The sequence below is a fragment of the Stegodyphus dumicola genome, chromosome 3 (genome assembly GCF_044657685.1).
Source record: "Stegodyphus dumicola isolate Sdum_Otavi_A_Nest chromosome 3, ASM4465768v1".
Lineage (NCBI taxonomy): Eukaryota > Metazoa > Arthropoda > Arachnida > Araneae > Eresidae > Stegodyphus > Stegodyphus dumicola.
In genome coordinates, this window is record NC_140770.1 from 167295384 (window position 1) to 167358203 (window position 62820).

General features: G+C 32.6%; 2 protein-coding genes across 2 annotated transcripts; both read left to right on the forward strand.

Moving 5' to 3' along the window:
- The first annotated feature begins 14911 nt into the window (after positions 1-14911).
- On the forward strand, positions 14912-49743 carry LOC118182862 (stress-associated endoplasmic reticulum protein 2). Its single transcript, XM_035352253.2, has 3 exons — positions 14912-15109; positions 34190-34262; positions 49138-49743. Exons 1-3 carry the CDS (start codon positions 15026-15028, stop codon positions 49173-49175), a joined length of 195 nt encoding a protein of 64 aa, XP_035208144.1. The 5' UTR covers positions 14912-15025; the 3' UTR covers positions 49176-49743.
- A 9682-nt stretch (positions 49744-59425) lies between these two features.
- Positions 59426-60733, forward strand: LOC118182912 (uncharacterized protein F54H12.2-like). Its single transcript, XM_035352298.2, has 2 exons — positions 59426-59978; positions 60066-60733. The coding sequence occupies exons 1-2, from the start codon at positions 59426-59428 to the stop codon at positions 60731-60733; spliced, it is 1221 nt and encodes a 406-aa protein (XP_035208189.2).
- Positions 60734-62820: the final 2087 nt, after the last annotated feature.

The window sequence follows — 62820 nt, forward strand, 5'->3', positions numbered from 1 at the left end:
ACAAGAAAATTTGCAAGTGATCCTATTGAATCGCTTTTCATATCAAATGACCAAACAGTTAGTGTACAACTGCAGTTATTGCTGTACATTAGGTATTTTTTTGAAAGAAGGAGAGATTTATTTGTAATTTATTATTATTTCACCTGCTTCACCTCTCAGTGGGCACCATAAGTAAGTCATGTTATCCTGATCATTGCACCAGCAACCTTTTTTGGTCGCTTATCTTTTCAACCTTATTACTGATAAACAGATTTAACATTAGTGTATTACTTTTGTTGGATGCTCCAACTTATAATGTTTTGGGCATGTTAGTATAAAATTAACAAAAACAGTTAGTTAGTTTAGAGATATTTACATGTATACATGAATGGAGGCTTGCTGCCTTTACATATCGTTAGGTGCCTAGACCTGGTTATCGGCTATGATTATGTTTCTCTTTGGTTCTAATCGCCAAGACACGAGCCACGGATCTCTCAAATACGCGCAGAGCGTGCACTACGGAGGAATGCAAAGAAGGCAGGAGAAATACCTTATACACTCCTCCTTTTAAGGGGCGACTGGGGATTAGGTGTCCCAGTCGAAAAATCCTGGTGGTGGACAATCATCACCAACCATCCTTTTATTTCGGGCGCCACTGTAGAGACATTAGGTTATTTCGAAAGCAGGAGAGATGAAAAATGAGCAATGCCCTCACCGGAACTCGAACCACGGACCTCTCGAATAGGCGTTGAGAGTGCTGACCACTACACTATAAAGGCATTCTAAGAAGGTGGGGAAAATACCTTATTATTTAATTCAATATTTTTTTTTTAAATCTCGTAACTGATATATGTTCTGCATCTGAATATACGAATGTAGATTCTGGTAAACTTTTGTCTGCTAAATCATATCCTTAACCAGCAACGTTTTTGAAAATCCAATATTTGGAAAAAAAAATTGGAAAGCTTTTTGTTATTGAAATTAATATAAGAAAACTAGAAGAGGATTTAGGTATGTAGACTATTTAATATGTACACAATATAAATGAAATTGAGAATGAAGAATGCATTACATGTAAAATCTTATATATTAATATTCATTATTAAAATATGAGCTATATTTTCAAAATTTCGTCATTTTTTAAATCTAACCTCTCTGAGAAATTCAAATATAATTGAAGATTAAAAGTACAAGACGGTTTAAATATGACCGGGATTGATTTTTTCCCTTTCAAAACCTTTATTGTTAATCAAAGAGCTGAAAATGTATCTTTCCACATACTCCCCTCCAGAGTCACTAAATTTTTGCCAACATTCTAAAAGCATTTCCATACCCTTTTCGCAAATGTTTTGCAATCGCCTGTGAATCAGTCCCTGAACACTGATGATGACAGTATTTTTATCCACAAACTTCAGGCCTCTCAACTCGGATTTAAACATGGACTCGGGATTGAAGTAGCATTACTCCGTTCCATTGATGGTTAATATAAACATCCAAAACGTATCCCCTTTATCTGCAAATTGCCTCAGGAAAAAATTGGTGGTTGGTTTGCATGTGTATCACTTTGTTCTCGTCTGTCAACATGTGTAGGATCCACCAGGCATGCATCTTATGATACTGCAAATATTTCTTTTTCACAATAATTTCTACACTACCAACACTGGTTCAAAGCATCGGTGCTAAATTCTTTGATTCTTTGATGGTGATGTGCTGTTTCTAATGGATAACCGCATTCACACACCCAGTGTTTATCGGGCTGACGGATATTCTCTACGCACGCTTGTCAACAGTAACAGTAACAGTCTCAGACCTATTTGAATACTCTTGTACTTTAAAATATCCCATTGATCTTCCTATTATATATCTTACGGACACGCAATATATTACATTTTACTTTGCTTCACAAGAGAATTATTATTTATTTGAAGACTGACAAATGTTTACACATTAGTTTTACATTTTTTTAGGTTGCAAATAGCTAGCACGAGAGCCATTAGCATGAGTTATACAGCAGGATACTTAATGTGTGTATTTGAAGGAAATACTGATTGTGATGACTGAAATACTCTGTTTAACAGAGAAATAAATCAATATCATCTTCATCTTTAGCGCTTATGATGTTTTACTTGATCTGGAACTATTAACCCTATCAGAAGTAAAGTGAATTGTCGCTATGCCTAAAGTAACTACAAGCCATTAAAAGGTTTTAGTAAATGACTTTTTTAAATATAAATTGCAGCCCAACCGGTATAATGGCTAGTGTTGCTGACTACTGTGCCGAAGAGCCCGGGTTCGAATCCCGGAGGAGACATGGATGTTTGTAAATGTATATAGTGTTTGTGCTGCATGGCGGCACTCTAAATATGCGGCAAGCCGAAAGTTCTCTTGTGTGGTTTGGTGGAAGGGGAGAAGGGTGGGAGACCCTCGGACCTGTCTCTCCGGGTGCTATCCATCAAAATCGGAGGCGGAACTGAGGTAAATCGCACTGTTACCTGTGTAGACCAAGGACCAAGGAAGGTTTCAAATGCGAGGCTCATAGGCTTTTAATGCCTTTACCCCCTACATCATCAAAGATTAATTATTATCACCAAAACGAGGGTTCCGCAAAGAGGTAAATTTAATGTCGAATTTTTAAAGATAAACAAATGATAAACTGCCTTCCACGTTGAAAAATGATAAAAACATTGAAGGACTTAATTTAATAATTTTGATATCGAAAAAGAATCAGAATTAGTTTTGAAGGTTTACAGAATGAATTTTGTAAAGATTCTATGTTTCCTTGATCAATGGTTATATGGTGTAACAACACGGAAAAGGAACCAGTCGCAAAAGGTCATTCAGCACCTGTATGGTGCTCAAGGCTGTTGCCCACGATAGACTCAAGGCTGTTGCGTTCCTTGCCACAAGGAATCTCGTGGGCTTGGGCTGATGTTACTGTCAGAAAAATGAGCATAATAAACAACAACATTAAACAGAAATTACAACATAAATGCATGTTCTTGTGCTAACAAAATCAACCACAGCTCAGGGTTATGCTCAGAATGATGAAATGAAATTCAAGTGAAAAAGTAGACTAGTAATCAAAAACTAAACAACTGAAATCTTACTCTAAGCTGGTTCAGTAATTCTAACCGAAACGTCAAACCGAAGTACCAGCCGGTGTTTATACATGAAGAGTACAGGATAACTTAAAATTTCATGCTTTCTTTCTAAATAAAAAGATTTCTATTAAACAGAGATGTACAATTGCTATCTATTACCGATTTATCTTTTTTAATTTTGCATATAATAAGACAGTATTCGTGTCTGGAACACTTCTATCTATTGTATTGTACGTAAAGTATAGCAAAAGAATAGCCCTATCCTGCGGTCAGTGGGAAGTCCACAGAGGCCACCGGAAACGCGAAAGAATATTTTCACATTGGCTGGCCTTGAGAATAGTTGGCCTTGACATTTCTATCGAATTTTATGAAAAAAAAAAACTAAACAAGCTACTTTCAAGGGTTCTGTAGGTGATTCTGTTAAATATATAAAAAGGTTTATTATTAATCTTAGCATTCAAAAACAATACTTAGCAGTTCAGTAAAAAGAATTATTCTTCCAATCACATTAAGTTAGGATACTTCTGTTATTCTGATGTATTAGCTATTTTTTAGCACTGAAATATTACAAAAACTAAACTATGTATCTTACAATAATTTAAAGTTAAATCATCATTCACCTAAGTACTATAAATATACAAAAATAAGTTGAAAAGCAAGCAGAAAAATAAGTAAAGAAAAGAAATTAGGGATCATCCAATTCTCATTACATAAATCGCAGACACTAAGTTTCCTACATATGGCTTATTAGTAACAATGAGGAATAAACGTTTTATTTTTCTCGCGATCATCAGATAGTTTAAACATTTTATTTAGCATATGATGTCCTGTAATGTTTCTTCTACTGAGTGTGATATATATGGAGTAATAACTTTTTGTAATTGATGGATTAATTCTTTATTTTTATGATGTAAGAGCTCCCATCGTCCTTAATGATATTCCATCTGCTATACACTGTTCGTCACATTGTTTTCATACGCAGCAATGTGGAGGCAAGGGATTCTTCGTCATCGCTTCTCTGATTAATACCACACAAGAAGGTTAGAATAGGTCTTCTTGATAAGGTCTATTCCGTGGAGGTTAGAATATCCATCATGGTAACCTCCATGGTCTATTTCAGGGGTGGCCAAGCTTCTTGATAGTCCGAGCCATTTTTCAAAATTTGAAATTTTTTGTGAGCCGCAATAAAAAACATGTTTAAAAGGTATGCAAAAAAGATTTTTTAAAAAATTTATAGAAATTATATTTATTGAAAACATAAAATGAAAGTACAAAATATGTGTATTGAATTTAAATTTTAAAAATTAAACACTTTTATTTTACTTCTCTTGATAATTCTTTAAAATTTGGTGAATAATTGGTGACATCACTTCTCTGTAATTCTTTGAGATGCTGGTTAGTTAATACTGATCGGTGTTTGGAGTTCGCGAATTTTAAAGTGAAATAAAATGATTCACATAAGTACGTTGTTCCGAATATTGAAATAATTCGACAAACAGCCTTTTTTAATTCATGACACTTCGATTCTGGTATAAATTTCCAAAATTCAGTAATCAACGTCGATTAAAATTTAATTGTAGAGCTTGATATTCTTGCATCTCTATTAATTCTAATTCTCCAGATGTTTTCTGGGTCATAATTATATTGGAAATGGAAAACTCACCTTGAATTATGTTAATTTCAAATAGATTCAGGAAAAAATCAAGACACGATTTAAAATATTTCAAGTCTTGAAATCTATTTTGGAATTTCGTCAATATTCCATCTAGTTTTTTTATATACTCGTTCAGTTTTTGTTGTTTAATATTGGAACACATTTTTTTTAATTCGAGGAAAGTGACAAAATGTTTTGTTTTTAAAGCCCTTTTGAAAAGTTGTAATGTAGTTTGAAAACTAAATATACACTGTGAGAGGTCAGATATTATTTTCAGTTGTAATTGTAAATTTAGTGTTTGCAAATTTTCTATGACATCAGTCAAAAACATTAAGTCTTGCAACAACTCGTCATCTTCTAATTCTGAATAGGTTCTGAATTGCTTTTCTTTCAGAAATGCAGTCATCAGATCAAACAAATCTACAAATCGATTTAATACGTTCTAATAATGGAAAAGAAATTAATGTTATTTGGAAGTTCCTCGTCCTTTAATTCTTCAGAGAAATTTTTGAATTGTCGATGATTTTTTGTATTGGTGCGAATGTAATTTACAATGTGTAACAAAGTTTTCATAACATCAGGATATTTTAAATACTTTGTAACTTGATGTTCTCGGTGAATTACGCAGTGAATTCGTATGAATTGTGTAATTTCAGAATCATTTCTTGAAAGCCCAATAAGACCTATTTTTTTACACCCTGCATTGCCGGAACTCCATCAGTTGCAATGCTTACAAGTTTATTAAGAGGCACATAAAAATTTATGGAATCTAGTGCATTTTTAATATCGACACCGCGGGTTGACTAAATTTAATAATTATTCTTTAACAACGAAGTGAAGAAGAAACAAGAAGTTGAAGTGCTACTAAATTTAATAATTATTCTTTAACAACGAAACGGGTGTTTTGAACGAGCAATATTCCAGGCAATAACAAAACTGGCTTCAGCCACATTAGCTTGATTGTTAAAGGTCATCAAAATTGACTGTTGTGTATTTAAATCTGATTTTAAAGAAGCAGGTATATCTGATTTTAATTTGGAATTTGGTGGGTACTGACTAGACTGAGGGTGATTGGTTTCATACTGTCGACATAAGTTGCTAACTTTATAACTTTTGACGGTAGAATTACTAATAACACATAATGATTTTCCATTATTGTCGATAAAAAGAAATTCTTCTCCCACTCATTATTAAAACTTCTATTTTCTTTTTATATTTTCGTACTCTCTCGGCATATTTTTAAAAGAACTGGAAATAAATAAAGAAATTTAGAAAATACAAGTTTTGTGTTATTAGAACAATAACAGCACGTGTTACATACTGCGAAACAAATTATATTTAATATACCACAAATTCCAGATTAGAAATTATATCCGTAGCACGAGTGATACAAATTGTTACCTCCACAGCACAATGTCAACTGTCCGCTGCAATGAAAGTTTACAAATTCAAAATCCGTCTGGAGTCGGTCGATTACGTATATCGTCATTCGTCGAGAAGCAATCGGCCAGACATAAGGCTCCTACAGGAGCCTTAGCCAGACAAGGCCTTGACTCCCATATGTTTCTCCTAATTCGGAAGAAAATCCGAGGAACTGAACTGTTGCGCCACTGTTTATGTTCGTTCGCGCAGTTTCCGATGAGTCATATCATTCTTAACTTAAACGGAAGTGGAATTTGTTACAACGTTGCACTTAGTCTTTCATATTTGTTGTCAGTAATAATTTAAAAGACATTTTGAAATACACAGAGAATGATAATAATTTTTTTAATATATAATAACACAAAAATGAAAAGGGAACTCGGGTATACTTATCGAGAGCCACAAATAATCCTTCAAAGAGCCGCATGTGGCCAAGGCCAACTAGATATCTACAGGCCTGCTCCACCGATTTGTGACGTCACAATCGAAGGCGATCGTTCCCCGGTAGACGCAGCCGACTGATTCATTTATGTAGTACGCAGCGTTTTATTTCAAACTCAAGTCAAGTTAAATTAAATTTTACAACTAATATTTCGAATTTTAGGAATAATAACGTACTATGTTACATCGTAATGATGGATATTTAAATACTAAATACCGTTCTACCGAGCCCACCAGCGGCCGAGCGGTAAAGACGCTGAACACTGGTAGTTCGGTCTGAGGTTCGAATCCCGCGAACGGGCTGGCTGCATGGGCGTTTTCGTGGTTTTCCCCATGTGTAACGTGTATACGAGTCAGTTTCCCTTAGAAAGTCCTCCACGAAAGGCATCCCTCCCTTTAGGCAGATAGCCCTCGTGTGCTTTGCCATAATTAAATACACCACAATACCACACCGTTCTACCGATTTATCAAACAGAAAATAAAAATAAGATTCGAATGATATTGTAAATATAACAGAGCTGATTTAAATAAACTGAAACATATCTGAACTTTTATACGGAAATAAAATGGACACAAAATTATTTATAAAAATTATACGGTATGTTAATATCAATGAAAATATAACATATGTAATGAACTAAATAAACATGAGATGTTTTCATTTTGTAATAAAAAGAAAAAATATGTTAAGGCTCTCAGATGATTTTATATTGCTTAAATTATGAAGACTGATTTATACTGCTTGAATACTAAACAAACATATATAGTATTTCATAATAAAATTAATATCAATTCATTAATTCTAATATAATAAAATATTGCTTTATAATTATTTTTCGGTGCAATGATATTGAAGCAAAATGAACTCTTTCTTTTCTTCATTCCCATAAAGATTTTTCAAGATTCAATCAGAGATCCTAAGATGCTTTTTAATAATAAATACACATGTGGACATTAAGTGAAATACATAAATCTTATTAATACATTAATATATTAAAAGTATATCTGAAGTTTAGTCTACATATTGAAAAAAGGTTCATTCTAAAGATGTTTTATAGCAAAAACATTACACAGAATATTCAAAAATATATTTCAAATTCTCTTAAAAAAAGCAAGATCATAACTATGCAATCAATCCCAATGAGCATCATATCATGCTCCAAAAAATTCGTATGAAAGAAAATCTGATTAAAAATACACTCTTAATACATCTCATTAAAAATCACAATATTAAGCAATGAAAAATCTTGAGAGTCATTACGATAGTATAAGATACTGATTAGCCAGTTGAAATTATAATTTCACATCTGCAATAAGTTGTCATTTGAATTTTTTAAATATTAATAATGGAACATTATTATTGTAGACTCTGATGTGAGGTCCACAAAAATAAACTTCAAATTTGAATAAGTTTCTACGACTCACTGATATTACAATATATCATCTATATCATTCTATATGCCAACATGGATATAGTTTACAGATGCTTAGTATTCAATTAATTTAGACATTCTTCTTTTTTTTTTTTTTTTCTTTTCTTTTAAAAATATTTAAACTCTTTGTACACCACATACTACTACATTAATTTGTATTGCTTAAATTAATTAGATTGATTTATACTGCTTAAATATTAAAAAGATATGTGATATTTCATGACAAAATTCATAAACATATTAATTTTAATAAAATTTTGATTTACATTTATGATTTTACATACAATCCTATTGAAGCAAAAGCCATTTTTTTTTTTTTTTTCCTTTCTCATAAGGACGTTTCAACATTCAGTCTAATATCTTAAGGTACTTTGGTACTTACGTATTATCGCAACCAGGTTGACGCTATTCGTAAGTTTTGACGCTATTTGTAAGTTTGAGTAAAAAAGTATGAATAGAAAGAAAATGTACATTTATTAATTACAGATAATTTTTGATACAGTTTTTTATATTATTTTCTTTTAAAATATAAAATAGCAATTAAATCCTTCCGGTTTCGAATTTGAATAAGTTGCAGAATTATTTTTTCGGCGGAAATCTTTTGGCTATTGCTTTTAGCACTGATTAAAAACCGTATTCGCCATAACCATGTACACGTCGACTTATTTTTACTTAAAAAAACATCCCAGAATTGCACAAAAATGGCATTGCGCACACTCTTCACTTAATCCATGTACACTGCTATTTTCTCATAAATTACAAAAATTTGCACGAAAATGCAGGAAAATTTTGTGAATCTCCACATGCTCTTTTTACAAAACTACGTATAACACGTAGGGTTGCCGTAAGTAGGGTTGCCAAATTTCGCAATTTGTGCGAATTTTGACCTAGTTGCGATAATACGTAAGTACCGGTACTTTTTAATTATAAACGTACAAGTGAAAATTTTGGGAAATACAGTCAAAAGTCGTTAATTCTGACACCCATAATCCAGAATGATCTATAATCCGGACCTCAAAGCTAAAAACTTTCTGCGCATGCGCCGCGTTGACACATGCGCATAGGCGTTTACGCGTGCACGTAAGACCTTTTACCACTGTGCATATGCGTGTGCGCAAGCGCACAATACGTTTTTGTCTGCACGTTTTATGTATAACGGACGGCATAATCTAAAATTATCTAATTATCTATTTCACTTAATGTTGATGATTGCGTTGTTCCTTAATCTTCGAATTGGATCCGAATTATTATTTTTTGCAGACTGTAAGAGCAATTTTATAAAAGTAAACTTGAACTTTCGATTATGTCAAATAGAATTTCCGATTCTGGAGCTCCCAAAGGATCGTACAAAACGAAAGTATGTTTCGATGTCCATCAAACAAAAAGTGAAATTGCTGCAAAAAATGGATAAAGACATGAAGAATGTGACAGAGAGGTTAGTGAAAACGAAAAAATTTCGATTGACAAGTTAGTCGGTGTTCTCGACACAACAATTAACGGGACTTGAACAGCGGAACTTTGTAACTGAACAAGAAATTGTGTCTGTTTATAGAATTAAAGAGAAAGTATTATCACATAAAACGAAGCAACTTAAAACAACTTACATTGAAAGAAATGTTTAATTAAGTAAACAAATAAATATTAAGCTTTTTTTTTTTGTAAATTTTGATACCCTTTAGATTATAATTATTCTTTATTTCATAAATTAAGGTTTCATATTTTTAATTTTAGAATTCCTGCATGCCATCTTTTGAGATTTAAACTGATGATCTATAATCCGGAAAAATCGATAATCCGGAATCGCCGAAGTCCCGACGAGTCCGGATTAACGACTTTTGACTGTATATGAGAAAAAAGTTTTATTTTAAAGATGTTTTAAAGCATAAACATTATACGAGAAATCGGTTAATCTTTGGATTATGGTAACTTGGCGATTTTTTGGCGAAACTTTGGCGACCAACCCTGCTACAGCAACCTACTAGTTTTGTTTTGGATGCCATTTTGTTTTCTCGAAGTAAAGGCATGTTTTTTTTTACTCAACATTTAATTACGCTTATATTAGAACTTTTATGGAACAAAAGTGCTTAATCATGACGAAGATTAGGTGCGAAATTGGGAGAAAGTGCAGAATCGCCCACTGCTTGCCGCGTTTTTAAGAATTGCACATGCACGGTATCCATGTACACGTCGGCCTATTTTCACTTAAAAAAATCCCAGAATTGTACAAAAATGGCATTGCGCACACTCTTGACTTTATCCACGTACACTGCTAAAGTCCTAGCTAGTAACCTTTATCGCCTTACCAAAATGTCGCGAAACTACCTGTTACCATATTCCAAAGATTAGCCGAGAAATCTTGTAGCATATCCAAAAATATATTATAAAATTCCCTGAAAATAAAGTGAGATCATAACTATGCAATCTACCCCAATGAGCACAATATCATGCTATAAAAAATTCTTATGAAAGAACATCTGTTTAAATATACACTGTAAATTTATTTAATAATAGACAAATAGTAAAAGATGCATGCAGTATTAAGCAATGAAAAATCCAGCAAATCATTACAATGTTATAAGATATTAATTATTAAGCTAAACATCATTAATTCACATCAACAAGAAGTTTGCCATTCAAATTTTTGAAATATGAATGCCAAAACAGTGTTATCATTGTAGCCCCTGATTTGAGGTATACAAAAATAAACATGATTTAGCCAGTTGTTTTGGCTTACGGCAAAGGATTTCGATTAATGTGCCTTGAACTACTACTTTGTTTTGGTTTTTTATCCAATCTATTAATGCTTGGCAGTCTGAATCTGATTTAAATCCAGGTGGTTGTTCCATGTAAATTGGTTTATTCAAGTATCCATTTAAATATGCAGTTTTTACATCAAAAATCTTATTTTGTAGTTTTTGTAAACATCGTAATTTTCTTATTGATAAAACTTTCAACTAATTTCCAGACTTCATGAGCCTCCATTGAACTTAGTTCTTCTATCATTTCATACATCATACTACATAATCTTTTTTCATTGTTCTCGCTCGTCTTTTCTTCTGCTTTAGTTTTGGTAAAAATTACTTTTAAACCATGATCTACAATTTGTTTATCTTAAAGCTTATCTAATTGAAGCCATATCTTTCTCTTTATTGAATATTTTATTTATTTTATACGTGGAAATGTTCATCTTTGGAAAGGGTATATACTTTTTCGCGATCAGGTAATTTCATATATATATCCATGGCTCAATTATGCACAGTTTGCAAATACTAATTATTTAACTTTAAAATTACGTAAAAAATTCACCTAAATTCCAGAATTATTTAATTTACTCATTTTTCTTTTTTGGTCATTAGTTTCCTTTAAATTGTTATTTTTAACCTTTCAGTAATTATTCAGCAATATATTGGAAATGCATGTGGCACAACTTTTCAACAAATCATGCAATGATTGGCCACACTCACAAATACTATCATCCCAAATAATCCTGTTTTCAACTTTCTCTGTGATGAGACTTATTAATATAGAACGTTGATTTTTTGATGAAATATATAATTTCTCATACATTTCAGATATTAGGATTGAAAATATTTTAAATGCAGAGATATTAATGAAAAGCACAAATTCTGTTGGCCAAAATAAACCTCCTCGATCAATAGCAGCTAAGTATGCAAAATCTTCACAATATTCAACTATTAATTCTTTGTCAAGAATTAACTTTTTCCTGCAAAGATTACAATTTATATGCTTCAATACAGATCTACAAACATATCCAGAAATGTAAATTAGACACATTGTATCTTTTTCTGTAACATTAACATCATTGGATTGATGCAAAACATCAAAAAATTCCTTATCAATAAGTTGATAATCATTAAAATCTTCAATATCATTACAAGAAAAATGTAAAATAAATAAACCTTTCTCAGAAGACTGCATTTTAAGCAAACTAATTAATTTTAGTTTTCTTTCCGACTCTATAATCTGCTGTAAGGATACATTATAATTACAGCCACTCATTTGACGAAATTGACCGAAACGTCCCTCAAGGTTACTGTCTGAAATTTTCCTAAAAGAATAAAAGGTAATTTAAATTCTTTTAACAAATACTTTGAAAGTTCATTCAATGTTGCTGTTATATGGAGAAGAGCAACTTGGGTTTCTTTTGACAGTTTCCCAATTTTGTTGTTGGGCAAAAATCGTTCCATGATATAAGCCACGAACAGAACTGTGATAAATATTCTAAGCTTTTATCTTCTGGTGTCCTTATAGGCTGCATAAATACATCTCGAAACTGTAAGCCTTTTTAGAGTGTTTAACATTCAGAATTTTCCACCACTTTAAAATTATATCAATAAAATGTTTAGTTTCTAAGACATCTTTTCCATACCCAGTTTTATTATTCTGCGATTCAATTTGCAGAGGAGCTAAAGTCTTTTCATCAAAAAGTTTAATAGCAGTACTTACATTCTGCTTCTCTATAGAAGACGGAAATAAAACTTTTCTTAATAAAGTTGGAGCCATTTTAAGATTATCATTTTTTTTTCATTTCATACAATTTTTTTAAATGTAGAACACTGGAATTGTAAACAATATTTAAGTTTTCAAATGACGGTATAAAAAATGTTTGGTTTGAATCTTTCTGATTGAACCAGTTGTTTCGTATAGATTTCAATAAATGAACTGTATCAAATAATATAAATATAGGAAGATTATGCATGGTAGGGTTTATAAATGAGGATTTTAATGCACCACAAAGCATTTCGAACATATTTCTGTTAATTCTATTATTGTCTGATATTAGAGTTATAATTCGATAGCCACAAGACTGCACATGGTCAATTACTTGTTTTGTAAATATTAATAATTGATGTGATGATAAGTTTTTTACGGGAAACATTGCTACAATATCTCTGTTTTTTGATAATATAGAGCTTATCATAAACGTTTGCAGAGTTGTGGCCTCCATCTGCGAATTATCCGAAAAACCTAAAACACGACCACTTTTATACGAAACTTGTGGTTTTATATATATCTCATCTAATAATAAATTGACAATTTTTTCAGAATCATTTAAAATTTCACATTTTTTTTTTTTTTTTTTTTTTTTTTTTTCCAAATACATCCAGTGATTTGTTTACAATCCAGAATCTGCTCGGCCAATTTTCAGAGATAACTTCCTTAAGTATGACGGATGAGGCAATATAAAATACTTACTGTTACGTATAATATTGTAGCTGTTTGGATTACAATAAAATATATAACAAGACCAGGCAAGGAATTCTGCACTATACGAAGGCTGTTTCATTTGCATTAATTGAAGCTGTTCATACAAAAACTTAAATTTCTCAGAATGTGGGTTATTTTCTGTTTCTGCACGTTTCAACAGTAGTTTTGATATTTTATCTAAATTTAAATTGCAGTCATCATGAATATCAGAAGCAGAAAAACCATCCAAATGGCTAATCATTGTCTCAAGTTTAGACCATTTATCACATAGCTTTTCTTCTCCAAATATCCATTTGAACTTTTCAATGGGAATTTCATTTTCATTGAAAAAAACTCTTACATTTAAATCTTCCAGTATTTTTAAAGATACAAGCACTTTTGGACAGTTTAAAAATTCTAATTTCGATAGCCAAAAGATCTTACCTTTGGTAATGAATATCCATAAAAAGGAAAGATCTCTCTCTTCTCTTTTTTTTTTTTTTTTTTTTTTTTTTTTTAAACCATTTATTAGGTTTTCAAAATCGCTAATAATATCATTCTATTTTCACTGTTCAAATTGTTTATCACAACGAATATCAATTTCTGCTTCTCTTTCTTCCGGTGTTTTCTTTTTGTGGGAAGTTTCTTCGATAAATAAGATGGCTGGTTTTGAAAAATCGTTTTATAAGCATCTTTTTTTAAAGCTGGAATAGTTCTAGGAACTACTAATACCGTCCCATCATCACGAACAGCTTTATCTTCTCGAACGATAAATTCTTCTTCGAAATGCTTAATGCATACACTACTGTGTTTGCCAGCTACAAAATCTTTGCGATTAATATTTTTTATCCATTACTGAGAGAGTACATGATCCGAAGGAAATTTGAAAGTGGACACATGTTCAGTAGTGCTATCGGCATTTAGGTACACTACACTTTCTTGGCATTCTAAAACACACTTTTTCTTATAAATTCGAATTCACAATATAATATTTTACTTTCCGGTAAAATACAAAATTTTTCAGAAGAAAAAACACATGTAAACAATTATCTCACTAGCACTAGTCCTACGGCGAAGCAAGCTCAACCTACAAAATTGAAAGCCTAAGATTATGACGTCAGATCATGTGATCATCAGATTGGAGCAGGCCTGTAGATACTAGTTGGCCTTGATGTGGCTCGCGAGCCGCAGGTTGGCTACCCCTGGTCTATTCTAACTAAGGCTCCTATATAGCCTTTAGAGGAGCCTTATTCTAATCTCCTTGGTACCACATCTTCCAGAATTGTAGAAATTTTGCTGCCCGATGCAGTCGAGCCGGTCTTGCAAGAACTTATCCTTAAAATATTAAGTTCGGGAAACCTCTTGTAAAAATTAAATTCAAATATTTATTTAAGCAATTTTTCTATTGCTCAATTGCTAATTTTATTGCTTACTTATGCAGCGAAAGTAATTTTTTTTCAATTCTGTCACTACTCCTGGAATAAAGATTAAAAGTGAAACTCCTTGAGCTTAGCTGTAATAGAAAATTTAATGCCTTATATAAATTTGGGAAATTTTTAATATTTTAATTGTAAAGTTCTTTTCAGGATGAGCCTTATATTTTTCAGGAAAAAGATAGAAGAAGAAAATACAATATGACAGGTGGAAAAATCACTATAACCAATACGTGATTTCGGTCAGTTACAAAAACACGTCACGCGATTGAAGAGCTCTTGACTACGTGGTGCTGTGGAGTGTTGTGAGTTGGACGATATTGTGAAGTTTGTTATTAATATTTAAAATCAAAAATGGTTAACACTCAACGAATGCGTATTGCTAACGAAAAAGCAAGCAAAAATGTCACCCAGAGAGGAAATGTACCGAAAACAACGGTTTGTATCTGTACTATTAATCACTGATGTTTGTAAGAAATGTTGACGGGGTTTGCTTTCGAAATTAGTATTTTTGATGTTGTTTGTAACCTTTAATTTAGCACTATTGATTGCATAAAATTTGAAATTTCATTTTTTTTCTCATATTCACGATCTGTTTTATGCCATATGTTGTATTAATTTTATTGCGTCATGTTATCAATAGCTGAATATTCTAGATCAGTATCTGCTGAATATAACAGGTATAAAAAACGATATATTCATAAGGTCGTTATGGACGCTCTATAAATAATTTATAAGGTATTCATAAGAATAATAATTATATAATCATTTTCAAAAGGAGATTTAATCTGAAACAACTGTTTTCATGTTATCAGTGAACTACTACTAGCAACAATATATGTTCCTATTTAATGTTTTGTGAGAGCTTATAAAAAATCGCTTTCAATAAAGAGTATAAACTTGCTTATGATACTAACAGGTATCTGTTTACAAGCCTTTTATCTGTAGACGATGCTCAAAAGTGATGGATTATTATATTGAATACTTGCAGTACTGCATTAAAGAATTCATTTCAATGAACTTTGATTTCATTTCCTTTTATATGCATTTTTTGAACTTAAGGCATGGATAGAATTTGTGTTTGCAGTTGCTAACAAAGTTTCTGAAATTTCATTCAACAGTTGGGTTGATTTATACAGTGTCTTTAGATTATCTATGTTAAATTTAAAAGGAAAAAAAAAAAAAAAGTTGGTATTTTTTAAAAATGTGTGTGTGTATACATTCAACATGTTGTATACTTTATTGTATGTATAATTTATTTATTGTTTATTGCCATATGCAAGTTCAACAAAAAGGGCAGGTAAAATCCTAGGAGAGCCCACACCCTTGACAACAAACTGGAAAAGTGCAGAATCACCCAATTTTTCGCACGTTTCTCCGATTGCCAACTTGAAAATAACAAGTCAAAGAATTGCAGAAACTTTGTATCCATGTACACATCAACCTATTTTCACTTAAAAAAATATCCCAGAATTGCCCAAACTTGGCAGTGCAAACTCCCTTGACTTTATCCATGTACACATCAATATGTGCCATATACGTGAGCGTGCCAAGGGTGTGGGCTCTGCTAGGATCCAACCAAAAGGACATTACCCGATTGTCTACATCCAGTCAAAAAGTCATGAAACCGTTGTTCAGCATGGATAACATTCGCAGATTAGTTGCTGACTTAAAGGAGAAAACCACTTGTTTGGAAACCTTCATGTCTATTTCAATGATGTTATTTAGTGCCGTAAGTTTTTTTATGTTCTTTTATCGTATAAGACATGAACATTTTGGGGGCTTTTTTCCCTTGGGTGGGGGTAGTAGTATACTGTGCTCTCAATGTATGAATTGATCTATTTTCACTAAAAAAGAAAAATCAGAATTCCATAAACTCAACAATGGATATAACTTTGGCACTAGATTTTCCTAAAATGAAAAGAAAGAGTTATATCTTTAACAAAGCAACATTATCATCTATTCGAACTGAAAAAAAGGCCTGAGATTTCACAGATGAGAACAAATACTGTAGTATGTTATCCATCGAGCCACGTTATTGTCTATTTGAACTGAAAACAAGGCCTGAGATTTCACCGAAGAGAACAAATACTGTAGTATGTTATCTATCGCTATAACTAAAATGATAATGTTTTCATGAGAAGGATCATAATTTGCAGTCACACTTTTAAAAATGTTTGAAGAAGTGGAATGCCATCTGGGAGTTGCTGCAGGCATACTGGGTTGTCACATAAATACTTTTTGGCAACATCAGAAGTTACCTCCCCTTACCAATACTTTGTTATGACTTTTTGGTAGAGATGCGAATAATCGAAGCATTGTTAAAAGTTTCATACACTAATAGTTTTATTTAAAATTAGATGACTGTGTACAGACCGATTATAATTTTCTGTCGCATTAAAGTGCATTTTTTACTGCTTTTAAGTAAGGAGTTTAGCAATGTACCTTTTAATATTACGACCATGACGGGTTGATCTTTACATTATGGTAACTTGGCGAAAATTTGGCGACCAACTCTCCTACAGCAACCCTCTATTTTTTTTTCCCACCGCCATTTTATCTTCACGAAGTAAAGACATGTTTCTTTTCTTTTTATCTACTGAACAATTCTTCCAATAATCTACTAGCCGAATTACACTTATGCTAGAAATTTTGTCTAACAAAACTGCTTAATCATGACAAATATTCACTGCAAAATTGGGAAAAAGTGCACAATACCATACTCCTTACGCATTTTTCAAAATAACACATACACATAAACCATGTACACGCCAATTTATTTTTACTTAAAAAAACATCCCAGAATTGCACAAAAATGGCATTGCGCACACTCTTCACTATATCCATGTACACTGCTTTTTTCTCATAAATTCGAAAAATTTCACGAAAATACATGACAATTTTCTCAATCTTTAAAAAGAACATATATGAAATTACCTGATCGCGAAAAAGTATTTACCCTTTACAAATATGAACATTTCCACATATAAAATAAATAAAATATCCAAAAACTTTTACCTCTAAATCATCTATTACATTATACACGTCACCAACGAATTCATACCGCAAGCATTACAAATACTTAGTATCAAATATTTAAATTATTTCCATGCACGTTTACTTCAACTTAAACGTGTACCAAATTCCTACAAACATAAAATTCACAAAATAACTATAATTTAATTAAAATATCACTAAACCATGTAGACGTCGACTTATTTTTACTTAAAAAAACATCCCAGAATTGCACAAAAATGGCATTGCGCACACTCTTCACTATATCCATGTACACTGCTTTTTTCTCATAAATTAGAAAAAATTCACGAAAATACATGACAATTTTCTCAATCTTTAAACCCGGTAAAAAGAACATATATAAATTACCTGATCGCGAAAAAGTAATGAACATTTCCACATATAAAATAAATAAAATATCCAAAAACTTTTACCTCTAAATCATCTATTACATCATACACGTCACCAATGAATTCATACCGCAACCATTACAAATATTTAGTGTCAGATATTTAAATTATTTCCATGCACGTTTACTTCAACTAAAACGTATACCAAATTCCTACAAACATAAAATTCACAAAATAACTATCATTTAATTAAAATATAATTAAATTCAAAAACACTACTTAAAATATAAATGAGCACATACATTAAATTAATACATACATAAATACCCATTTCGAATTCACTTTAGTTACGGCCATGGGATCCAAAAATTCACGAACACTGTTTCACACAACACAGAATAAAGCCAAATACAAAATTTCCAGATTTTTTCCCGATTTCTCCCCTTTTCCGATTAAAGAACCGTAATTCGTCCATTAATATCACATGACATATCCCATGATCTCTCATTTCCCTCACACAAAATAATGCGTAATCGGAACTTAGTACTGCTCACATTATTACCAAAGTGCCATGTAGTAACCTATATTGCCAAACCACCAGTTACCATATTGTAAAGATCAACCCCATGACGTTCTTCATTTCCTCATCTGATGAGAATCCTTTTTCTAGTCGTTTGTTTTCTCGGTGATAATAATGTTCCAAATTCATTCTATCAGCCTTCTTGATCTGTATAGGGATCTTATAGCGGACAGCAGCACTAGCTTCCGTACTGCTGCGCCTTGCTTGAAGTTCCAGAGAATGTTCTCTTAAGTGGTTTAATAAAGGGAAAAGAGAGCTGGGAGGCCCTTGAACCTGTCCCTGGAATTTCTTCATCAAAATTAGGGCAAAACTGTATAGCTAGTGTAATGCAGTGGCGGATTGGCCAAAGAAATCAGCCCCTGGCAGTAAAAAATGTATCGGCCCTAAGGCCCCATACAAAATATCATAACACGTATAAGTTATCGTCATCATCATAATAAAAAATAATTTTATAAAATAAAAATATACCTTTGCAGAAAAGTAACACTTTATTCATATACATATATATATATATATATATTAATTGCAGGTTTAACACTGTAAAATTTTTTGTACATTTCGCTAACCAGACTACTTTGTATAGGATTTTTCTACATCTCTTCAATCATTTTTCTTTTTTAGATTACAAGTTTTTTCTATTTTAAAAAATTGTCTAACTTTCTATGTTCACTTTTGTGTTTGCTCGTGTGCAGGCACATCGAGAAAAGGGACAGATTAATTGAGACATCATTAATAATAATTTTAATTAAATTTTTATACTAGGAAAACGATTTGTCTCAAATCTGTTCGACGAAATGGGCTTATTTTCTGGTAAATTGGCTTGGTTGGAAGTTTCAAGCAGTTTTCCCTTGACAAGTTCTGTGCGAGGCCTTGAACAAGGTGGATTGGCCATGTTTTTTCTATATTAATTTTTCTCGGTTGATCTTTACATTACGGTAACTTGGCGATTTTTTGGCGAAAATTTGGCAACCAACTCCCCTACAGCAACCCTCTATTTTTTTTTCCCCGCCGCCATTTTGTCTTCACGAAGTAAAGACATGTTTCTTTTCTTCTTATCTACTGAACACTTCTTCCAACAATCTACTAGCCGAATTACACTTATGCTAGAAATTTTATCAAACAAAACTGCTTAATCATGACAAATATTCACTGCAAAATTGGGAAAAAGTGCACAATACCATACACCTTACGCGTTTTACAAAATAACACATACACATAAACCATGTACACGCCGACTTATTTTTACTTAAAAAAACATCCCAGAATTGCACAAAAATGGCATTGCGCACACTCTTCACTATATCCATGTACACTGCTTTTTTCTCATAAATTCGAAAAATTTCACGAAAATACACGACAATTTTCTCAATCTTTAAACCCGGTAAAAAGAACATATATGAAATTACCTGATCGCGAAAAAGTATTTACCCTTTACAAATATGAACATTTCCGCATATAAAATAAATAAAATATCCAAAAACTTTTACCTCTAAATCATCTATTACATTATACACGTCACCAACGAATTCATACATGAAGCATTACAAATATTTAGTATCAAATATTTAAATTATTTCCATGCACGTTTATTTCAACTTAAACGTAAACCAAATTCCTACAAGCATAAAATTCACAAAATAACTATCATTTCATTAAAATATCACTGAACCATGTACACGTCGACTTATTTTTACTTAAAAAAACATCCCAGAATTGCACAAAAATGGCATTGCGCACACTCTTCACTATATCCATGTACACTGCTTTTATCTCATAAATTAAAAAAATTTCACGAAAATACATGACAATTTTCTCAATCTTTAAGCCCGGTAAAAAGAACATATATGAAATTACATGATCGCGAAAAAGTATTTACCCTTTACAAATATGAACATTTCCACATATAAAATAAATAAATTATCCAAAAACTTTTACCTCTAAATCATCTATTACATTATACACGTCCCCAACGAATTCATACATGAAGCATTACAAATATTTATTATCAAAGATTTAAATTATTTCCATGCACATTTATTTCAACTTAAACATACACCAAATTCCTACAAGTATAAAATTCACAAAATAACTATCATTTCATTAAAATATAATTAAATTCAAAAACACCACTTAAAATATACATGAGCACATACATTCAATTAATAAAAATTACCTTACAATCCTAATTACTTTAAACTAAATCATTGCTAATAACAATTTTCCCAATAATACCAAATTGCTTTCCACCTTACATTTCCAACAATGCATAAAAATAATTAAAAATACTAACTTACCTAATCTCCTTCAGAATCTTCATTACGTGGCGGATACACTTTTCTTCATTCTCTTTCAGAATCTTTAAAATCATACTTATCTTTCAAAGCAAGATACCAGGTAAAATAAATAACATAATAAAACATGTTTATTTCTCTCTCACACAACCTTAAAAAACATTTCTTACTATCCTTTTCAATACCACTAAATACCCATTTCGAATTCACTTTACTTACGGCCATGGGATCCAAAAATTCACAAACACTATTTCACACAACACAGAATAAAGCCAAATACAAAATTTCCAGATTTTTTCCCGATTTCCCCCCTTTTCCGGTTAAAGAACCGTAATTCGTCCATTAATATCACATGACATATCCCATGATCTCTCATTTCCCCCACACAAAATAATGCGTAATCGGAACTCAGTACTGCTCACATTATTACCAAAGTCCCAGGTAGTAACCTTTATCGCCTCCAAAATGTCGCCAAACTACCAGTTACCGTAATGTAAAGATCAACCTTTTTCTCTGTACTTTATAAGTTTTTTAGATTTTTCTGCGTGCCCATTTTGTTCGATAGTTTCTCTTGTTTAATATGTAAGTTTTTTCACGAGCAATTTATTGCTTTAATGTAGTTTTAGGTGTTTTAGCTTTGTTTAACATGTAATCTCTGGAATAAGATTATTCAAATGATTTTTACAGCTTTAGCTATATTTCCCTCTTCTTTTATTATCATTCTTTTTTAGAATTTTCAGCTCAATGTGCAATTCTTGACCAACTAGGCCTCAAAAAATCTTTTCTAATTTACTACTTATATAAACATATTCAAATAAACTACAAACAATAAAGGGTAGAGTGGACTTTAAGGTAGCCCTTGTAATATGGCGAAGTTGTTTGATTTATCACCAAGTTGTTTCATTTATGGTAGCCTGAGTAGTTGAATGTTATGGAAACCCTATTGTGACGTAATCGGGTGCATGATTCTAGGAAATTTTGAACCATAGGATGTTTTGTAAGCGTTTTTGTGGTGTGTGTTGGTTTGATTCTTTAGAAGGTAGAATGGCCGAATGTAGTAAGATTAATTTGTAATTTGAAGTTTCTGTACGATTTGGAGCGAAAGGGGAAAAGAGCTTTAATTGACTGGTGTGTAAATGAAGGTTTAGGCTGATCTTTGGAATATGGTAACTGGTAGTTTGGCGACATTTTGGAGGCGATAAAGGTTATTACCTAGGACTTTGGTAATAATGTGAGAAGTACTCAGTTCCGATTACGCATTATTTTGTGTGAGGGAAATGAGAGATCATGATATATGTCATGTGACATTAATGGACGAATTACAGTTCTTTAATCGGAAAAGGGGGGGGGAATTTGGAAAACTGTAGTAATATATTATTTTGTATTAAGCTTCGTTGTGTGAAATAGTGGAAGTGTGCGTGCCATGTAATGAAGATTCTGAAGATTAGGTAAGTTAATTATTTTTAATCATTTGAGGATATTATTTTTATTCATTGTTCTAAATGTAAGGAGTAAATAAATTAATATGGTATTATTGGAAAATTGTTATTAGCAATGATTTAGTTTAAAGTAATTAGGATTGTAATCTAATTTTTATTAATTTAATGTATGTGCTTATTTATATTTTAAGTAGTGTTTTTTAATGTAATTATATTTTAATTTAATTATCGTGATTTTGTGAGTTATATGTTTGTAGTATTTTGGAATACGTTTGAGTAGAATACGTTGAGTATTTTCATGCATTTTCATGAAATTTTTCTAATTTATGAGAAAAAAGCAGTGTACGTGGATATAGTGAAGAGTGTGCGCAATGCCATTTTTTTTGCAATTTGGGATGTTTTTTTAAGTAAAAATAAGTCGACGTGTACATGGTTTAGTGATATTTTAATTATATGATAGTTATTTTGTGAATTTTATGTTTGTAGGAATTTGGTATACGTTTCAGTTGAAGTAAACGTGTATGCAAATAATTTAAATATTTGACACTAAGTATTTGTAACCATTTGTAATGTTTGCGGTATGAATTCGTTGGTGACGTTTATAATATAATAGATAATTTAGAGGTAAAAGTTTTTGGATATTTTATTTATTTTATACGTGGAAATGTTCATCCTTGGAAAGGGTATATACTTTTTCGCGATCAGGTAATTTCATATATGTGCTTTTTACCAAGTTTAAAGATTTACAGAATTTTTTTGCATTTTCGTGCAAATTTTTGTAATTTATGAGAAAATAGCAGTGTAGATGGATAAAGTTAAGAGTGTGTGCAATGCCATTTTTGTGCAATTCTGGGATTTTTTTAAGTAAAAATAAGTCGACATGTAAATGGTTTATGTGTATGTGCTATTCTGAAAAACGCGCAAGGAGTTTGCGATTGTGCACTTTTCCCAATTTTGCAGTTAATATTTGTCATGATTAAGCAGTTTTGTTACATAAAATTTCTAGCATAAGTGTAATTCGGCTAGTAGATTGTTGGAAAAAGTGTTGAGTAAATAAAAAGAGAAGAAACATGTCTTTACTTCGTGAAGACAAAATGGCGGCGAAAAAAAAATAAGAGGGTTGCTGTAGAAGAGTTGGTCGCCAAAAAATCGCCAAGTTACCATAATCCAAAGATCAACCAAGGTTTACTTAGTAGCCATAAGTGTCTTGTATGTAGGAAGGATATGCGTCTAGTCGAGCGTAAAAACCGTTTAGGTGGATTTGAATGGGTTTGTCAGAAGAAAGGTTCAGATGGTCACTATGTGAAGCGTTCGATCAGAAAGAGTACCTGGTTTGAAAAAAGTCATTTGAGTATGATTGATATTTTGATTTTTACGTGTCTGTGGGTGTACGAAGCTAATTCGAAAATCATGGTAAGTGAATATTTGCTTTTGGTAGTGCTTAAATGTATAACATGCTTTTCCTTTTTTATGTTATTTTATTCTTTGATTTAAAATGTATTTTATTGAGATTATGTATTTTTTGTTTGCCTATATCGTAGAATTTGGTGCTCCTTTGACTTGTTAAGTGAAAATATATCGATGTGTACATGGACAAACTAAAGGGAGTGCGTAATGCAAGTTTGTGCAATTCTGGGATTTTAAGTGAAAATAGGTCGACGTGTACATAGATAAAGTCGAAGGAGTGCGCAATGCCATTTTTGTGCAATTCAGGGATTTTTTTTTTCAAGTGAAAATAAGTCAATGTGCACGTTGATACCAAGTTTGTGGAATTGTTTGTCTTGTTATTTTGGCTTTGTGTAGCGGCGATTTTTAGCACAAAAATCGCCACTTCGCAAACCAAAATAACGAGTCAAAGAATTTCACAAAATCGGTATCCATGTACCGACAAATTTCGCCAAGGGGTACCCTAAACTATACTTTTTACCACAATAAATAACAGTGACTAAAAAATTATATAAACAAAACTGCAGCTGATTCATAATTAGCCATTTAAATATTTTTTTCATTTCAGATGCCTGGGCAAATATTTCTTCCATTATATCTTTAATTTTTGCTTTAGCCAAAATATCTATTTATGTCCACCAGTACTAATGACTCCAAATTAGCTTCCTTCATAGTACTCCTTAATATACTTTTTACAATTTTTTATTTTTAAGAAGTTCTTTCGCATTCACCGTTATAGATAGGGTAAGTACAAATGTGTAAGGAAAAAAAACATTGGCTTATGCAATATTATATAAATTATATTTCAAAAGTAATTTATATGCACACAAGATAGCTTTGGATTATATGCATTTAGCTTTAAATGAATGTTTATTAATAGATAGAGTACTCTCTCCTTCTGACTTAATATTAGATTCAGAATAATGATTTTTCAGTTGAATTTTTTAGTATTTCACATTTAATTACTATGTCCTGATATTCAATATCTATGTCCTGATATTCAATATCTATGTCCTGATATTCAATAGCTATGTCCTGATATTCAATATCTATGTCCTATCTATGTCCTGATCAATTGTTACACCTGCATAGTGCCCTCATGATATAGAAAAATAGTCGAAAATGTTCGGCGACAATGCCTTCAAAACGTTTTAGGGATCAAGAAGTAATGTTTTGTCTTCATACGACTTCCTATGCCCTTTAAACCTACTTTCCTTCGATGAAATAGTGTTATCCATTATAAAATTAAAGATGGTAACTTCGACTTGTTTGATAGGGCAATTTAAATTATAATTGGCCGATTTGTTTCACTTTTTGGCATCTTCTAGTAGGTAGCTTTTCTTCTATAATTATATCACAACCCACCCTTTCTAGTTTATTATTGCAGTCACTTGCAAACAATTTTGATGTGTTAATTATTAAATCGAAGTTTCTAGAAATGGCTTTTAGCCAGGGCTTGTAGCCTCTTTAACCATATTATATGCTAGGATGTAATCTAATCCTTTAATCTGCAAATATTTCGTTACTGGCTCAGTATATTCAAATATTTTCAAATACATGAGAATCGACAAAATTATTCTAAAAGTTGATATTTTATCCAGAATCGATTTTGCCATTTGTCGTATCTGTGCATTTTGTATACCATTGGAAGATATACTTTTGAGTAAAAGTATTACAGTCAAAAGTCGTTAATTCGGACACCCATAATCCGGAATGATCTATAATGCGGACCTCAAAGCTAAAAACTTTCTGCGCATACGCCGCATTGACACATGCACATAGGTGTTTACGCGTGCGCGTAAGACCTTTACGACTGCGCATATGCATGTGCGCAACCGCAGAATATGTTTTCGCGTTCGTGTTTAATGTATAACGGACGGTATAAGCTAAAATTATCTAACTATCTATTTCAGTTAATGTTGATGATTGCGTTGTTCCTTAATCTTCGAATTGGATGCGGCTTATTATTTTTTGCTGACTGTAAGAGCAATTTTATAAAAATAAACTTGAACTTTCGATTATGTCAAATAGAATTTCTGATGCTGGAACTCCCAAAGGATCTACAAAACGAAAGTATGTTTCGATGTCCATCAAACAAAAAGTGGAATTGCTGCAAAAAAATGGATAAAGACATGAAGAAGGTGACAGAGAGGTTAGTGAAAACGAAAAAATTTCGATTGACAAATTAGTCGGTATTCTTGACACAGCAATTACAGGACTTGAACAGCGGAACTATGTAACTGAACAAGAAATTATGTCTGTTTATATAATTAAAGAGAAAGTATTATCACATAAAACGAAGCAACTTAAACAACTTACATTGAAAGGAATGTTTAATAAAGTAAACAAATAAATATTAAGCTTTTTCTTTTGTAAATTTTGATACCCTTTAGATCATAATTGTTCTTTATTTCATAAATTACGTTTCATATTTTTAATTTTAGAATTTCTGCATGCCATCTTACGAGATTTAAACTGATAATCTATAATCCAGAAAATTGATAATCCGGAATCTTCGAAGTCCCGGCAAGTCCAGATTAACGACTTTTCACTAATTCTATGCAGGTACCCTCACTCGCAAGGCTGTCTTGCTGAGTCATCTATGTACATTCAATTGTTTGAGTTTCATGATCAACCTGAAATCACTTCGGCCCACCGGGCATCTGTCCGCTGTCCCTATCTGCCACTGGTGAATAATCGATGATGAAATTTCTGGTTTGCCCACTTGTAGTCACCAAGTCATGGCTACATAAGTGAGTGCTATTGCTATCCTATCAATTTCAAACAGTGCTGCAAATTCCACATCAGTAACAGTTGGGCTTTTTCCTGAATAAATAAATAAATAAAAACCCCTCTTTTTAAGCAAATGCTGTCTTTTTTGTCTTTAAGCAAAGGGTTTATTTTAAAAGTCACTGTTCACGTTGTCTGTCTGTGAATTAAAAATGTTGACCACAGTGGCTGATCTGATATGACATCCGTTTAGATCGGATACTTATCTGCTGTAACAGTGTTAGTGCAATTGGGTGTTAAAAAAATGCAGTTTGTTGCCAAATGTTGTAAACATCCATAAAAGTGATATTTACAATTAGTAAAAAAGAAATTGACTATTTGTTCAATATCTATGCAACACTATTTAACATATGGGTAAATCTCGGATAAGCGGCACTTGGCACAATTTTTTCCACCATTTGAATCGCAAAAAAATTGCCATATTCTCGGGAGGAGATTTTTGAGGCCAAAGAGGGAAATGGCATTAAAAGCCACTTTCCAAAAAATATCCTCTTCTTTAAGCTTTAAAAAAGGAAGTATGCATGTATCAATATTACATCCTCGAAATGTATTCCTGGCTATTTATCATCATCCAGTCCGGTTTATATTGGACATTCTGGACATAATTTTGCTTAATAAGGTTTTTTTGTTGTTGTTTTTGTTTAAGTGCAAAAATAGTAAAACAAACAAAGAAATATAATAATAGTAAAATAAACAAAGAAATGTAATCCTGAATTGCATAACTACGGAAAACGAGATTGTAACAAGCACTTCCATAGCTTTTCATGACGTTTTGCAATTGTTTAAACTTTGGAAAAAGACTATTCAAATAGAATATGATAAGGTTAATTGAATTTGTCTGTATTTATTCCATGAAAAATTAAATCATAAAATATTATTTTTGTGTAATTTGAACGTTGTTTGTAACAGTGGCTTGAAAAAAGATGGCTCCCCAAAGCAATTTTATACGGTGTGCAAATGTATTTTAGTTATGTATTTGTTGCAAATACATAACTAAAATACATTTGCACAGTGATGCAAAGATTTCTATGTTTTACTTATTTGAAGTTCGAGTTTACATTCATTGCTAAAACATGAGTAACACGTCAAAAAAATCTATAAATATAAATCTTAAAAATAAAGAAACTTTTGCTCATGTATAAGCTAATGGTTTAGATTTTGTGATTTTGGGCTGATAGACCTTTTTTTTTTTTTTATTCCACAAAATCCTCTATACAATCAAAAGTCTTTAATCTCGACTCATCAGGACTTCGGCAATTCCGGATTATCAATTTTTCCGGATTATAGATCATCAGTTTAAATCTGGTAAGATGGCATGCAGAAATTATAAAATTAAAAATATGAAACCGTAATTTATAAAATAATGAGCAATTATGATCTAAAGGGTATCAAAATTTACAAAAATAGAAGCTTAATATTTATTTGTTCACTTTATTAAACATTTCTTTTAATGCGCGCATGCGTAAAGCATACCTTATGCATAGCCGAAATTAGAAAATTGCAACCAGAAAACTATTTGATTTGTATTCGTGATATTTATAATGACGAGGAATTTGATTTAAATCATATCAAAGACGGAGTACATCGAGATTAAATACTACATTTAGTAAGAAATTGTAAGCCGAATAAAATAAAAATATCTGCCCTGAAGATAACGATAGTGCTGACAGATCAACTTCCAGTTCATTGCGCGCCGCAATGTCCTCCTCCCGCGCTGAGCAGCGTGAAATTGATAAACAGATTTCGGAACGGTTGGATAAACAAAGGATATGCCTTTATCCATTTTTTGTAGCAATTAGTTTTTTGTTTGATGGACATCGAAACATACTTTCGTTTTCTAGGTCCTTTGGGAGCTCCAGCATCGGAAATTCTATTTGACATAAGCGAAAGTTCAAGCTTACTTTTATAAAATTGCTCTTACACTCTGCAAAAAATAATAAGCCGGATCCAATTCAAAGATTAAGGAACAACGCAATCATCAACGTTAACTGAAATAGATAATTTTAGCTTATACCGTCCGTTATACATTAAAAGCGCATGCGAAAACGTATTCTGCGCTTGTGCAGACGCATATGCGCAGTCGTAAATGTCTTGCGCGCATGCGTCAACGCGGCGCATGCGCAGAAAGATTTTAGCTTTGAGGTCCGGATTATGGGTGTCCGAATTAACGACTTTTGACTGTATAAAGAAATCAGTGAAATATGCTTGACGTAGAAAAATAGCAAAATAATGTCTAACATTTTACACAGTCTTTAATTAGACAGTCATTTTACAAAGTCTTTAATCTAGACTTGTCGGTAATTCAGCGATTCCGGATTAGAGGTCTTTCCAGATTATAGATTATCAATTTTAATCTGGTAAGATGGCATGCAGAAATTATAAAATTTAAAAATATGAAATCTTAATTTATGAAATAAAGAGCAATTATGATCTAAAGGGTATCAAAATTTAAAAAAAAAGGCTTAATATATATTTGTTTACTTTATTAAACATTTATTTCAATGTAAGTTAAGTTGCTTCGTTTTATGTACTACAGTCAAAAGTCGTTAATTCGGACACCCATAATCCGGAATGATCTATAATCCGGACCTCAAAGCTACAAACTTTCTGCTCATGCGTCGCCTTGATGCATGCGCATAGGCGTTTACGCGTGCGCATAAGACCTTTAAGGCTGCTAATATGCTTGTGCGCAAGCACATAATACATTTACGCATGCGCGTTTAATGTATAACGGACGGTATAAGTTAAGCTAAAATTATCTAATTCAGTTAATGTTGCAGATTGCGTTGTTCCTTAATCTTCGAATTGGATCCGGCTTATTATTTTTTGCAGAATGTTAGAGCAATTTTATAAAAATAAGCTTAAACTTTCGATTATGTCAAATAGAATTTCCGATATATATTAACTAATATATAAAGGATCTACAAAGCGAAAGTATGTTTTGAAATCCAAAATCTGTTTATCAATTTCACGCTGCTCTGCGGCAGGGTGGGGGGGACGCGCAATGAATTGGAAGTTGATCTGTCAGCACTATCCTTATCTTCAGGGCAGATGTTTTTATTTTATTTGGCTTATAATTCCTTACTAAATGTAGCATTTCATCTCGATGTACTCCGTCTTTGATATGGTTTAAATCAAGTTCCTCGTCATTATAATTCCCTTCCGATAGTGAAGAAAGTGACAGAGAGGTTATTGAAAACGAAAACATTTCGATTGACAAATTAGTCGGTATTCTTGACACAGCAATTATAGGACTTCAACAGCGGAACTTTGTAACTAAACAAGAAATTATGTCTGTTTAATAGAATTAAAGAGAAAGTATTGTCACATGTGAAATGAAGCAACTTGAACAACTTACATTGAAAGAAATGTTTAATAAAGTAAACAAATAAATATTAAGCTTTTTCTTTTTGTAAATTTTGATACCCTTTAGATCATAACTGTTCTTTATTTCATAAATTACGGTTTCATATTTTTAATTTTGTAATTTCTGCATGCCATCTTACCAGATTTAAACTGATCTATAATCCGGAAAAATCGATAATCTGGATTTGCCAAAGTCCCTACGAGTCCGGATTAATGACTTTTGACTGTAATACTTTCTCTTTAATTCTATAAACAGACATAATTTCATGTTCAGTTACAAAGTTTCGTTGTTCAAGTCCTGTAATTGCTATGCCGAGAATACCGACTAGCTTGTCAATAGAAATTTTTTCGTTTTCTACAACTTTCTTCATGCCTTTATCCATTTTTTGCAGCAATTCCACTTTTTATTTGATGGACATCGAATCATGCTTTTACTTTGTATATCCTTTGGCAGCTCCAGAATCAGAAACTCTTTTTGACATAATCGAAAGTTCAAGCTTACTTTTTATAAAATTGCTCTAACAGTCTGCAAAAAATAATAAGTCGGATCTAATTAGATGATTAAGGAACAAGGTGATCTGCAACATTAACTGAAATAGATTAGATAATTTTAGCATATCTTATACTGTCCGTTATACATTAGATGTGCGTGCATAAACGTATTAAGTGCATGCATAAACACTATGCATGCGCAGAAAGTTTGTAGCTTTGAGATCCGGATTATAGATCAGTATGGTTTAAAGACTTTGTACTGTACTAACTTGTTAGCATTTCAGTCTGAGTATCATTTTATTGGATTTTAATAATTATATTTGAATATAAATTTGATTATGAGGGGGGGGGTTAAAAACTGCTTTTATGATACAGGGTATCTTTCAGCGGCCTAGGGTTAAAACTGTTGCACACTAGTAGTTTGTCTTGGAGTCAAGTCCTGGCTAATGGATTTCCTTCTTCTTAAGCAAAGACCCTGGGAGTGCTTTTCATATTCTAAACAATACTAATCCTATTTATACGTGGACATAATAAGAAAAAAGGCATTTGGTTAGATTAAACAAATGACTTCCATAAATTAAAAATATATATATATATTCATATTAGAAGTACAATTAATTTATTTAGAAATTCCTGTTTGTTATGGCCAGAGTCCCATATAATTAAATTTTAAGTAGATAAGTTAGAAAAAGAGCATATTTTCTTCTATAAAAATAAAATCATTTTATTCTGATTAGAAGTGTAATTTATTTAAATTACACTTCTAATCAGAATAAAATGACTTATCAGAATAAAATGAGACTTAAATTAGTCTATAATTAAAAATTCTAAATAAATTTTTAAAATTAATTTATTTAGAAATTAATTATATGTAAATACACATGGGATAATGTGTACAGAAAAGGAGCACATTTTGTAATTTTCTTATATAAAAATAAAATTATCTTATTCTAATTACAGGTGTAATTAATTTATTTAGAAATAATTAAACAGCAAATTCAAAATGTCTAGTAACAATGTTATCTGATCATCTCACAAAGATTTATCTGCAAAGTTATGACACCCAACGTTAAGAAAAAAATGTAGAAAGAAAATATCCTTTTCCCTGTCTTGGTTAACATCTGAGCTAGCAACCTAACACTTTTCGAACCTCGCCAAGTGCCGGTTATCTGAGTATCCCCAACATATGCATGTAGAAGAGAGTTAATATAAATTATTATTTATTATAGTATTTAATACAATTTTATCCTCAATTTACTTTAAATAATTGAATGGAACTTATAGGCAGTTATGTAAGCAGTTTGTTTAAAGTATGATATGTAAACATTCCAGGTTCTATTTATTATTAAATATGCTGAGAAATTCTATTCGTTATTTTATTTAATATGGTGTAGTTAACCCACGAGCACACGTGCCGGGTATGTCATGCCCAGAGGCATATTCTTTGTCCCTTATCTCAAAACCCCTATCCTGGAAATGGACGAAACCTTTTGTAGCTGAATTCAAGATCACATTCATGAAGCTGGGAAATCCGTGGAGTGATTCTTCGAGTACTTTTCTAGGAATTGTACCATTTGTGTATGTGACACCCGCGTGTCTTCTCGTGTCTCTCAGATTTTCATCATCACTTTCTTAGTCAGTATCACATGGCATTTAAGTGATGATAAAGAAATGGAAAAGGTTGAGAAATGTGCTAGAAACCGTTTCAACAGATGATGGAACGTTTAGAGAAGAGGAGGGAGGAAGAATTAATAGATGAACACAACAGCAATTATAATTCATCAACAGACAGTGATACAGATACTAACTGAGAATTTGTATAGAACACATGTGTTCAGTCTGCCAGAGATGTGCAAAATAATAGTGAATTAGAAAATCAATGAAATGATGAAAATTATGTTGGTAAAAATGTCTTAGTATGGAAGAAAAACAAATTCCGAACGACTGTTAGGACTAGTTCTGAAAGCATTATCTTTAAAATTCTAGGAAATACTGGTTATTCGAAAGTGGAAGATTACTCAAGTCAACGGCGGCAGCAAATCTTGCTTCCTTTATAACTAAAAGAAAAAATAATTTCAGAAGATTGCAACATGGAACCACCTTCTAAAAAGATGAAAAACGTTTACGGAAGATGCACTGAGTGCCCTAAAAGCAAGGACAGAAAGACACGGTTTCTATGCAAGAAATGTAATATCGGTATTTGTATAGAGCATATGTGGCAGTCAGCCAGAGATGTGCAAAATAATTGTATGTTATTTCATTTATTATATTCTTTAAAATATTGTAAAGTTCATTGTTTTTTATGTTAATCCACATTTATACTCATATTTATATTATTAATGTAATTTAAAACATGTTAATTGCTTTCAGATATGTTATACCAACCGTGCCTTCTCGTGTTCGTAATTTTGGCGCGCGTAGTAGCGGGTTAACAAAAAATTGTAAAAGTATATTTACGTGTTCAACAACTTCACAATAATATAAGGGGCACCCTTAAATCTGCTCTAACCCAAAAAACAACATATACAGTCAAAATCGTTAATCCGGACTCGTCGGGACTTCGATTCCGGATTATAGATCAACAGTTTAAATCTCGTAAGATGGCACACAGAAATTCTAAAATTAAAAATATGAAACCGTAATTTATGAAATAAAGAGCAATTATGATCTAAAGAGTATCAAAATTTACAAAAAAAAAAAAAAAAGCTTAATATTTATTTGTTTACTTTATTAAACATTTCTCTCAATGTAAGTTGTTTAAGTTGCTTCATTTTATGTGATAATACTTTCTATTTAATTCTATAAAAAGACATAATTTCTTGTTCAGTTACAAAGTTCCGCTGTTCAAGTCCCGTTAATTGCTGTGCCGAGAATACCGACTAACCTGTCAATCGAAATTTTTTTGTTTTCACTAACCTCTGTCACATTCTCCATGTCTTTATCAATTTTTTGCAGCAATTCCACTTTTTGTTTGTTGGACATCGAAACATACTTTCGTTTTGTAGATCCTTTGGGAGCTCCATCATTGAAAATTCTATTTGACATAATCGAAGGTTTAAGTTTACTTTTATAAAATTGCTCTTATAGTCTTCAAAAAATAATAAACCGGATCCAATTCGAAGATTAAGGAACAACGCAATCATCAACATTAACTGAAATAGATAATTAGATAATTTTAACTTATACCGTCCGTTATACATTAAACGCGCACGCGAAAACGTATTCTGCACTTGCGCACATGCATATGTGCAGTCGTAAAGGTCTTACGCGCACGCGTAAACGCCTATGCGCATTTGTCAATGCACCGCATGTGCAGAAAGTTTTTAGCTTTGAGGTCCGGATTATAGATCATTCCGCATTATGGGTGTCCGAATTAACGACTTTTGACTGTATTATTTCTTATGACATATTGTGAAAGGTCATAAGTTGCTCACTTGGGGGGTGGGGAGTTATAATTTATGTAATTTATTTCAAAAAGTATTTTTTAATCTTTCAGTAATAAGCAAAACAGTTATCAAAACTTTATAATTATTTTATTCTTACTCATAGTTATTTAATCCACTATCAGCAGGACCATGGATTAATGACTGTTTTGCAATTTGTATGGGAAATATATGAGATCCCATACAATATCTGTCATAAAGAATGTAACACTTAATGATATTTCTTTAGATATATGCTTAAAATACATTTCTGTTTTGTTTTATGTTATAATTTTAATTTTTTTTTTTTTTTTTTTGTTTCTGTAGAAAGCACAAGATGAAAAGTATGCCGTTGGACCCTGGCTTTTAGGCTTATTTATCTTTGTTGTTTGTGGCTCTGGTAAGTGGTAAAAAATATTTTCTCACTAAATAGGAATGTGATTGTAGTAAGTAATATTTTACGTATGTGTCTAGAATAGTACAGGAAGGTAATTATTTCAGAAATGGAATTTTCAAGCCAAAATACCTTGTGGGTAATAATTTACAGGCAACCTTTGACTTTCACACAATACACTATTTCACACCTTTTAAAAAATTGAATTTTTAAAAGATTTTTGTCGATAATGAAAAAATTTGCTCATTGGTCAACTGTTTTCATCTCACTTGTTCCATCTCCCATTCTTACTAGTGGGAGGCATTCGTGGCCACGAATAGGTGAGTTGTGTAGTAACATACATCGTAGACACGCACTATTTCCTACAGAAGCCAACTTTTCAGAATCATAATCGCTACTGGGTTGTTTCGAGCAAAAGATCAAAACTGTCTCAGTTTTGCATTAAGGCATGCATCGATGTGTTATGTGTTTTTCTAATTTATTATATTTGTATATGTCATCCTTATAAATTGATAAACATGAGTGAGAAACATAGAAACTTCAGTGTTAATACGAAAAAAAGAAAGTAAAACTTATTCTTTGCATCTAGTGAGACTTAATACAAAGTTACTTATCACCTCTGGTTCTTTAATGGCTTATTGTAACCTTAAAGTATATTAACTGGGTTACAACCCCTGAAACTCTACACGAAGCTACGACACGAACTGCATCAAACAGAGCCCGACTAACTTTCAACACTTGTGAACCTACATCAGGCCTTTCAGATTTGTTCTAATGAGCAGGTCTCTTTCTAGACAAGCAGCAGCAGTAACAATATTCAGTCTTTTGCTCTGAATCATGCTGAATATGATCTTACTTCTCATTTTAACCTATGGCGTTTGACATAAAATCTACCTGATATGTACTCAACCTCTAGACTGATCAAGTACGTGACAAAATGAGACATTTAAAAAAATCAACATAAAGCTAACTGTGGGTAACACGTAAATGTCACTTATCTTCTTTCAAATATGTCCATCTGTTGTAAGTGTAAAATATTTAATGCTATTTGATAAATTGCATAAAGTTTATTTTATTCTCAAACTTATTAATAATTCATGTTTAGTAATAATGCAGACTACTTAGAGATCTGTTTTATTTTTAGGATGGTATCACAAAAGTGAAATTCAGGCATAGATAATATTTTTAATTGAATTTTTTCAGTTCCTATTTTCTCATAGGTCCTTGATTTTTTTCATTAATGGTCCTTAAAAGTACTTAATTTTCGTGTGCAGAAATGTGTACGAACCCTGACAGTATTTGGAGCGCCTTGTAGCGCGATCTAATAGCCGAAATGGCACCAAACTTAATATTTAAACTAATCAAGACATGGGAAAAAGGATTCCGTGAAAAGAAAAAATTTAGTTCCAAAAATTGCCACTATGGCATTTTGTGGCGCTGCTGTAGCTTACAATAATGAGAATTAGCATAAAATATGGGTATCAAAGGAAAATGCAAATATTGTGCGATGACAGCACCAGTAATAGGGCCTATAAAAGCAAGTAGTAGACAGCTCTGACAAATAATCTCAGCTGAAGTAAACAAGTTCCAGTGGACATGCCTCTCACTTTACCGGTGAAGCTGTATTACATGAATCAACGTAACGAATTCGCAGCTCTTCGGGAATTCCGAACCAGAAAAAAATTACGAAAGGGGCATTTATCGCTGAATGGTCTTAAGAAAATGATTAAGAAGTTCGAGGACACGGGGTTACTGACCTTTCGCGCTGAAAGAAAACGTAAACCAGTATCAGAAGATGTAATAACTGATGTGGTAACTGCAATTGTTGAAGGGTCGCAGGGAACCATTGCTGGTACTAGCAGCGCCCGGGGTGAAGCTCGACAATAGGACATGAATTATTCCATGACATGGAGAGTTTTTGCGGCGCGTTATTGGATTTTACCGCTACAAAATCGGCCGCTTGCACAAACTGAAACCAAGTGATTATGTTAAGGGCTTGACATTCGCTCTATCGTTTCTTGCCAGGTTAGAAATTGATGATGCTTTCCCATGGCACTTTCTGTGGGGAGATGAGTGCCATTCTTATCTCAATGGGTCCGTAAACACACAAAATACCCGAATTTGAGCTTCTGAGCAGCCCCACACCGTGCACCAAATGCCATTAAATTCCCCAAAAGTCACTGTTTGGTGTGGTTTCAGAGCCGAATTCATAATTGGGCCATTCATTTTTGAGACCATCGCTTCGACAGGACCACAAATGTGCACTTTAAATGCAGAAAGGTACCACAAAATGCTGCAAACATTTGTTATTCCACAACTTCAGCTAAGAAACCATTTCCAACAGACAATCTTTATGCAGGATAGTGCTCCGCCACACATTCATAGTAAGGTAAAGCAGCTGTTGCGCCAAAACTTCGCTGATGGTAGAGTCATAAGTCACAGTTTTCCAGTTGCATGGCCGTCTCGTTCCTCTGACCTCACGCCGTGCGATTTTTGGCTCTGTGGTTATATGAAATCTCAAGTTTATGTTGGTGGAGTATCAAATTTGTCTATTCTAAAGGACAACATAACAAAGACAGTGTGGAATATTCCTCGTGATATGTTACATACAGCTGTGGAGAACGTAGTGCACAGAATGCACGGTGTTATTTCTGAGAGCGGTGCTCACATTGAATGTGGTCTAATTCCTCACCGGGGAAGTTAATATAGTAAATAAACATTAATAATTTAACTGTACGATTGTATGTCTTGATGTCCCATGTTCTGATTAGTCTAAATACCAAGTTTGGTGCCATTTCGGCTATTAGATCGCGCTACAGAGCGCTCCAAACACTGTCACTTTAAAAAAGATCACCCTGTACATGAAAAATTAGCAATGCCTTCACCGGGACTCAAACATTAGCCAGGTGTGCTACCATTACACCATGAATGCATGCTGGAAAGAGGAAGAAAGTAACTTATAAACTTAATCGAGACAAAGATGGAAATAAGTAAACAATCTAAAAATGGTGAATCTTTTGCTTTACTCGAACATTTGTACAATATTAACAGATCTGTGATATTTCAGTTTTGAAAAATATGAGCAAAATTAAGGAATACGTTCAAAATTGTGGAAGTATATCTTAAAAGATTTTTTTCTAAAACACACAATGGTGGAGGAAAGGGAAATTTGTTCATCTTCATGGATTGATGATCAGCATCAAAATAATGTACCTACCCCCCTATTTTAATTGTTTAAACTAAGGCTCTTATTTTGCATGAAAATTGGAAGACTAGATGATGGCAAAAATTTGATCAGAATGCGTCATTCATATTTGGGGGGGGCAGTTCTTTGTGTACTTACAAGGTAAACTAGTTATGAGAAAAAAATTATTGTTGAAAGAAAGAAACGAAAATGATAGTTGCCAATAGCTAAATTCATTCCATTCACTAAACTTAATTACTTAATTATGCTTTCTTCGGTATTCGATTTTCTTTCTTCCTGAATAACTAGTTCTTGTTAAATATGATTAGTAGTATCTGCACCACATTTATTATCTCTGCATTTATCAGTACTCGAATCAAAATCTGAAGATGTAATTTTGTTTATAATTTTTCTTTCTGAAAATTCGTGACTGTTTTTCATTGCTACTTTTTGAATACTTGCAAGCCTCACAGCAGGTTTCTTCTTCATTGCCATATGATTCACCTAAAAATTACTCTTTCATTTTTCTTTTAGACATTGTAAAAAGTTGAGGTAATAATTTCAACCCAAAAAAAATTCTGTCATTTGTCATTACAGAAAAAATATTTAGAAAAGAAGAAATAATTGTTGAGTCTCCCATCCTTTCTTAGATATTTCGTTCTTCAGGAAAAATTTTAAACTGAATGCATGTCCCAAAATCTTTTATTCTACACTCTTCCAGTGGGGTGGTAGAGTAGTGGTCATGTCCTAAATTAAATTTTCTTACAAACTCATGTGGTAGTCAGCATGTTAAATGCAGATTTAAACACGTTGTTTCAAGCAAGCAACGGTTAATTCGACAAATTTAAAATTGATGCATTCTTTACATAATATTAAATACAGTGGAGAATCGTCTGATGCAGATAAAGATGCTGTGAAAGAATTTATTTTCTACTGTCCCAAATTACTCTAGATGGAGAATATTCTCCCAGTCAAATATTCAATATAGATGAGACAGGTTTATTTGGGATGCTTAATCCTACATTTGTATCAAAATAAGAATCGTTTGTCCTTGACATAAAACTTCCCAAGAAAGATTGACATTTCAGTAAAAATATATTTACGCATGCCCTTTGGCAATTTTTGGCAGTACATGGATACCGAGTTTGTGCAATTCTTTGACTTGTTATTTTGGCTTTGTGTAGTGGCAATTTTTATGCCAAAAAAAAAGTCTGTGCTACACAAAAACGAAATAACCAAGTCAAAGAATTGCACAAACTCGATATCCATGTTCACATGAATCTATATTCCCTTAAAAAGTCAAAGGAGCAGCCAACAAAAAATATGTAATCTCAATAAACTACATTTCAAATCAAACAATGGAATAACATAAAAAAGGAAATACATCTTAGCATTACACAAAGGAAATATCCACTCACCTTATTTATGAATTTCTCTGTCTTCAGTCAAATAAAGTTCCTTAACAGCATCCAAAAACTTCCTAAAATTATCTGAACTAGAATCCATATATCGGCGTCGCCACATGAATTCACAAAAAATAAGAGTAAAAAATATCCTCCGACGTTCGACCATACGCATTATCTTCCTGTAAACAAGACACTTATAATGGCTATTAAGTAAACCTTCATTTACACAACAGTCAATTAATGCTGTTTTTCCCTTTCGTTCCAAATCGTACAGAAACTTCAAATTATTCTTACCACGTTCAGCCATTTTACTGTCTAAACCATAGAGCAAGCAACGTATTCCCTAACCAACACACACCACAAACCCTTACAAATCTTTTCTTATCATTCAAAATTTACTGCAATCACGCAACTGATTACATCATATTAGGGTTTTCATAACATCCAACTACTCAGGTTACCACAAATGAAATAACAACTTGGCAATAAATGAAACGACTTCGCAATAATAATACAATGGGCACCCTTCAATCTACTCTAGCCGACATTTCTTTTTGGTTGAAACTTAGTTGGTGATTTAAATTTGAAGCCGTTGTTAGTTTTATCAAGTTGAAAATTGCTCCCGGTCATTTGGAAATCAAATAAAAATGGTTGGATAACTGAATTAATATTTAAAGATTGGTTTACTTTTCATTTCGTGCCAACAGTATTGTAAAAATAGTAATTTACAATTTAAAGCATTATTAATCTTAGACAACGTTACAGGACACTGAAAATTTCTGCAGAATTTATATTTGGAAAGTAGTGTTATGTTTTCCTCCCAATATTTTTCCTCCCAATATTAGCTATCTCATATAGCCCAAGGATCAAACAGCGACAACTATATTTAAACGATATTATATGAGGACACTAATGAATCAGGCTATTAAGGCGACTGCCAGGGAAGATGTGCTTATATTAAAAGATTTTTAGAAAAACTATAATATATGTAACATCATAAATAATAATAGAGATTTATGGGCTGAAATAGGAGTCAAGAATTAAGTTGAAAATACAAAAGGTTCGTAAAAAAATCGTGGTTCATGGTAAAAATTATGCTCACAAATGATAAGTGATTTTATAATTTTTGTAGAAACACTGGAAGATGAAATAATTAGCTTAATGAATGAATCGAACTTTAATGTCAAACAATGAAAATGTTAATCTCAGTACCTCTGTCAAATTAATACTTAATTAGCAAAAATGAATTATGTTATGCAGTGAAAGTGAGGAAGAAGAAGCTGATTAAAATGTCCAGACTTTGTATAATTAAAAATTTGAATGAAGCCTTCATACGTCTTGATAAATTTTTGATTGTCGAAGAATGTGATACCAATGAAGCACATTCACCTCAATTATGTAGGGTGATGGTGAAAGACATAGCATGTTATAAAAATCTTCATCAAAAAAAGAAAGAAAAAAAAGGTTTCATTGTTATTTCTGTTTTTAAATTTACTTTTATTTGGAGGTAGTCTTAATAAAAACATATTTTTAAATCTCTTATAATAATACTGTCCCATATGATATGGTAATTGCAGCTCAAGCAAAAGGGTGGTTGTGCATGTATGTATTGTGCTCAAATTTATGAGCAGATATAGACATTTGCGATTGTAGTATATTTCAGAATAGAGAAACTTTAAGAATTTCATCCAAAAGCTCTCTTGAGAGATTCCTATTCTTTTGTAAAGATTACTAAAGCATTGGATTACCTTTCCTAAAATTTCCTTCATTAAAACTTCGATGAAAATAATACAAATTAAATAATCTCCGAGTTTTTGTATAAAAGGTGTTTTGACCTGTAATTTTTTAAGATGCGCAACATAAGATTTTTCCATTTATGAAGTCTAAAATTGATGATTTTATTTGTATCACATGTATTTTAACTGTGTATTTAAATCTTGCTTTCTGTTTTTACATGCTCTTGTAGCTTTTTAATTTAGGTTGTATATATGAAAATTTATATATCTAATAAAGGTAATGTCAGATTGCTAATTAATAGTACGCAATTCATTCATGATTGAGATTTTACTTCTTTTATGGTCAATAAATTATTTTCAAGTTGCAAAAATATAAAAAGGTAACAGCACTATATATATATATATATACATCCTTTTGGTGATATTCAAAATTGACACATTGCAAATTGGACGGTATAAGCTAAGCTAAAATTATCTATTTCAGTTGATGCTGATGATTGCGTTGTTCCTTAATCTTCGAATTGGATCCAGCTTATTATTTTTTGCAGACTGTAAGAGCAATTTTATAAAAGTAAACTTGAACTTTCGATTATGTCAAATAGAATTTCCGATGCTGGAGCTCCCAAAGGATCTACAAAACGAAAGTATGTTTCGATGTCCATCAAACAAAAAGTGGAATTGCTGAAAAAAATGGATAAAGACATGAAGAAGGTGAAAGAGAGGTTAATAAAAACGAAAAAATTTCGATTGACGAGTTAGTCGGTATTCTCGTTACAGCAATTACGGGACTTGAACAGCGGAACTTTGTAACTGAACAAGAAATTATGTCTGTTTATAGAATTAAAGAGAAAGTATTATCACGTAAAATGAAGCAACTTAAACAACTTACATAGAAAGAAATGTTTAATAAAGTAAACAAATAAATATTAAGCTTTTTTTTCTGTAAATATTGATACCCTTTAGATCATAACTGTTCTTTATTTCGTAAATTACGGTTTCATATTTTTAATTTAAAATTTCTGCATGCCATCTTACGAGATTTAAACTATAATCCGGAGACGCCGAAGTCCCGACGAGTCCGGATTAACGACTTTTGACTGTACATCTTTCCAAAGAAAAATATTTTATGAGGATTAAATCTCAGAATGCTTGAAATGCTCTGCTATAGTTATTTTAGTGTCTGGGTATTAGCTAGCACATGTTGATATGCAGTCAATAATATTTCTGCTTAAATTCTGGGTAAGCATTGCAGCAGTAAATTCCCTTTTCATTTGGAAAGATGGGTGGAGAAGGGGGCTAAAAGAGTTGGGGTTTTATCTCAATGTCAGCTTCAGACCAACTTAAGAAAGCACATTTTTAGTAACCCTTTTTCGCATAGTGAATTGTCATGTTCATTTTAATTTTCATTGCATTTTGCAATGTGTTTATCATTAGGAAGTAAAGTATACATGATTGTCAAAAAAGTTCCCATTGAAACTATACATAATACAAAATGTATGACGAAAATGTAACTGCCAGCAAAATGTTAGAGTAAGAACTTAAAATTGGTTTGAGAAGTTACCTTTTTATTTAGCAAAACTAATTAGTTTCAACAGGGTATTATATCCTGTGATCCAAAAAGTTGAGCAGGTCAAAATTTGAAAAATTTAGCAATTCCAGACTGCATATTAATAACAAATTATTTCAATGACTGACATTCGGTACTATTATAGGTAATATGTTAATTGAAATTTTATTTGCAGTTTATGCTGTTCTTAAAAAACCATTTGTATAAGGCAAGATAGAGATGAGTTTTTCACAAGCAGCTTGAATTTTTATGACTGAGCATTATTTTGCATTGACATCTTATGGAAAAGGTGAAGCATTTAATGTCTAAATGCCTCCGTTATATCTTTCAATAGCGTACAATTTAAAAAATATTTTGAATTCAAATGAAATTTGTCAAAAACTAAAGTAAAATTAAACTTAAATTAATATTAACCTTCATACATTTTACCTGAGTTAATATTGTAGTTGCTCAGTGATCAAATTTGTCACTGCAGTGTCTCGCTGAAGTCGCACTGCTACACAGTGTGAAAACCTTTCATATTTAAAGGTTTGTGTGTATGATACTGGGTATGATTAGAGCTTCTGATCTATTTTATTGGTCTGTTCCTCTCAGTATGGGAGGTAGATTTCTCATTTGTCTCTAAATTTTGTAACTTAACTTTCTTTTTAATTATTATTGCATTTCGTATGTTGTATCTCTGGTCATTAGCTCAAAATTATTTTAAGAAAAATGTGAAAAAGTTCAAACATCTTTTAGCTAACATTGTTGTTAAAGACTGAGGATTGTCCTAAAGCCCCAGTTACAAGAAATTAAATATTCCAAAAAGAAATTGAATTATCATAAAACAATTCAAATTCTTTTTGGACTTGTGTACTTTAAAGGAGGATTCACGCTATGGCTTATATCGGTTTACAGGTCGCATAAATTGAACTTTATTGCTAGGTAACAAGACCTTGGCTGTATCGCAGAAATTACTGTAAGGATTCAGAAGTCAAACAACAAAAATCAGCGTTAATTCACAAAATTTTCACAGGACTAGTTTCGATGGTTTTACCGAACCATCATCTTCAGCTGCAAAACCGCAAATGAACAAGATAGGAAATAATGTTTAGATAGATAAGAAAGCCTGGACAAGAATAAGCAAGTGGCACCATCTGTTAGCGAAACCAGAACTAAAACATAATTTCTCTAAAAGCCGAAGGCAAATTTGGATTGGAATTAGGATCGTTAACTAGAACAGAAAGATTTCTATGAATGTGAAATGCCTCTAGAAAATCCAGTTCTCCAATGGAAGATGTTTTTTGAATAATTTTGGCAGCAGAAAAATTGAAAGTGTGATTTTCGGACCAACAATGTTGAGCAACAGAAGACTTCTGTGTTTCCTTTTTTCTAACATATGCCTCATGTTCTTTGACGCGAAATTTTAAGGCTCTCTTAGTTTGGCCAATGTAAATTAAACCGCACTGGCAAGGAATCCTATAAATACCCCAGGAATTCATATCCGGAATGGGGTCCTTGAGTATAGAAGTTGGAATTTTATTGATGGGAGAGTAAACAACCCGAAAGTTAAATTTCTGCAAAATATGTGCAACTTTATAGCTAATTGATGGAAAGAAGGGAATGACAACAGAATTTTTATAATCTCCTAAAATAAGAGTGTGGCTTTTAGTGTGTTGAGATGAGAATTTTTTAACTGCTTGATTAATAATGTTGGGTGAAAAACCCCTGTCAATAGCTATTGCTTTTAAATAATTTAGTTCTTCATCAAGGGCTAGTTTGGAGGAGCAAACTTAAAGAGCACGGAAAACATAGGAATAAAATGAAGCTAACTTTTGTTTAGTCGGATGACATGATTTAAAGTGTGGTGGAAGGCAAACCGATGAAGGTTTACGGTAAACTGTAGTACTGAAGTTGGATGTGTTACGTGTGACCAGAATGTCGAGAAACGGAAGAGAATTGCAAGTCTCAAGTTCAAAAGTGAACTGAATAGCAGGATCAATAGAATTCATTGTTGAAAGAACTCTATTTAAATCATCTTTATTACCTTCAAACAGGGTAAAAGTATCGTCTACGTAGCGGACATGCCGGGAAGTTTAAAGTTTCAAACAATTTTGATTCATAATAATGCATGTAGATATCAGCCAGGATGGGACTGAGGGGGCTTCCCATGGCTAATCCCTCAGTTTGCTTGTAATATTTATTTTGGAAAACAAAATGTGTTTGTTTCAAACAGAGTTGAGTGAGAGAAATTAGCTCATCAGTTTCGATGCAAGAGAAATGAAATTCGCGAAGTCTGGTTTCTAGACATCTTAATGCACTGGGACATTGGTGAATAATGATTTTACATCAAAAGAAACCATGAGTAAATTACGAGGAGAAATGTTTTTAACCTTTTTTACAAACTCTATTGAATTTTTTATGGTGTAAATGTTATTGTCTAATAGAGTGGAAAATCTAGAAACTAAATATTTAGCTAATGGATACGAGGCAGTACCTAAATTTGATACAATAGGGCGGAAAGGAATACCACTTTTATGAATTTTGGGAAGAGCATATAATCTGGCACAATTCCCAACAGATGGGATAAGCGAATGTTTTAAGTTGCTTGAAATGATTTGCGAAGATTTGATCGCAGTTTTTATTTTGGATAAGTCCGAAGGTGAAGGATCTTTAGGGATCGGATTAAATGGTCCTTGGTTTAAGAGTTTAGTGACACCATCGATGTAAGTGTTCTTATCCATGACGACTATCTGGCCACCTTTGTCGGCCTTTGAAATGACAATATCCGGGTTAGAATGAATCTCGCGCATTGTAGCTCTTTCTCTCGCAGTTAGATTTGGTTTCAAAGATTTATTATTGAATTTCACATTATGAGCGATAAGATGCCTAATCATTTCTTTCTGTGAATCTGAAACTTTACTGAACTTGAAAGCTTTTTCGATAGGAGCCAAAATCTTTGGAATCGAGGGTTTACAGGTTTGTGAGAAGTTAAAATTATATTTTAGAATTCTCTCTTGTTCTTCTGAAAGACTAACATTAGAAATATTAACTATTGGCTTGATGTTTACAATGGGAAGATTTTTTGAACTACTTGAACTGGAAGACTGTAAAAGAAGTTTTTCGAATTTAACTGCAAGGGTGTTTTTATGACGGTTAACTGCATTCTCCGTTCTAGACCAAGACTTTTGTTCAAGGGCAGTGAATTTTGGATATGTTTTAGCGAGTTCCAGATGAAGCTTATAGAGTTCATGTTCAATTTTGGACAATTGTTGACGTGTATCCCTTATCACGGACCGAAGTAAGGCAAGTTTGCAATTTAACAGAATTCTTGACACGCGACTCGAAGGTTTTTGATTAGATTTGATTTGAATAAAATTGGGGATCAATTTTTTACATTTACATTTAAGTAAAAAGTCAAGATGATTCAGGAATTTTTGCCGTTTCAGGCGTAATTTAGTGAAACGATTAACGGATGAAGGCATGATAAACAATGCAGAAAATCAAACTAAATTAACTGAGCAATAATAAAGTACACACAAAATAGCAGAAAAATCCCTCACTGAAATGAATAGAAAACAAAATGTTTGTAAGCAAAATGCATGAAATCAGACAAGCAAAGCACAATATCCAAATGTACAAAACATAAACATAACTTGAAAATTGCAAAAATGTACTCACCGAAACTCCTACAATCACAAAATGGCGGCCACACCACGTGCAAAAAAGAAAGCAAAATGTAAGCCTGTTTGGGGCTTCTATAATTAAGACACAATAACACGCCGAATAAATACTGATTCAGAAGTCAAACAACAAAAATCAGCGTTAATTCACAAAATTTTCACAGGACTAGTTTCGATGGTTTTACCGAACCATCATCTTCAGCTGTGTATTTTGTGTGTACTTTATTATTGCTCAGTTAATTTAGTTTGATTTTCTGCATTGTTTATCATGCCTTCATCCGTTAATCGTTTCACTAAATTACGCCTGAAACGGCAAAAATTCCTGAATCATCTTGACTTTTTACTTAAATGTAAATGTAAAAAATTGATCCCCAATTTTATTCAAATCAAATCTAATCAAAAACCTTCGAGTTGCGTGTCAAGAATTCTGTTAAATTGCAAACTTGCCTTACTTCGGTCCGTGATAAGGGATACACGTCAACAATTGTCCAAAATTGAACATGAACTCTATAAGCTTCATCTGGAACTCGCTAAAACATATCCAAAATTCACTGCCCTTGAACAAAAGTCTTGGTCTAGAACGGAGAATGCAGTTAACCGTCATAAAAACACCCTTGCAGTTAAATTCGAAAAACTTCTTTTACAGTCTTCCAGTTCAAGTAGTTCAAAAAATCTTCCCATTGTAAACATCAAGCCAATAGTTAATATTTCTAATGTTAGTCTTTCAGAAGAACAAGAGAGAATTCTAAAATATAATTTTAACTTCTCACAAACCTGTAAACCCTCGATTCCAAAGATTTTGGCTCCTATCGAAAAAGCTTTCAAGCTCAGTAAAGTTTCAGATTCACAGAAAGAAATGATTAGGCATCTTATCGCTCATAATGTGAAATTCAATAATAAATCTTTGAAACCAAATCTAACTGCGAGAGAAAGAGCTACAATGCGCGAGATTCATTCTAACCCGGATATTGTCATTTCAAAGGCCGACAAAGGTGGCCAGATAGTCGTCATGGATAAGAACACTTACATCGATGGTGTCACTAAACTCTTAAACCAAGGACCATTTAATCCGATCCCTAAAGATCCTTCACCTTCGGACTTATCCAAAATAAAAACTGCGATCAAATCTTCGCAAATCATTTCAAGCAACTTAAAACATTCGCTTATCCCATCTGTTGCGAATTGTGCCAGATTATATGCTCTTCCCAAAATTCATAAAAGTGGTATTCCTTTCCGCCCTATTGTATCAAATTTAGGTACTGTCTCGTATCCATTAGCTAAATATTTAGTTTCTAGATTTTCCACTCTATTAGACAATAACATTTACACCATAAAAAATTCAATAGAGTTTGTAAAAAAGGTTAAAAACATTTCTCCTCGTAATTTACTCATGGTTTCTTTTGATGTAAAATCATTATTCACCAATGTCCCAGTGCATTAAGATGTCTAGAAACCAGACTTCGCGAATTTCATTTCTCTTGCATCGAAATTGATGAGCTAATTTCTCTCACTCAACTCTGTTTGAAACAAACACATTTTGTTTTCCAAAATAAATATTACAAGCAAACTGAGGGATTAGCCATGGGAAGCCCCCTCAGTCCCATCCTGGCTGATATCTACATGCATTATTATGAATCAAAATTGTTTGAAACTTTAAACTTCCCGGCATGTCCGCTACGTAGACGATACTTTTACCCTGTTTGAAGGTAATAAAGATGATTTAAATAGAGTTCTTTCAACAATGAATTCTATTGATCCTGCTATTCAGTTCACTTTTGAACTTGAGACTTGCAATTCTCTTCCGTTTCTCGACATTCTGGTCACACGTAACACATCCAACTTCAGTACTACAGTTTACCGTAAACCTTCATCGGTTTGCCTTCCACCACACTTTAAATCATGTCATCCGACTAAACAAAAGTTAGCTTCATTTTATTCCTATGTTTTCCGTGCTCTTTAAGTTTGCTCCTCCAAACTAGCCCTTGATGAAGAACTAAATTATTTAAAAGCAATAGCTATTGACAGGGGTTTTTCACCCAACATTATTAATCAAGCAGTTAAAAAATTCTCATCTCAACACACTAAAAGCCACACTCTTATTTTAGGAGATTATAAAAATTCTGTTGTCATTCCCTTCTTTCCATCAATTAGCTATAAAGTTGCACATATTTTGCAGAAATTTAACTTTCGGGTTGTTTACTCTCCCATCAATAAAATTCCAACTTCTATACTCAAGGACCCCATTCCGGATATGAATTCCTGGGGTATTTATAGGATTCCTTGCCAGTGCGGTTTAATTTACATTGGCCAAACTAAGAGAGCCTTAAAATTTCACGTCAAAGAACATGAGGCATATGTTAGAAAAAAGGAAACACAGAAGTCTTCTGTTGCTCAACATTGTTGGTCCGAAAATCACACTTTCAATTTTTCTGCTGCCAAAATTATTCAAAAAACATCTTCCATTGGAGAACTGGATTTTCTAGAAGCATTTCACATTCATAAAAATCTTTCTGTTCTAGTTAACGATCCTAATTCCAATCCAAATTTGCCTTCGGCTTTTAGAGAAATTATGTTTTAGTTCTGGTTTCGCCAACAGATGGCGCCACTTGCTTATTCTTGTCCAGGCTTTCTTATCTTATCTAAACATTATTTCCTATCTTGTTCATTTGCGGTTTTGCAGCTGAAGATGATGGTTCGGTAAAACCATCGAAACTAGTCCTGTGAAAATTTTGTGAATTAACGCTGATTTTTGTTGTATGACTTCTGAATCAGTATTTATTCGGTGTGTTATTGTGTCTTAATTACTGTAAGGATTTTGTTCAGATGTTCTAACTTTTCATCTTTGTGCCAAAGTAATGTAAAATCTGACCAGTTACAACAAAGAAAGCAAGCTAAAAATTTATATTTATGTATGTGCAAATTTACCTTTCCTACTTGGCTACTGCTCAGACCTTGTGACAACTATCAATGAAGCTAATGACTTTTATGACTTTTACACCTTATATCTATGGCTATTGTGATCTTTACACCATAGTGTGAATGCTGATTCCCTAAAGAAATGTAAAAAAGCAAAGCTATGAGATTTTTTGTGAAAAAGATTTATTATAAAACCACATACACTTTTATGTAAAAAAAAAAAAAAAAAAAAAAATTCAAGTTCATACACAAAAGCATTCTTAATGTAAGAAGTGGTATTTCTGTAAAATCTCTTATCTTGAATTTTGAATAATCATTAATATTCTATTCTTTTCTTTATTTCAAATTTTAACTGTGATTTGATTTATATAATTTTCCAAGTTAAATTTTTTTTTTTTAATTATTTTCAGCGGTATTTCAACTGATACAAAGTATAAGGTTTGGATAACAAACTCCAGTGGAGAACCAGCAGTAAATTCCATGAAGAATGGACCAGGAATCTTTATACAAATGTTTACATATATCTCTCCAAACACAGCACTTTAAATAAATTTTTTTTTGTAAAAGAAAAATTTCTTGAATTTTATTTCATTCCATTCCATTGCATTTAAAAGGTGTTGTTATGTGTTATGGCTGTAAAAGAGTGTAAAGATATTGCATGATCCTGTGTATGTTAAAAGCGTTTTGTATTTTGATGTTAATTCTTCTGTGTGCCAATACTTAGAAGAAAATATGTTATGCTGAAAATAAATCAAATCTAATAACTTGCCTTATGTACAGTGAATATAACTCTTTAATCTGATTCTTTCCTTAAAAATGTAATAGAGAGAAATTTTAAAATCATTTCCGTAATATGTCTGCGAGCTTTAAAATAAAATATTAATAAATTTGTATTTATGTTATAGCATGACGTGTTCTTGAAAAAAAAAAAATAGCTTTTAATAAGATTTTTCATTAAATTTCTCACTCTACAAAGTACAATGTTTCTTTGTGAATAAAAGATTTTTTTATTCTGACTAGTTATGTGTTAATAAAAGTATAACATTTAATGCTTATGTCATGTATATTTAGATAAGTATAAATATTGTCTTCTTCTTTTCTAATTGCATGCCTGGTGAAAAAGTGTTTTTAGGTTATACTAAAATAAGATATGCTGTGATGCATACTGTGTTTTAATGTGTGGGAATATATATATATATATATCATGCTGATTGCCAGTCCTGTAAAAGTGCTTCCCCTCCAGCATGGGTTTGGCCTCAGAGGAAAAAAATTCTTTGGGGTTTCTCTCTCTCTCTCTCTCTCTCTATCTTTTTTTTTCCCTCCCTCTCTCTCTCTCTCTCTATCTTTTTTTTTTCCTCCCTCTCTCTCTCTCTCTCTCTCTCTCTGTGTGTGTGTTTGTTTGTTGGTTTGTTTGTGAGAGGGAAAAGAACAAAGCATTACTTGATGTTTTATTGGAAAATGATTCAAATTATATTGATAAGATCTCTATGAACTGAAGTGAATTATGATGGATCTGTAGAAGTTTGTCATAATTACAACAAATATGTTTTAATTTCTTTTACTTAATTTTATGTTATAAAATTAGCTTCAACTATTTTACATTGGAAATGTCCAAGGCATCATCCCTTCATCTAAATGTTGGCTGAATTTCCCCCTCCTCAATCATATTGATGTACAGATAGTTAGTTTTCTAGATTAGTTGAATCAGTTGTTGATCATTCTTTTGACATTTTCCGAGTACCTTTCTACCTCAGTGGCTCTTCCTACCAGTGGCTGAGTGGTTAGGACCATTGACTCTGAGAGTTTATCCATGATTGAATACCAGGCGAACAGATTGGTTGCATGGTTGGTTGGTTTTCAAGGTTTTCTCCCATGTAATGTGAGTATAAGCCAGTTTCCCTTAGTCCTCCATGAAGGCATCTCTCTTCTCAGGCAAATAGCCATTCTTGTGCTTTTTCATATTCAAATAACCTAACGTACCTCAGTGCTCTGTCCTTGTCTTCAGTTTTGCATCAACATTTTCATTTTTGTTGCTATACTGTATCATGATCTATTGACATCCATCATGGCATTACACCCAAAGAGTGAAGTTAGGAAGTGGTAATTCATAATAAGTTTGTTTTTTAATTAGCAAAGACAACAAGCAGACAGGAATTAATCTTTTGCAATATTAAAATTATTCGTTGAAGACTGGAATGCAGATATGAGTGCTGAAATCATACACATACACGCTTTCTCGGAGTATTTTGTAACACTTAGCTAAATTTTAAAACCTCTAATTTATTCATATCTTTACTAATCCAAAATAAATTTTAATTATTCAGGGCCATTTAATATAAAGTTAGTTAAGTTTTAATGAAAATAACAGTCATTATCATGTATTCCAGTTACATAAATTGTAAGAAACAGAGAACCTACTAATGAAATATTAGGTTTATAGAACATTAAATTACTTTAATTGGAATACTTTGCTATAATGAAATACTTTTAGTTTTTGATGAATGATTTTAATGTACTGCTAGTCAGAGTAAGTAGAATGGGAAGTCTATTGGTTTGGCAATATGTTAAACAAAGCAAGAACTTTTAAGTGAAAAAATTGAAATGAATTGTTAAGTTTAAATGAGTTCTAGTGTCAAACGTTTTTGATTTACAAATTAATTGCTGAGAGAAGCTTACATTGGTACCTTTTTACTTAGCAAAAGACATATATATATATATTCACTTTTACAAAGAAAATTGAAATGCTTAAGTATGGTTCAGTATTTATTTTTTGTGGTTGAAGAAGAAGCTGTGACTAATTATGATACAGCAGACAGGTTTAAGATTGTTTTCAATTGATGATTATTCACATCGTTGTGTGGTGCAGGGGGTATAGTTTCAGTCTTAGCACAACACGTAGCTATTTCAAACCTTTTGCATCATCTAAGCAAAAATTTCAACTTTTCACAGTGGCTAGAAAGGGGAAGAAAGTAAAGAATTGTCAATCTAATCTATCTGGGCTGTTTCTTATACACCATAAAATGTAATATCAGTCATTGTTAAATTTCAGACAGCTCAATGCACCATGATTATTGCCAGTATCTCTGTATCTTTGAATTGCTCTCTTTTCAATGTTGAAATTAAAGTTGTATCATTTGTATATTCGTTCGAGCAGTGGTTCTCAAACTTTTTAGAATCACGACTCCATTTTATTTGCTCAGGCCATACTGCAAACTCAAATTCTTAGGAATTTTTATTTTGTAATGTATTTGGACTATTGTTATGCAGTTTTTCTCAGCAACCTTGAGACTCCTAACTTGAAGACTACCATGTTAGAAAATTGGGACTTACTAGTATTGAGTAATCTCTTGTAAAGAGAATAGTTATTTACTTGGAATATGTTAGTATAGCATCATGTTAATGCATTTCAACTTATTGTTGAATGTAAAAAGAGAGCTTAGGTGGTGCCTTTCTTATGCTGTTTCAGCACAACATTGCTAGAAGTTTGTTGCTATTTGGATTATACGACACATACTTTTATTTTAGGAAAAGGATTTCTTTGATTGCTATCTTACAATGCATGTTTTAAAACTTTTATATCTTCTGCAGATTTAAGTATTGTTATTTAATGCGAGTGCCTGATTAAATCCAAACTTTAAATTCCATTTGGATCATGAATTTCTCTGTTTTTGAATGAAATCCTAATTCCAGTTTGGTCTCGAGAGGTCTCAGACAATCACGTTGGAGGAAAGCGAGCGACCAACCGCACCGACGACGAGACGTGACTGTGTGCCGCCGAAATCACCTTCGGTTACAGTTAGTGATAATGGCGCGCGGTTGGCGAGTACAACACATGTTTACAGAGTCGCCACACTACTCCCCCCTCCAGTGGCAACGAATTAAAGGTACCGTGGGTTAAATCGGACTCTACGTCCGGAACGTGTATGTTGAGGAGCACTTGTTTTCTGGGATCCAGGCACAGGAACTGATGTAGTACATGTTGGTGTAGACCCAATCGATGAAGGTGCCTTCGAAGGAGGTGGGACTGACGTACCAGTCTCGACAGTTTGTGGTGCTAAGATAAAGGCTGGTTTGAGACAATCAAGGCTCACCACTGTCTCTTTGTCGCCGATTAGTATCCGATAGTTCTTGGATGTACGACTTAGAACTAGGTGTGGGCCTGTATAGGTAGGCTCCAAGGACTTTTTTGATGCATCACACCGTAAGAACACATGTGAGGATGTAGCGAGTTCTTTAGGAACAAACACAGGTCTTGAAGAATGTATGCTTGTGAGCTTAGGGTATAATGCAGCCATGGTTTCACCAATTGTTTGAGAAACGCGTGGGGCTGGACATCGGGTGAGTTTTTTGCGGGATTTATAAAATCTCCCGGTAAACGTAAATTGGTACCATAAACCATTTCAGCACTTGAAGAACTCAGGTCCTCTTTGATAGCCGTTCTGAGTCCTAACAACACAATAGGAAGGACATCAACCCAGTGAATAGCAGTATGGAATCTAATGGCCTGTTTAAGAGAGCGATGGAACCTCTCGACAAGTCCATTGTAATTCAGGTGGTACGGTGATGTACGGATCCTTTTAGTTCCCAAGAATTTTGTTAATGCAGTAAATAATTGAGATTCGAACTGCCGTCCTTGGTCCGTGGTAACGTACTCGGGTACTCCAAACCGTGAAATCCATACAGAAAAAAAGGTTTTCGCCACAGTGTCGGCGAACATATCTACAATAGGGATAGCCTCTGGCCAACGTGTGTATCTGTCGACACACGTAAGAAGATATGTATAACCTAGTGATAGGGGTAAGGGTCCAATCAAATTGATATGTACTTGGCTAAGGCGAGCAGATGGTAACTCAAAGCATTGACATGGAGTTCGAGTGTGCCTGTGAATTTTTGATATTTGACAGTCTGTACATGACCTCGCCCATGCAGCGATATCCTTCTACATACCAGGCCATACAAAACGCTGTTGAAGTAACGTGCGAGAAGCACGGAAGTAGATAGAAAATGGGCGTTCTGCGACAGGTGGGTCAGGGGGCGTGGTCAATGACATCACAGAGGGCGGGGCCAAAGGCAACGTCATCACACTAGGAGGCGTGGTCACGAGTGGAGTTGAGGTGTTGGTAGACTGCTGATTGAGTTGTAGACCTCCTGCTTTTCATTTAAAGTTAGTTTTTTTAATTTGGCAACGGAGTCATGGCGTCCTCTAGGGACGAAAAAAGAAAATAATGTATTTAGGAATTGCTTATGGCGTCCTCTAGGGATGAAAAAAGAAAATAATCTATTTTAGAAGTTTTTTTTTTTTTTTTTTTTTTTTTTTTTTTTTTTTTTTTATGTTCTATGATTCAAAATATAGGATTGAACCCTGAAACAAAATATCTACTTTTCTGGAAAGAAATAACTGTTAAAATATTGGAAAGAATAACATAATACTCATTAAAATTTCACACACACACACACACACATGGGCTTTTATCGAAAGCCTCAGCTTTCTGACACCTGAGGGTCTCTCTTCACAGTTTCACAGTCATGGGGTTTTTTTGAATACCCAGGTGCCAGCCCCTTCCCATAACTCCACTGTGAAGTCATTGACCACTTTAAAAATAATCCATTTTGTTTTCCATTAAACATTATTTATATTGATATGCCCACAGGCTAAGGAGTGCACTCCATCCTTTAAAATATATCTTTTATCATCAAAAGCTGAAAGTGCGATTTTATTTATAGCCATGGTAAAAAGATGATGGTTCTTACTCTGAATATTATATTGTAATTCTCTGGTGAAGATAGATTTCTCTAAACAATCTCTATAATTTTTATGTTTAAGTTTCCTTTTAATAACACTTCGTTTAACTCCTTTCGCGGTTTTCTTCTCACTTTCATCCAACAGTAGAGAGTACATTTTCGCCCTCAGTCCTATAAACTCCAGTATTGGTTCGGAATTCATTTCATCTTTGAAGCATCCAATTTTCTTTTTATTATTGATATTGTATAAAGCATGAGTCTTCGGATAATCTGACATATCGTACAGATGCATATGAAAACTCATATCTCGATATACATCTTCTGTTAAAATTTCGTACGTGAGAGAGTCTGTGTCAGTAAAAAGTAGCTTAGCTCTTTCTCCATATTGTTTTTTGATATGATTGTAATGAAAATTGTACATATGATATTTACTAAGTTCTAGTATGACAAATCCTACATATATGGGCCTGTTTAAACTAACACAGTTTTTCAACCTTTGTACTCCAACCAAATCATTATCAAAAATTCTGAAATTATGAAAGGTTGGTGCAGCTACCAATTTTTTCGCTTTTTTTTCTGTATTGACTAATTGGACATCAACATGTTTCCTCACGTTTTCCATAGTTTTACCGTACACACTATTGTTCATTAGTTTAAAAAAATCTTTCTCATATCCTGTCTGTGCATTTTTACGTTGATCTGTATTAAACTGTATATAAGGTTGTAACCAAGCTTTTTGTTTAAATTTTATAATTTTGTGAACATGCATTAATTTCATACCTAAAGAGAGATATAACTGTAAATTTTTATGATAGATGACATAATTAAATTTAGGATTTAAATTAGGAACTAATTTAGTATTCGAGATAAATTTATTATTTTTCAGTACACTGACTGCATAAGGTGAAAGATGATTAGCTATTATTTTCATTTTTTCTGGAGCTAAGGGATAATCGTTATGAGCATTATGAAGTTCTTTGGGATATTCGAGGTCTACTTCCAAGATGTATCCATCCAAACTGTCTTCTGATAAAGTCAAAATCTTTTCTATGACATTCTTATTAGGTTCAACCCACTCAAAACTTCCATAGGGTAAGGGTTGACTCATAGCCCACCCGTAGAGATTGTTTGCATCAAGGTATAAGATATATTTACTTTCTTTAGTTGAATCAAAATTTTTCAGATATTTATTATTTGCTACAGACTTACGCTGGGTAATCGTGGACACACCTCCACGAATGCCCTGCTCTATAAATAAATGCATATTAACATCCGTTAATAATTCCAAAGCTTGATCAGTCATTTTTAAGCAGGCTTGCCAAACTAATCCAGGTGCAGTCATCAAATGCGCACAATCTAAACTATAGTAAGTTTTACAAAGCTGTCTAAAATTTTCAAACACATCTGCTAATTGTAAAACATCACTTTTTACGTATAAATCATGATATTCACCTAAATTTTGAATATGAAAAGCTTGCCACAAACAGTTTGAGCATGAATGTAATCATCCGAAGATATACTTTCACCAGTTAAAGTACTTCGAAAGTTCTCTATGGATGGTAACTGAGTATCTTTAAATTTATCAAAAGAGTTGATGTATTCATATGGATATATTCCCTTCCGTAATAATAATTTTATGTTTTGATCATTGGGAAAATTTTCTTTTAAAATCCTAAATTTTTCTTCAGGCAAGTTAGATACAAGTTTTTCCAAAGACGCGTTCATAAACTGTAAACTATCAATAAAAATTAAAGATATTCTTAGATTATTCCATTTTCTTTTAATACTGAAAGAAATATATTTTTCCATATTATTAGGTATAACATGAAATTCCCTGTTTTGAATTTTGCCGATGCCTTGCATGATTAAATGTGCATCATAGTGTTTTAAATTATGAAATACGACAGGAATTTTCTTTTGAAGTTTAAATTTCAAATTGCACTTATTGTGCAGAGCTCCTCTATACTTTCCCGTAAGATGATCGTGATCTTTTACACGATCATTATTCAAATTTTTTTTGCATAAGTAGCAATGAGTTGCATTTTTAAAATTTTGTTCATCTTGAGATGTCATGGAAAGAGGTACAATACTATATAATTTTTCGGCTATTTCCTCTTCTTCACGTAAAATATTTTGTATAAAATGGTCTACTGCATTTGGACCTCTATATACTGTTACTGGTTTAACGCTTTTCCCATCAGGTCTTACAATTATGTAAGCATATCCGCAAGCTTTATGATGATGTATTTTTTCTGTAAAAGACGCAGTAGCTACATCAGGTGTACAAGTGTCTATGTTTTCAATTAAAGCTTCAAAATCAGCATAAATAATGTACGGAATAGACTCTTCATATTGATAATTGGTATATTCTAATATTTTTTCTTCTTCTGATGGCATTTTAATGCTCTGTATGTTTTGATGTTGACAGTATTTTGTATGTTCTAACAGGTTTTCACGGGTGAATCTATGCAAGCATCTCATGCAATAGAACATGCTTGGGTTGTGTTTTGTAAGGTTACCTAATAACCGGGACATATTTCTTATTAAGCAAGAATGTTGTTTACTGTCATCACTGATTAAAAGTAAATTAATACAATCAGTTTCTTTTCTGTTTGAAATGTAGAGGGGAAAGAGTTCTTTTTCTTCATATCCAAATACATTTATTCTAAGATTATTTAGTTTTTCAATAGATGATATTTTTGTAATAGGAACAGGGCATTCAATATTTCCTAATTTTATTTCATGTTCATAGGGTTTATAACGATTTACTCGTTCTGGTTTATTTTCTCTAGAAAGATCATATTTGTGTGCAAGTAAGCACCACACTAAACATTTTTGATCCTCATTTTGAATGTTTAAAATGGCTTTTTTCATGGCAAGTTCTTTGGGAAGAGGTATATAACTACTAGCGTCTAAGGGATGATATCGAGCTGTGCAGAGTTCTAATTTTTCAATTTTATCTAATGTCCATCCCGAGCCATTTTGTAAAAATTCTTCAAACGATTTTTTTATCTTGTTATAGGCCTCATTCAATTGTTCTTCAATATTCTCTATTGTTAAATTTGTGAGGCAGGTAGATCTAAAATGTGATTTAATAACCTCTTCGTCCCCATCATGTCCTATACTAGAGAACTGTGCTGTTACTATAATGTACCATTTTAAAGCCTTTTTCTCATTGATTTCTTCCTCGAGTTTCGACATAATATTGAATTTGATATTATTTAAAAATATTTCTAGATCTTGATTAATTTCTTTTGTGGCGATAATTGTAAAAGAACTGAAGACATTTAATGGCCGACGCTGCATGCTTCATACGCTTGTTTAATGGATGGGGGTTATTACTTTTCCTTTTAATACTTTGAACAGTACCATGTTGAGTACGGTCATGTTTCATTAGATCATGTTTTCTGCTAAACACGTCGTTGCATATTTCACATGAAAAGGTATTTTTTTTAACATGAATATTTTGTATGTGTCTTCGTAAACTATCTGCTCTCGTAAACTGAGCCTGACATTCTTCACAGTGAAAGATTTTTCCCTCATGTGTTTTCGAATGACGAACTAAATGACTTTTATTGCTAAAACTTTTACCACATATGTCGCAAACCTGTGAAAGATAAAAAAGCCGCTTTCAATATGCATGCTTTCCTCATTATAAAATTACTCATTTTTAATCATCCCTCACTAAAAAAAATTTAATTACATAAATCATTTTAGAAATCATTTAGTATTAACTCTTTACGTTTAAAGAATTTTAGTTTAGTTTAAAAATCTCTCTCTCACTACTTTTTTTCCTAATAATCACACATTATACAACAATGACTGAACTGAAAGAGAACCATTGAATAAATAACTATATCTGCAAGTCACTATTAAAAAGAAAAAAAATTTTACCTCTCTTGTACTTGGTTGAGGTGCTATATCCGCACACATGGCACAATGTGAATGCAGACAATAACTTAGTTGGATTTGTTTTAGAGAAAGATGGTGAAATGTTAGGTCGTAGATTACCTCCAGGATGTTATGAAACAGTACCTGATATTTTAAAAGCTATTTATATTAAAGAACATCAAAACAAAATAATATTTAATTATAACCCAGTAACAAAACGAGTGAAAATCAAAGTGACAAATAACGCTAAAGTGATTTTACATGATGGGTTAGCACAAATGTTAGGTTTTGAACCTATGGAAATTACATCTACAGATGATAGTTCCGAAACTGTTGTAGAAAGTCCTTTTGCAGCCGACCCCTGTGCACATTATCGTGTATTAATGATATATACGGATATTGTAGAACCTCAAATCGTAGGAGATGTTTTAGCTCCTCTTCTTCGAATTGTAAGAGTAACTGGTAGCGATGGAGAAGTGGTGAGTGCACTATTTGATAGACCTCATTATTTACCTGTGAATCGGAAAATGATAGACACTTTGGAAATCGATATAAGAACGCATATGGAGCATTTACGCCATTTGAACGAGGAAGGTCATACGTGAAACTTCATTTCCGTCAAAAATACTTGTCATAATGTATGTACCTTATCAGTGTTGTCAAAAATCTTTTGAAGATTATTATGTACAACAAACAGGACATGGATTGAATTATTATCAAGGTAATCTTTATCAGAGAGGATACGGATTAGGGGGTCTATTCAGATCCTTCTTTCGCGCTGCCGTACCTCTTATTAAATCAGGAGCCAAAGCAATTGGAAAACAAGTATGGCATAGTGGACTGAATTTGTTAAATGATGTATCACAAGGACAAGATGTAAAAGAGGCTGCTAAGCGTCGACTGAAAGAAGCCGGAAATATATTAACAGATAAAGCTGCTACTAAAGTGAAGAACATGATTGGTTCTGGACGAGTCAATAAAAAGCAGAAACGTAGGAAAAAGCGTACCATTTCTCACCGATCAAAGAAGGTGAAAGCACAGGATATTTTCTCTTAAAAAAAAAGTATGACTTCGTATATTCATCGAGACTCTCCCGTTTGCGTCAAATCTGAATTAGATTTATTTACCATTCCTCTTACGCAAACAGCTATAGAAAAAGGACAGTTTGTGGAATATCACCCTCTCGCAAATATACGAGATGGAGGACCTATCGAATTTAATATTTCTGGCAGTGGTGAAGACTACATTGATCTAGCTGCTTCTTATATACACGTGAAAGTTAAAGTAGTTAAGGCAGACGGATCCAATCTAACAGACAAAGAACCGGTTGCCCCTGTAAATTTATTTTTACATTCTCTCTTTTCGCAAGTAGATGTAAGTTTAAATGAAAGAAACATTTCATCTGCGACAAATACCTATCCCTATAGAGCCTTCATCGAAACATTATTGAATTATGGGGAAGATGCAAAGAAAAGTTTACTCACCTGCGAAGGATTTTTCCAAGACACTTCACCTAATAAAATAGATGTCTTAGCTCAAGATGCGGATGCTGGACTAAAAGCTCGCGGTGAACTTATAAAAAACAGTCAAAGTGTGGATTTGATAGGACAATTGCATTGTGACATTTTTCAACAAAATCGACTCATGTTAAATTTAGTTGATGTGAAAATTAAAATGGTGCGTAGTAAATCTGCTTTCTGTCTAGTTTCTACTGAGAAAGATGCCAATTATAAAGTGATCTTGGATCATGCTTCTTTGTTTATCAGAAAAGTAAAAGTAAACCCTGGAGTCTCTCTCGGACATGTAAAAGCGTTGGAAAAAAGTTCTGCTAAATACCCTATAGATCGAGTATTATGCAAAACATATTCAGTATCTAAGGGAAGTTGGTCTTTTATGCAAGATAATGTATTTTTAGGATTGATGCCCAAGCGAGTCATTATTACTTGTGTAGAAAATGCTGCAATGAATGGACAATATTCGATGAATCCTTTTCTGTTTGCCCATCATCATGTCAACTTTATATCGATTTATGTAGATGGACAACCCGTTCCATGTAAACCAATGGACCTTGATTTCGAATCTAATCATTATGTGCGTGCTTACCACAGTTTATTTTCTGGATTTAACCGCGACAAAGGCATCTATTTATCTCGAGAAGAATTTGTGAAAGGGCATGTGTTATATGCTTTCGATTTAACTCCAGATATGTGTGATGGATCTCATTTTAACTTACAGCATCAAGGCAATTTGCGAGTAGAAATTAAATTTGCTAAAGCTCTCTCTGTGACTCTCTCGGTGCTAGTCTATGCAGAATTTCAAAACGTGATTGAAATAACAAAATCTCGTCATGTACTATGCGATTTTGCTAATTAAGCAATGGACAGCCTTGAAATAAACAGAGCACTCTCTCAGAATGCAAAGACACGAAAAGCATTTCTGGGAGTTTTTGCAAGTGATCGACTCCCTATCGAGATCAAGAAATATCCAAGTTGCTTTATAGCTAATGTAGATCGTGCATCTAAATCCGGTAGTCACTGGTTAGCCTTTTACATTTCATCCCCACAGCATTTAGAATTTTTCGATTCCTATGGACATGACCCATCCTATTTTCCTGGACCGATAGCCAAGTATGCAGAACGATTTCCACAGATGGACTTTAATTCGATGACTCTCCAAACTAATGTAACAGCAGTATGTGGTCAATATTGCATATACTATTTACATTGTAAATGTCGTGGACAATCTCTCAATGATATATTGTTATCTTTCATACCTCAAGATATATCTAATGATATTAAAGTATATAATTTTGTAATCAAGAAATTTCATGTAAGATCTTCTTTCTATCAATAAATACATTTAAACTTTATACATTATGTGTCTTGTCTCATTTAATATGGAATTTCCAAAGCTACAACATCCTTTCACAATGGTGATTTCGGGACCCACTGGATGTGGGAAAACCTATTTTGTACGAGAACTGTTAAAGTATAAAGAGGAAATGTTTTCAACGATTCCCGATAAAGTAGTATGGTGTTATGGAATTTACCAACCTCTGTATAATGATATACCGAATGTTACTTTTGTCGAAGGTTTACCAATTAAATATCAAGAATATTTAGGTTCCAACACATTATTCATCATAGACGATTTGATGAGCGAATGTGGGAATGATAAACGTCTGACTAACTTATTTACAAAAGGAAGTCATCATTTAAATTTAAGCGTTATTTTTATCACACAAAACATTTTTCACAAGGGAAAAGAAATGCGTGAAGTGACTTTAAATGCACACTATTTGATTTTGTGTAAAAACAGAAGAGATGTCAGTCAAATCGTACATTTAGGAAAACAGCTCTTTCCGCGTCATTTAAAGTTTTTTCAAGAAGTATATGAAGATGCAACCAAGAAACCTTTTTCTTATTTATTCATTGATCTGCGCAGTGAAACTCCGGAAGAATTACGTTTACGCACCCAAATTTTACCTAACCAAGTACAGTATGTTTATCAAATGAAACATTACTAAAAAATAATAAAAACAACAGCTTTATAAAATGCATCATCATTTTATAAAATGACGCTGGTCAAGAAACAGCTAAGACAGTTACAGCTGTTAAACATTTGTCCGTTAAAGTTACGGAAACAGCTATTAAAGAAAATTAATATCAATTGCATAAAAGCTATATGCGAATGTAGTTTAAACATACTCAAAGGAAACGTTCCATTGTCAGAGCAACAAAAGAAGTCTCTCTGTAAGCATAAAACAACTTTACGAAAATTAGGAAATCGTAAGATTTCTCTTGTGAAGAAACGAAAATTAATTTTACAAAAAGGAGGTTTTCTAAACGTTTTGATTCCTGCTGCTCTCAGTGTTCTTACAGGACTAATCAATGGAGTTCACTAAGAAATATGTGTTAGTTCCAGAAGAGATGATGACAAAGCATACCATTTCTGATAAACAGTTAAGTGAATTGGATAAAGCCATGATGCATATTTTAAACAGTTCAGATGACGATCGTGAGAAATTAGTGCGTTATTATGAACTTTTACAAAAGAAATTGAACTTAAAGGAATACAATTCACCCTTTAAACCTCCTAAAGACGACTCACAAAATTCTTTAGACGATTCAGCTGAGATGAAGAAAGTGAAAGAGAAAGAAGAAGCCCCCTCATCTGTGACAGACGGCGACAAACAGATGACTGTAACTGATTATTCTACTGTTATCCTAGACAGTGTACCTTTACGAATGAGAAGAAAAGCACAAAATGCATTAGCTATTTTAAAGCGACATCCTGATATTCTTAAGTGGAATGATAAAGGCGAGGTACTTTATCATAAGGAAAAAATTAAGCATTCAAATATTATAGACTTATTCAATATCCTTTTTACAACCAAAAAGAAAAAGATTAATATTCCTGCTAAAAACGAATTTTTAAAAGCCTTGACTGAAATCAACATG

Bases quoted from the DNA above. Each gene is read 5' to 3' on its own strand.
- LOC118182862 (XM_035352253.2), top strand. From the start codon at position 15,026: ATGGTTAACACTCAACGAATGCGTATTGCTAACGAAAAAGCAAGCAAA. The intron at 15,110-34,189 runs GTTTGTATCTGT...TTGTTTCTGTAG, and splicing joins GAAATGTACCGAAAACAACG to AAAGCACAAGATGAAAAGTA. The intron at 34,263-49,137 runs GTAAGTGGTAAA...AATTATTTTCAG, and splicing joins CTTTGTTGTTTGTGGCTCTG to CGGTATTTCAACTGATACAA.
- LOC118182912 (XM_035352298.2), top strand. From the start codon at position 59,426: ATGACTTCGTATATTCATCGAGACTCTCCCGTTTGCGTCAAATCTGAA. The intron at 59,979-60,065 runs GTGACATTTTTC...CTTTCTGTCTAG, and splicing joins TTTGATAGGACAATTGCATT to TTTCTACTGAGAAAGATGCC.